General features: G+C 54.8%; 1 protein-coding gene across 3 annotated transcripts; it reads left to right on the top strand.

The window, feature by feature from the left end:
• Window positions 1-3,585: 3,585 nt before the first annotated feature.
• flad1 (flavin adenine dinucleotide synthetase 1) lies at window positions 3,586-50,714 on the top strand. Of its 3 annotated transcripts, XM_085978720.1 has the most exons (8): window positions 3,598-4,089; window positions 7,054-7,810; window positions 13,545-13,692; window positions 15,663-15,761; window positions 17,206-17,395; window positions 20,041-20,114; window positions 25,782-25,913; window positions 50,539-50,714. In XM_085978720.1, the coding sequence occupies exons 1-8, from the start codon at window positions 3,925-3,927 to the stop codon at window positions 50,651-50,653; spliced, it is 1,680 nt and encodes a 559-aa protein (XP_085834846.1). In that variant the 5' UTR covers window positions 3,598-3,924; the 3' UTR covers window positions 50,654-50,714. The 3 variants fall into 3 exon arrangements, 2 of the variants coding, with proteins under 2 accessions (XP_085834847.1, XP_085834846.1); XM_085978721.1 differs by lacking the exon at window positions 50,539-50,714 and having other exon boundaries at window positions 3,586-4,089; window positions 25,782-25,917; XR_015075744.1 differs by lacking the exons at window positions 3,598-4,089; window positions 7,054-7,810; window positions 13,545-13,692; ... (2 more) ...; window positions 20,041-20,114; window positions 25,782-25,913 and adding an exon at window positions 38,376-38,520.
• Window positions 50,715-70,636: the final 19,922 nt, after the last annotated feature.

The following is a 70,636-nucleotide window of genomic DNA, read 5'->3' on the forward strand; positions in this document are numbered from 1 at the left end:
GGGATACTGAATTAAAGGATCAGCCATGATCTCATTAAATGGCGGAGCAGGCACGAAGGGCCGAATGGCCTACTCCTGCTCCTATCTTCTATGTATCTATGTATCTATGTATGAGGGAGTGCTGCACTGTCGGAGGGGCAGTACTGAGAGAGCGCCGCACTGTCGGAGGGGCGGTACTGAGGGAGCGCCGCACTGTCGGAGGGGCAGTACTGAGGGAGCGCCGCACTGTCGGAGGGGCAGTCTTTTGGATGAGACGTTAAACTGAGGCCCCGTCTGCCCTCTCAGGTGGATGTAAAAGATCCCACGACCACTATTGGAAGAAGAGCAGGGGGGGAGTTCTCCCCGGTGTCCTGGGGCCAATATTTATCCCTCAATCAACATCACTAAAACAGATGATCCGGTCATTATCACATCGCTGTTTGTGGGAGCTTGCTGTGCGCAATTTGGCTGCCGCGTTTCCTACATTACAACAGTGACCACACTTCAAAAAAGTACTTCATTGGCTGTAAAACGCTTTGGGACATCCGGTGATCGTGAAAGGCGCTATATAAATGCAAGTCTTTCCTTTCTTTAAAAAGGGCAGAGAGGAAAGTAAGTGGCCCCCTTTTAAAATATTTGGTGTACCACTCACCTGTGACACCAAAAAAAACGGCAAATTTTACATTCAATAAACTCAACCCGGGATCAGGGACCGGAACCTGAGAGCCCAGCTGCCGGCGTTCCGCCCGGACCGCTTTCGGCGTGACGCCGAGGGGGGGTGAAAAAAAGGGGAAAAAATGAATGAAAGACGTCACCGAACGTGCTGGGTGTCCGGCGTCATGACATCAGGCGGAGGACACAGCCAATCGCCAAGCCGGGCGCGGCAGATGGACGGGGCGGCCGGCCAATGGACGCAGCGGGGAGGCGGGACCTGGTGGGTGGGATTTAAAGGGAGGGATCAGCAGGTTAGAGTGAGAGGGCAGTGCTGCAGGTAAGTGAAACTGGAGCCAGTCAATGCATTCAACAGCAAACTTCATCATTGGCATTTATCAGCAACATTTATTATTAATATTTATCAGGAATGATAATCAGCAACCTCATCTGATGCATTTTAAACCAATTCCCCTCTCCTGCAAGCCTACATTAAACTATTCACAATTTAATTTAAATTCCCCCAGTCATTTCCTATTAATGGCTGGGTCTTTTTTTTTGCTTGTTCTGGATTTGAGTTCCTTCCTCCTCCTCCTCCCACCCATGGTGGGGAACTGAAGCCTCAAAGAGCCCAGGGGCTCGAACACACAAAGCCGCACTGTCGGAGGGGCGGTACTGAGGGAGCGCCGCACTGTCGGAGGGGCGGTACTGAGGGAGCGCCGCACTGTCGGAGGGGCAGTACTGAGGGAGCGCCGCACTGTCGGAGGGGTAGTGCTGAGGGAGCGCCGCACTGTCGGAGTACTGAGGGAGCGCCGCACTGTCGGAGGGGTAGTACTGAGGGAGCGCCGCACTGTCGGAGGGGTAGTACTGAGGGAGCGCCGCACTGTCGGAGGGGCGGTACTGAGGGAGCGCCGCACTGTCGGAGGGGCGGTACTGAGGGAGCGCCGCACTGTCGGAGGGGCGGTACTGAGAGAGTGCCGCACTGTCGGAGGGGCGGTACTGAGGGAGCGCCGCACTGTCGGAGGGGCGGTACTGAGGGAGCGCCGCACTGTCGGAGGGTCGGTACTGAGGGATCGCCGCACTGTCGGAGGGGCGGTACTGAGGGAGCGCCGCACTGTCGGAGGGACGGTACTGAGGGAGCGCCGCACTGTCGGAGGGGCGGTACTGAGGGAGCGCCGCACTGTCGGAGGGGCGGTACTGAGGGAGCGCCGCACTGTCGGAGGGGCGGTACTGAGGGAGCGCCGCACTGTCGGAGGGGCGGTACTGAGGGAGCGCCGCACTGTCGGAGGGGCGGTACTGAGGGAGCGCCGCACTGTCGGAGGGGCGGTACTGAGGGAGCGCCGCACTGTCGGAGGGGCGGTACTGAGGGAGCGCCGCACTGTCGGAGGGGCGGTACTGAGGGAGCGCCGCACTGTCGGAGGGGCGGTACTGAGGGAGCGCCGCACTGTCGGAGGGGCGGTACTGAGGGAGCGCCGCACTGTCGGAGGGGCGGTACTGAGGGAGCGCCGCACTGTCGGAGGGGCGGTACTGAGGGAGCGCCGCACTGTCGGAGGGGCGGTACTGAGGGAGCGCCGCACTGTCGGAGGGGCGGTACTGAGGGGGGGCGGTACTGAGGGAGCGCCGCACTGTCGGAGGGGCAGTACTGAGGGAGGGGGCACTGTCTGAGGGGTAGTACTGAGGGAGCGCCGCACTGTCGGAGGGGCGGTACTGAGGGAGCGCCGCACTGTCGGAGGGGCAGTACTGAGGGAGGGGGCACTGTCTGAGGGGTAGTACTGAGGGAGCACCGCACTGTCGGAGGGGCGGTACTGAGGGAGCGCCGCACTGTCGGAGGGGCGGTACTGAGGGAGCGCCGCACTGTCGGAGGGGCAGTGCTGAGGGAGCGCCGCACTGTTGGAGGGGCAGTACTGAGGGAGCGCCGCACTGTCGGAGGGGCGGTACTGAGGGAGCGCCGCACTGTCGGAGGGGCAGTACTGAGGGAGCGCCGCACTGTCGGAGGGGCGGTACTGAGGGAGCGCCGCACTGTCGGAGGGGCGGTACTGAGGGAGCGCCGCACTGTCGGAGGGGCGGTACTGAGGGAGCGCCGCACTGTCGGAGGGGCAGTACTGAGGGAGCGCCGCACTGTCAGAGGGGCGGTACTGAGGGGGGGCGGTAGTGAGGGAGCGCCGCACTGTCGGAGGGGCGGTACTGAGGTGGGGCGGTACTGAGGGAGCGCCGCACTGTCGGAGGGGCAGTACTGAGGGAGGGGGCACTGTCTGAGGGGTAGTACTGAGGGAGCGCCGCACTGTCGGAGGGTCGGTACTGAGGGAGCGCCGCACTGTCGGAGGGGCAGTACTGAGGGAGGGGGCACTGTCTGAGGGGTAGTACTGAGGGAGCACCGCACTGTCGGAGGGGCGGTACTGAGGGAGCGCCGCACTGTCGGAGGGGCGGTACTGAGGGAGCGCCGCACTGTCGGAGGGGCAGTGCTGAGGGAGCGCCGCACTGTTGGAGGGGCAGTACTGAGGGAGGGGGCCCTGTCTGAGGGGCAGTACTGAGGGAGCACCGCACTGTCGGAGGGGCAGTACTGAGGGAGGGGGCCCTGTCTGAGGGGCAGTACTGAGGGAGCACCGCACTGTCGGAGGGGCGGTGCTGAGGGAGCATCGCACTGTCGGAGGGGCGGTGCTGAGGGAGCGCCGCACTGTTGGAGGGGGCAGTGCCGCACTGTCTGAGGGGCTGTCTTTCGGACGAGATGTTAAACCGAGGCCCCCATCTGCTCTCCTGGGCGGACATAAAAGCTCCCGTGGGCAGCTATTGGAAGAGGAGCGGGGTGGGGGCGGGGTTGGTTCTCCCCGGTGTCCTGGTACCAATATTTATCCTGCAACCAACATCATTTAAGAGAAAGCTAGATAAACACATGAGGGAGGATGGAATCGAAGGATACGCTGATGGGGTGAGGTGAAGATGGGTGGGAGGAGGCTGGTGTGGAGCATAAACACCGGCACGGTCCTGTTGGGCCGAATGGCCTGTTTGTGTGCTGTGCAGTCTGCGTAATCAGCTGGCAGCCCCATGTACCGGCAGAACAACAGTGACTGTAGTTCAAAGATAATAGATTGGCTGTGAAATGCTTTGGTTCGTTTCTGAGTCGCTGCATAAATACAAGGGTGCCGATTCACGACATGAAAGCTGCGGATTGCCCGATCTCCCTGCAGAACAACAACTGCAATGACAGCGACTTTTTTTTTTCTTTTAGCCAGCTGCCCACCACTTGCAATCGACTGAATCAGTTTGTGGCCGGCCCGAGATCCTGGGCGGAATTCGATGCGCCGATGTCCGAGGGTCTTGGGGGCCGCCTTACGCGTGAAGAGACTGCACTACCACCTGATGGCCGCGGACGGTGTGTGCATGGGCGCCGACACCAGTGAGGCGCAGATGAACCTCACCGTGACGGCGGGGATCATCGTCATCGGCGACGAGATCTTAAAGGTAACGGCGCCTCTCGGATGACCTTCGAGCAGAACACGATTTGCAACCCATTGCAAATGGCACTGACCCCACCAATTAAAATAAAAATCACTCCTGAGAGACAGGTCAGGTTAAGCAGAGCTGCCCCGAATTAAATCCCTCTGAGAGTGTCGCCAGCTGTGTCTGCCGCGGCTCAGTGGGCAACACTCTCTCTCTCTCTCTCTCTCGCCTCCGAGTCAGAAGGTTGGGGGTTCGAGCCCCACTCCAGAGACGTGAGCCCCATAAGCCAGGCCGACTCTCCCAGTGGCAGTACTGAGGTAGCGCCGCACTGTCGGAGGGGCGGTACTGAGGGAGCGCCGCACTGTCGGAGGGGCAGTACTGAGGGAGCGCCGCACTGTCGGAGCGGCAGTAGTGAGCGCCGCACTGTCGGAGGGGCGGTACTGAGGGAGCGCCGCACTGTCGGAGGGGCAGTACTGAACGCCGCACTGTCGGAGGGGCGGTACTGAGGGAGCGCCGCACTGTCGGAGGGGCAGTACTGAGCGCCGCACTGTCGGAGGGGCGGTACTGAGGGAGCGCTGCACTGTCGGAGGGGCGGTACTGAGGGAGCGCCGCACTGTCGGAGGGGCAGTACTGAGCGCCGCACGGTCGGAGGGGCGGTACTGAGGGAGCGCCGCTCTGTCGGAGGGGCAGTACTGAGCGCCGCACTGTCGGAGGGGCGGTACTGAGGGAGTAGCCCAATGGCAGACGATCTCCTTCTCTTGAGCCCATAAAACTTGCCTGCATTTTAAAATTCTCCATCCTTGTTTTCAAATCCCCTCCATGGCCTCCTCGCCCCCTCCCTATCTCTGTAACCTCCTCCAGCCCCACATTCCCCCCCGAGATCTCTGCGCTCCTCCAATTCTGGCCTCTTGCGCATCCCCCGATTTCCATCGCTCCACCATTGGCGGCCGTGCCTTCAGCCGCCTGGGCCCGAGCTCTGGAATTCCCTCCCTAAACCTCTCCGCCTCTCTCTCCTCCTTTAAGACGCTCCTTAAAACCGACCTCTTTGACCAAGCTTTTGGTCACCTGTCCTAATATCTCCTTATGTGGCTCGGTGTCGAATTCCTATCTGATTTACTTACGCTCCTGTGAGGATAGGAGCAGGAGGAGGCCATTCAGCCGCAGGAGCCTGCTCCGCCATTCAATGAGATCGTGGCTGATCCGTCTCTTAACTCCATCCAACTGCCTTGGCTCCATATCCCTTAATACCCTTGTTTGGAAAAAATCTCTCAATCTCAGATTTAAAATGATTAATTGAGCTGGTATCTACCACTTGTTGTGGGAGAGAGTTTCACACTTCTACCAGCCTTTGTGTGAGGAAGTGTTTCCCTAACTTCAATCCTGAACGGCCTGGCTCTGATTTGAAGGTGATGCCCCCTTGTCCCTGTAATGTATATACCTTTAAGGGGGGGAACTACTTTTTACAGCTCATGTATACTGCAGTACCGGCAGTGACCACACCTGTATATAACACTGAGTAGTAATCTGTACAGATCAGTTGCAGTGTGAGCCACGTTGAGTAAACACCTGTTGTACCGTTCTCCGCAGTCTGTGTCTTATTATACACGGACACAACAGTCCCAGACTCCCCTCACCAGCGGGAAAAGTTTCTCTCGATCTATCTGATCAAAGTTCCTTTCAAAATCCTTGGGATGTTTTACCAAGTTAAAGGTGCGATATAAACGTTGTTCCCTTAGCAGAGAGGTCGATAACCAGGAGGGCAGAGATTTAAAGTAATTGGTCGAAGGTTTAGAGGGGAGTTGAGGAGAACTTTTTTCACCCAGAGGGTGGTGGGGGTCTGGAACTCACTGCCTGAAAGGGTGGTCGAGGCAGAGACCCTCATCACATTTAAAAAGTACTTGGATATGCACTTGAAGTGCCGTAACCTACAGGGCTACAGACCAAGAGCTGGAAAGTGGGATCAGGCTGGATAGCACAGACATGATGAGACCACAGCTTGAGTATTGTGTGCAGTTTTGGTCGCCTTATCTGAGGAAGGATGCTCTTGCCATGGAGGGAGTTCAGCGAAGATTCACCAGGCTGATACCTGGGATGGCAGGAATGATGTATGAGGAGAGATTGGGTCGATTGGGCTTGTACTTGCTGGAGTTTAGAAGAATGAGAGGGGATCTCATTGAAACTTATAAAATTCTAACAGGACTAGACAGACTAGATGCAGGAAGGATGTTCCTGATGGCGGGGGAGTCCAGAACCAGGGGTCACAGTCTAAGGATAAGGGGTAAGCCATTTAGGACAGAGATGAGGAAGAATTTCTTCACCCAGAGAGTGGTGAACCTGTGGAATTCTCTACCACAGAAGGCAGTTGAGGCCAATTCATTAAATATATTCAAGAAGGAGTTAGATATATTTCTTAAGGCTAAAGGGATCAAGGGATATGGGGAGAAAGCAGGGACAGGGTACTGAATTTGGATGATCAGCCATGATCTCATTGAATGGCGGAGCAGGCTCGAGGGGCCGAATGGCCTACTCCTGCTCCTATCTTCTATGTTCTATGTTTGCTGCTTTTTCTGGTCAAATTATATGTCCACTCCTTGGATCTTATGCTATCCCTAATTTTTCTTGTTAGCCACGGTTGAGTCACCTTTTTTGTTTTATTTTTATGCCAAACAGGGATGAACAAATTCTGTAGTTCATCCATGCGATCTTTAAATGTTTGCCATTGCCTATTCACCGTCAGCCCTTTGAGTAACATTCCCCAATCCATCCTAGCCAACTCGCGCCTCATACCATCGTAGTTTCCTTTATTTAAATTCAGCACCCTAGTCTCTGAGTCAACTACTTCACTCTCCATCTTAATGAAGAATTCTATCTTCTATGTTTCTATTAGGCTGGACAGCACAGACACGATGGGCCGAACGGCCTCTTTCTCTGCCATGAACTTCTACGTTGATTGTGTGTGTTTTTTTTTCAAATCCTTTCTTAAAGGGCCACACCCAGGACACCAACTCGCACTTCATGTGTCGGAAGCTGCGCTCGCTGGGGGTGAAGGTGGAGAAGGTATCGGTGGTCCCGGATGAGGTGGGCTCCATCGCCGAGGAGGTGGCCGCCTTCGCTAGCCGCTACCGCTACGTGCTGACCTCGGGCGGGATCGGGCCCACCCACGACGACGTGACCTTCGAGGGCGTGGCCCGTGCCTTCGGCGAGAGCACCTTCCCCCACCCGGAGCTGGCGGCGCTGGTCACCCGCTTCTACGGGCAGACGGAGCCCGGCGGGCCGGAGATGAAGCTGGCCCGCGTGCCGCGGTCCGCCCATCTCAACTACGGGTGGGACCAACTGACCGGCCGGCTCAAGTACCCGCTGGTCAGCGTGGCCAACGTCTACGTCTTCCCGGGCATCCCCTTCCTGCTGGAGCGGGCCCTCGACGGCCTGGAGCACCTCTTCCGCAACGAGCGGCTGCGCTATTGGACCCGGGAGCTCTTCGTCGACGCCGAGGAGACGGAGATCGCGCCGGCCCTGGACGAGGCAGTCCGGCGCTACGGCCGGCAGCTGAGCCTGGGCTCCTACCCCGAGTGGGCCAGCAACTACTACCGGGTCAAGCTGACCCTGGACTCCGACCGCGAGGGCCCGCTGGAGGAGGCGCAGCGCTTCCTGGCCGAGCAGCTGCCCGCCGGGGCCATCGTCCCGCTTGAGAAGGATCCCGTGGCGGTCTCGGCCTACGCCGTGTACAAGCTGGCCGAGTCAGGTACGGTCCCCAGATGAAGTAAATGATGTTGGTAAGGAGACCCGCGCTTTCTCTTTACTTGGTGTGGTCGTGGAAACAGACGTTTCAGGTTCAATACCTTTCTTCAGCGGGCAAAGCAATTTACAAGCGCTGTAGACTGGCGGACCGAGAACAGTAGTTGAAAGACAGACTCGCATTTCTCCAGCGCCTTTCACGACCACCGGACGTCCCAAAGCGCTTCACAGCCAATGAAGTACTTTTCTTGAAGTGTGGTCACTGTTGTAATGTGGGAAACGCGGCAGCTCAATTTGCGCACAGCAAGCTCCAACAAACAGCAATGTGATAATGACCAGATCATCATCTGTTTTAGTGATGTTGGTTGAGGGATAAATATTGGACCCAGGGCACCGGGAGAACTCCCCCCTGCTCTTCTTCCAATAGTGGCCGTGGGATCCTTTACATCCACCTGAGGGGGCAGACGGGGCCTCGGTTTAACATCTCATCCGAAAGACAGCACCTCCGACAGTGTGGCGCTCGCTCAGTACTAGCCCTCCGACAGCGCGGCGCTCCCTCGGTACCGCCCCTCCAACAGTGTGGCGCTCCCTCAGTACCGCCCCTCCGACAGTGCAACACTCCCTCAGTACTGCCCCTCCGACAGTGCGGCGCTCCCTCAGCACTGCCCCTCCGACAGTGCGGCGCTCCCTCAGTACTGCCCCTCCGACAGTGCGGCGCTCCCTCAGTACTGTCCCTCCGACAGTGCGGCGCTCCCTCAGTACTGCCCCTCTGACAGTGCGGCGCTCCCTCAGTACTGTCCCTCCGACAGTGTGGTGCTCCCTCAGTACTGCCCCTCCGACAGTGCGACGCTCCCTCAGTACTGTCCCTCCGACAGTGTGGTGCTCCCTCAGTACTGCCCCTCCGACAGTGCGGCGCTCCCTCAGTACCGCCCCTCCGACAGTGCGGCACTCCCTCAGTACTGCCCCTCCGACAGTGCGGCGCTCCCTCAGTACTGCCCCTCCGACAGTGCGGCGCTCCCTCAGTACCGCCCCTCCGACAGCATGGCGCTCCCTCAGTACTGACCCTCCGACAGTGCGGCGCTCCCTCAGTACTGCCCCTCCGACAGTGCGGCGCTCCCTCAGTACTGCCCCTCCGACAGCATGGCGCTCCCTCAGCACTGCACTGAGAGTGTCGGCCTAGATTATGTGCTCAAGTCTCTGGAGTGGGTCTCGAACGCACGACCATCTGACCCAGAGCCGAGAGAGTGCTACCCACTGAGCCAGGGCCGACGAGCATGCATCCTAACATTGTACTAAACCTTAAAACGCTGAATGTGTTTACATCATTCAGTGCCTGCAGTGAACTCGAACCTGCCTCTTTTCCCTGGATTAGATTCCTCCTGTCGCCTGACGTAACGTGGCCGCTCCCCTCCTGTACATTTCCATTACAGCCAACCTCGCCAACCTGAGCTTTACGCCCTGTGACATGTCCCTTATCTCATCCGCTGCCAACTCCTAATTGGCCTGTTTCTCTGTGTGAACAAGGGAGTCTTGCTTATTACACTGTCTTGCAGCTTTCCGTCCAATCTGGTTTCTATAGAAAAAGCTCTTCTTTGGCAAGATTTCTTTCAGCTTCGGGTACATTGGCCAGAAATTTGGGTCGGAGGCTTCCCGCGGGTGCAACCCTCCCGACCTACCCTTACCCAGCGCGCCGGCCCGTTGTGCTGTGGGCCCCCGTGGGATTCCGATCCTGGGCCTCCTCCAACTGCCGGTGCGCAGTGCTTGTGTATCCCAGGGGCGCAGTTAGTTCGATGCATCCCCTGGGATCACGTGGGCCATGGAGAGCCAATGGGAGCAGGGAAATGCCCATTCATAAAATTGACAGGAAGAGCTGTCAAACCTATAAATACTATAAGCCCCAAAACATCACTAAAACCTCAAATAATTTTTTTTTTAAATCACGTTTTTAAAATAACTATAAATTATATAAAATAACTATTTCAAACAATAATTTAAATGTTTGAAAAAATTAATTACATTTTCTAACAGGGCTAAAAATAAACTTCCCTTTCTTTAAAGTATTTAAAAATAATAAACCTGTGGAAAAAATGTTTTACTTTTAATTAATTCACCACTTACCTTGTTACAAGCAGGCCCTGCGCCTGCTTTTTAAAAGTGTAACTGCTGGAGACTTACCCACCTGGAGAAACCTGCAAAAAAAACCGGAAGTTCGCTGCGCACGCGCTGCCTCTCCGGCGCACGCGTTCCACCTCTGAACCCCTTCTTTCACGGGAACGGAAGTTCCGGTTTCCCGCGCATGCGCGGTGCGTGCACGGAACCGTCACTTCCGTTGGGCCTACGCGTGAGTAACCTGCGCGTACTCACCCGTGGGGACCCGAATTGCTGGGCCATAATGTCTTTTGTCGAATCAGCTGTTGCGACCAAGATTATGCACACAGACGCACGCACGATCTATGGATCACCATTGGTGCACTATTGTGCCCAGCCTATGAGACAGCGACTCAGCTTAGGCCTCACTTATCCCTGTTTTTAGCTCGCTACAAACTTTCTTTAATCAGCAGTTAATCAGAGAGCTCGGAGCGGATTATTCGAGCTGCAAGGAAAGACTTATTTAAACACCAAGCTCGTTCATTTGCCTCATAAGCTGATGCTAAGCTCGCCTTCATTTCCCGTCAACCTCTTCTGCCTCTTCCTTCTCCACATTCCAAACATGTCCCATGTTCCAACAGCAGCCACCTGTTTCCCCCCCCCCCACCCCCCACCTATCCCGGGGCAAGTGGCACTAACCGGTTGCCATCACCGAAGGTGTCGATTGCAAAGGCTCCGTTTAAACCGGATTAAGCGCGGCGGGGGCTGTTTCGGACCGCTCACTAAGCTTTTCCCACCTCGTTATCATAATCTGTGTTCAAATCCCTCTGTGGATCATTCTTTACATCGACTCGCACCGTATTTACAGCCCAGAAACAGGCCGTTCGGCCCATCCGCTCCGTGCCAGTGTTTCTGCTCCACACCAGCCTCCTCCCACCCCTCTTCACCTCACCCCATCAGCAGATCCCTCTATTCCTTCCTCCCTCATGTGTTTATCCAGCTTCCCTTTAAACACATCTCTGCTCTTCGCCTCAACCACTCCCTGTGGTAACGAGTTCCACATTCTCACCACTCTTCCACAAGTGAAGATGATTTAAAAAAAAATTATACTTTACTAAACTGCATCCCCCCGATTTCCATCGCTCCAGAATTGGCGGCCGTGCCTTCAGCTGCCTGGGCCCCAAGCTCTGGAATTCCCTCCCTAAACCTCTCCGTCTGTGTCCATTTAGAGCTCACCATCTCTCTCATGGTTAACAATCACCCGTTCCGAACTTGAATCCCACTTGTGGCAGGTGTCGGCCGAGGCTCAGTGGGTTGCACTCTCGCCTCTCAGTCAGGAGGTTGTGGGTTTGAGTTGCACTCCAGAAACTAGAGCCCCATAATCCAGGCTGACACTCCAGTACTGAGGGAGCGCCGCACTGTCGGAGGGGCAGTACTGAGGGAGAGCCGCACGGTCGGAGGGGCAGTACTGAGGGAGCGCCGCACTGTCGGAGGGGCAGTACTGAGGGAGCGCAGCACTGTCGGGGGGGCAGTACTGAGGGAGAGCCGCACGGTCGGAGGGGTAGTACTGAGGGAGCGCCGCACTGTCGGAGGGGCAGTACTGAGGGAGCGCAGCACTGTCGGGGGGGCAGTACTGAGGGAGCGCCGCACTGTCGGAGGGGCAGTACTGAGGGAGCGCAGCACTGTCGGGGGGGCAGTACTGAGGGAGCGCCGCACTGTCGGAGGGGCAGTACTGAGGGAGCGCCGCACTGTCGGAGGGGCAGTACTGAGGGAGCGCCGCACTGTCGGAGGGGCAGTACTGAGGGAGCGCCGCACTGTCGGAGGGGCAGTACTGAGGGAGAGCCGCACTGTCGGAGGGGCAGGACTGAGGGAGCGCCGCACTGTCGGAGGGGCGGTACTTAGGGAGTGCCGCACTGTCGGAGGGGCAGTACTTGGGGAGCGCCGCACTGTCGGAGGGGCAGTACTGAGGGGGCGCCGCACTGTCGGAGGGGCGGTACTGAGGGAGCGCCGCACTGTCGGAGGGGCAGTACTTAGGGAGTGCCGCACTGTCGGAGGGGCAGTACTTGGGGAGCGCCGCACTGTCGGAGGGGCAGTACTGAGGGGGCGCCGCACTGTCGGAAAGGCAGTACTGAGGGAGAGCCGCACTGTCGGAGAGGCAGTACTGAGGGGGCGCCGCACTGTCGGAGGGGCAGTACTGAGGGAGCGCCGCACTGTCGGAGGGGCAGTACTGAGGGAGCGCCGCACTGTCGGAGGGACGGTACTGAGGGAGCGCCGCACTGTCGGAGGGGCGGTACTGAGGGAGCGCCGCACTGTCGGAGGGGCAGTACTGGGGGAGCGCTGCACTGTCGGAGGGGCAGTACTGAGGGTGTGCTGCACTGTCGGAGGGGCAGTACTGAGGGAGCGCCGCACTGTCGGAGGGTTAATACTGAGGGAGCGCCGCACTGTCGGAGGGGCAGTACTGAGGGAGCGCCGCACTGTCGGAGGGGCAGTGCTGAGGGAGCGCCGCACTGTCGGAGGGGCAGTACTGAGGGAGTGCTGCACTGTCAGAGGTACCATCTTTCAGATGAGATGTTAAACCATCTCGGGTGGATGTATAAGATCCCACGGCCACTATTGGAAGAAAAGCATGTTATTCCACCCTCCCTGCCCCCCGCCCCCCCCATCCATAGGCAATGATTTACAGTACCCCTAGCACCACCCCAGCGGGGAGGCAGTAAAAGCTGAGGTTATATCAATATAGCGACACCACTATTCCCAGACGGAATTGAGATAGCTGGAGATCGCACTGCTGTCAGTGACTTGGACTGATTTCACGCATATCGTTCGTATTCTGTAACAATGTCCGCTCACTGCATTGTGCTGGAGAAATAATTCTGCTTTTATCGGGAGACGTTGCTGCAGTTTCGGTCATGAGTTCTGTTTGCTGCAGTTCGTAGTGACTCTGTTTAAATAGATTCTGTAGACTGTTTGCCGTAGTGCGCTGTTTAAATAGACTCTGCTGTCGTGCGCTTTATAAATAGACTCTGTTTGCTGTCGTGCGCTTCATAAATAGACTCTGTTTGCTGTCATGCGCTGTATAAATAGACTGTTGGCTGTTGTGCGCTGTATAAATAGACACTGTTTCCTGTCATGTGCTGTATAAATAGACTCTCTTTGCTGTCGTGCGCTGTATAAATAGACTCTCTTTGCTGTCGTGCACTGTATAAATAGACTCTGCTGTCGTGCGCTGTATAAATAGACTCTGCTGTCGTGCACTGTATAAATAGACTCTCTTTGCTGTCGTGCGCTGTATAAATAGACTCTCTTTGCTGTCGTGCGCTGTATAAATAGACTCTCTTTGCTGTCGTGCGCTGTATAAATAGACTCTCTTTGCTGTCGTGCACTGTATAAATAGACACTGTTTCCTGTCATGTGCTGTATAAATAGACACTGTTTGCTGTCGTGCGCTGTATAAATAGACACTGTTTGCTGTCGTGCACTGTATAAATAGACTCTCTGCTGTCGTGTGCTGCATAAATAGACTCTGTTTGCTGTAAAATAGACATCTCGCTGTGAGTCCTGCCGTAAGTCCCACTCCGCCACCAACTCATTGGCTGACACAGCAATGTCAATAGACACTGCGAAAAGATGACCCTGTTTTGTGTTTCGTGCAGAATCGCTGTTTGGCCAGAAGGTGGCAGCAGCGCTGAGGACTGTGGAGGAGTCTTTGCTTCGGTACAGCCTCTCTGAGATCTGTGTGGGATTCAACGGGGGAAAGGATTGCACAGCCCTGGTCCATCTCTTCCACGGAGCAGTGAGCAGGTGTGTGATGTGTGGGCGATAGATACAGAGTAAAGCTCCCTCTGCACTGTCCCATCAAACACTCCCAGGGCAGGTACAGCACGGGTTAGATACAGGGTAAAGCTCCCTCTGCACTGTCCCATCAAACACTCCCAGGGCAGATACAGCACGGGGTTAGATACAGAGTAAAGCTCCCTCTGCACTGTCCCATCAAACACTCCCAGGGCAGATACAGCACGGGGTTAGATACAGAGTAAAGCTCCCTCTACACTGTCTCATCAAACACTCCCAGGGCAGGTACAGCACAGGTTAGATACAGAGTAAAGCTCCCTCTGCACTGTCTCATCAAACACTCCCAGGGCAGGTACAGCACGGGGTAGATACAGAGTAAAGCTCCCTCTACACTGTCCCATCAAACACTCCCAGGGCAGGTACAGCACGGGTTAGATACAGAGTAAAGCTCCCTCTACTCTGTCCCCATCAAACACTCCCAGGGCAGGTACAGCACGGGTTAGATACAGAGTAAAGCTCCCTCTACACTGTCCCATCAAACACTCCCAGGGCAGATACAGCACGGGGTTAGATACAGGGTAAAGCTCCCTCTACACTGTCCCATCAAACACTCCCAGGGCAGATACAGCACGGGGTTAGATACAGAGTAAAGCTCCCTCTGCACTGTCCCATCAAACACTCCCAGGGCAGGTACAGCACGGGTTAGATACAGAGTAAAGCTCCCTCTACACTGTACCATCAAACACTCCCAGGGCAGATACAGCACGGGGTTAGATACAGGGTAAAGCTCCCTCTACACTGTCCCATCAAACACTGCCAGGGCAGGTACAGCACGGGTTAGATACAGAGTAAAGCTCCCTCTACACTGTCCCATCAAACACTCCCAGGGCAGGTACAGCACGGGTTAGATACTGAGTAAAGCTGCCTCTACACTGTCCCCATCAAACACTTCCAGGGCAGGTACAGCACGGGTTAGATACAGAGTAAAGCTCCCTCTACACTGTCCCATCAAACACTCCCAGGGCAGGTACAGCATGGGTTAGATACAGAGTAAAGCTCCCTCTACACTGTCCCATCAAACACTCCCAGGGCAGGTACAGCACGGGTTAGATACAGAGTAAAGCTCCCTCTACACTGTCCCATCAAACACTCCCAGGGCAGGTACAGCATGGGTTAGATACAGAGTAAAGCTCCCTCTACACTGTCCCATCAAACACTCCCAGGGCAGGTACAGCACGGGTTAGATACAGAGTAAAGCTGCCTCCACACTGTCCCATCAAACACTCCCAGGGCAGGTACAGCCGGGGTTAGATACAGAGTAAAGCTCCCTCTACACTGTCCCATCAAACACTCCCAGGGTAGGTACAGCACGGGTTAGATACAGAGTAAAGCTCCCTCTACACTGTCCCCATCAAACACTCCCAGGGCAGGTACAGCACGGGGTTAGATACAGAGTAAAGCTCCCTCTACACTGTCCCCATCAAACACTCCCAGGGCAGGTACAGCATGGGTTAGATACAGAGTAAAGCTCCCTCTACGCTGTCCAAAGTCAGAAAACTGCCGCTTTCATCATTGTGATAACTTTCTATTTCCCACACGAGCCCTTCTAACTCACAGTGACAAAGCAGCGCTGAATCAAAGGCGAAGGCCCACTGGAGACGGCTGAACCACACAATAGGCTCATCGGTGTTGCCATGCCCGCTCTTACTGAGTAAGCTGGTCTCGCTTGGATCCGCAGATCGCTACCTTGACCCCTGATTGACGATAGCATCGTCTGGACAGCGGGTCAGGGCAGATGTGGGTTCATCGGCGATGCCCCCGCTAGTTGAATAGCCTGTCCACACCTGCTGTCGGGGCTCGCGCTCGGCGAAAGGGGAGGTACCGGAGGGAGGGTGACCCCCACTGAAACTGTCCCCTGACCCAAAGAATAAGTGAGGATGCTGGCAATGTTTTATTTAATGTTCCTGTGTTCTGTGCAGGATGTACCCAGCCAGCAGAAACCAGCTGCAGGCCCTGTACGTCCGAATAGTATCTCCTTTTCCAGAAATGGAGCAGTTTATTCAGGACACCTGTAAACGGTAAGTGTTGGTCCAGGCAGTATGGTTTATTGGAATATATTCCCACATCCCCTACCCCCGAAACTCCTCGATTAGATTCCAGCCTGTAACTCACTCCCGGGTATCTGTTATTCTATATATAAACCCCCCCGAACCCCTCGATTAGATTCCAGCCTGTAACTCACTCCCGGGTATCTGTTATTCTATATATAAACCCCCGAAACCCCTTGATTAGATTCCAGCCTGTAACTCACTCCCGGGTATCTGTTATTCTATATATAAACCCCCCCCCGAACGCCTCGATTAGATTCCAGCCTGTAACTCACTCCTGGGTGTCCGTTATTCTATATATAAACCCCCCGAACCCCTCGATTAGATTCCAGCCTGTAACTCACTCCCGGGTATCCGTTATTCTATATATAAACCCCCCCGAACCCCTCGATTAGATTCCAGCCTGTAACTCACTCCCGGGTATCTGTTATTCTATATATAAACCCCCCCGAACCCCTCGATTAGATTCCAGCCTGTAACTCACTCCCGGGTATCTGTTATTCTATATATAAACCCCCCCGAACCCCTCGATTAGATTCCAGCCTGTAACTCACTCCCGGGCATCCGTTATTCTATATATAAACCCCTGAACCCCTCGATTAGATTCCTGCCTGTAACTCACTCCCGGGCATCCGTTATTCTATATATAAACCCCTGAACCCCTCGATTAGATTCCTGCCTGTAACTCACTCCCGGGTATCTGTTATTCTATATGTAAACCCCCCCGAACCCCTCGATTAGATTCCAGCTTGTAACTCACTCCCGGGTATCCGTTATTCTATATATAAACCCCTGAACCCCTCGATTAGATTCCTGCCTGTAACTCACTCCCGGGCATCCGTTATTCTATATATAAACCCCTGAACCCCTCGATTAGATTCCTGCCTGTAACTCACTCCCGGGTATCTGTTATTCTATATGTAAACCCCCCCGAACCCCTCGATTAGATTCCAGCCTGTAACTCATTCCCGGGTATCTGTTATTCTATATATAAATCCCCCGAACACTTCGATTAGATTCCAGCCTGTAACTCACTCCCGGGTATCCGTTATTCTATAGATATAAACCCCCCGAACCCCTTGATTAGATTCCAGCCTGTAACTCACTCCCGGGTATCTGTTATTCTATATATAAACCCCTGAACCCCTCGATTAGATTCCAGCCTGTAACTCACTCCCGGGTATCTGTTATTCTATATATAAACCCCACCGAACCCCTCGATTAGATTCCAGCCTGTAACTCACTCCCGGGTATCCGTTATTCTATATATATAAACCCCCCGAAGCCCTCGATTAGATTCAGTCGCTTTCTGTATTTATTACGGAGATCCGTCATTGAGATATTCGCCCCTATTTTCAATCTGCGGGTCACCCCTGCTGGAGAAGCACTAATACCTGCTGACCTTCCTCACCAGGTACCATCTCCAGATATACACGGTGTGCGGCAACATCAAGGAGGCGCTGACGGACCTGAAAGCCCAGCACCCTCACATCAAGGCCGTTCTGATGGGCACCAGGCGGACTGACCCCTACTCGCGGACACTTAACCTCATGTCTTTGACCGACCCTGGCTGGCCAGAGTACATGCGGGTGAATCCCCTGCTGGTGGGTATCATGTGGCGCTGACCCCCCCCGTCCTGCTCGCACACGGCGGTGGCAGTCACTGGGTAACGGTGTGGCACAGTCAGCTGCAGAAGATATTAAAGGTCCCACGTTCAATAGAAAGACAGACTCGCATTTCTCCAGCGCCTTTCACCACCTCAGGACGTCCCAAAGCGCTTTACAGCCAATCATGTAGTTTTCATGAAGTGTGGTCTCTGTTGTAATGTGGGAAACACGGCAGCCAATTTGTGCACAGCAATGTGATAATGACCAGATCATCTATTTTTTAGTGATGTTGGTTGAGGGATAAATATTGGCCCCAGGACACCGGGGAGAACTCCCCCTGCTCTTCTTCCAATAGTGGCCGTGGGATCTTTTACATCCACCTGAGAGAGCAGACGGGGCCTCGGCTTAACGTCTCATCCGAAAGACGGCACCTCCGACGGTGCGGCGCTCCCTCAGTACAGCCACTCCGACAGTGCGGCGCTCCCTCAGTACTGCCCCTCCGACAGTGCGGCGCTCCCTCAGTACCGCCCCTCCGACAGTGCGGCGCTCCCTCAGTACCGCCCCTCCGACAGTGCGGCGCTCCCTCAGTACCGCCCCTCCGACAGTGCGGCGCTCCCTCAGTACTGTCCCTCCGACAGTGCGGCGCTCCCTCAGTACTGTCCCTCCGACAGTGCGGCGCTCCCTCAGTACCGCCCCTCCGACAGTGCGGCGCACCCTCAGTACTGACCCTCCGACAGTGCGGCGCTCCCTCAGTACCGCCCCTCCGACAGTGCGGCGCTCCCTCAGTACTGACCCTCAGTACCGCCCCTCTGACAGTGCGGTGCTCCCTCAGTACCGCCCCTCTGACAGTGCGGCGCTCCCTCAGTACCGCCCCTCTGACAGTGCGGTGCTCCCTCAGTACCGCCCCTCCGACAGTGCGGCGCTCCCTCAGTACCGCCCCTCTGACAGTGCGGTGCTCCCTCAGTACCGCCCCTCTGACAGTGCGGCGCTCCCTCAGTACCGCCCCTCCGACAGTGCGGCGCTCCCTCAGCACTGCCCCTCCGACAGTGCGGCGCTCCCTCAGTACCGCCCCTCCGACAGTGCGGCGTTCCCTCAGCACTGCCCCTCCGACAGTGCGGCGCTCCCTCAGTACCGCCCCTCCGACAGTGCGGCGCTCCCTCAGTACTGACCCTCCGACAGTGCGGCGCTCCCTCAGTACTGCCCCTCCGACAGTGCGGCGCTCCCTCAGTACTGACCCTCCGACAGTGCGGCGCTCCCTCAGTACCGCCCCTCCGACAGTGCGGCGCTCCCTCAGTACTGACCCTCCGACAGTGCGGCGCTCCCTCAGTACCGCCCCTCCGACAGTGCGGCGCTCCCTCAGTACTGACCCTCCGACAGTGCGGCGCTCCCTCAGTACCGCCCCTCCGACAGTGCGGCGCTCCCACAGTACTGCCCCTCCGACAGTGCGGTGCTCCCACAGTATTGCACTGGGAGTGTAGGGCTGGATTCTGTGCTCAAGTCTCTGGAGTGGGACTCGAACCCACGACCATCTGACTCAGAGGCGAGGGTGCCACCCACTGAGCCACGGCTGACACTGTCGCACTGGCAAGGCCACGTTGATTGCCCATCCCTTGTTGGTCTTGTTTATAGCACGATACAGCACAGGAGGAGGCCATTCGGCCCCTCGAGCCTGCTCCGCCATTCAGTAAGATCATGGCTGATCATCGACCTCCGCTCCATTTTCCCGCCCGATCCCCATATCCCTCGATTCCCGAAGAGTCCAAAAATCTATCGATCTCAGCCTTGAATAGAATCATCGACTGAGCCTCCACAGCCCTCTGGGGCAGAGAATTCCAAAGATTCACCGCCCTCTGAGTGAAGAAATTCCTCCTCATCTCAGTCCGAAATGACCGACCCCTTATCCTGAGACTGTGACCCCTGGTTCTAGACTCTCCAGCCAGGGGGAAACAGCCTCTCAGCATCTACCCTGTCAATCCCCCTCAGAATCTTGTATGTTTCAATGTGATCACCTCCCATTCTTCTAAACTCCAGGGAGTATCGGCCCATTCTACTCAATCTCTCCTCATAGGACAGCCCTCTCATCCCAGGAATCAATCTAGTGAACCTTCGTTGCACCGCCTCCAAGGCAAGTATATCCTTCCTTAGATAAGGAGACCAAAACTGTGCACAATACTCCAGGTGTGGTCTCACCAAGGCCCTGTACAATTGGAGCAAGACTTCCTCACTCTTATACTCCAACCCCCTTGCAATAAAGGCCAACATGCCATTTGCCTTCCTAATTGCTTGCTGCACCTGCATGCTAGCTTTCTGTGTTTCCTGTACACTGACACCCAAGTCTCTCTGAACACCAACATTTAGTAGTTCAGCACCGTAACCGTCCCACCTTGGCTGCCTGTCTAAGCTGACCTCAGCCAGTCTGGGCCCAGGGTACCACCAGCTGACAGTCGCTGCCTGGGGAACTATTGGACGGGATGTGGCGGGGGTTTGTGGGGGGCTTGGTGATGCCTCTGTGGTGGAATAGGCCACCAACACGCAACCATGATTGGGTGATTTGTTTTGCCTGTGCCATCTGGGCTAATGGCGGGAGGGGAGAGTTACTTCTGGACATCCTATTAACGAGTGCTTTGCTGTGTCTTTGGCAGGATTGGAGTTACCATGATATCTGGGAGTTCCTGCGAACACTCTACATCCCGTACTGCATTCTCTACGATAAGGGGTAGGTGACACCTGTACTCCTGAACTAATATAATAAACGGCAACTCACCTCCACCCCTTTAAATGTTTCCACGGCCCAGGACGTGGGCTATCTGCACAACAAGAAAGACTTGCATTTCCTCAGGACGTCCCAAAGCGCTTTAGACCCAATGAAGGACTTTTTGAAGTGTGGTCACTGTTGCAATGTAGGAAACGCAGCAGCCAATTTGCGCACAGCAAGCTCCCACAAACAGCAATGTGATAATGATCAGATCATCTGTTCTTAGTGATGTTGGTTGAGGGATAAATATTGGGCCCAGGACACCGGGGAGAACTCCCCCTGCTCCTCTTCCAATAGTGGCCGTGGGATCTTTTACGTCCACCTGAGAGGGAAGACGGGGCCTCGGTTTAACGTCTCATCCTAAAGACGGCACCTCCGACAGTGCAGCGTTCCCTCAGTACTGCCCCTCCGACAGTGCGGTGCTGAGGGAGCACCTGTTGGAGGGGCGGTACTGAGGGAGCGCCGCACTGTCGGAGGGGCAGTACTGAGGGAGCGCCGCACTGTCGGAGGGGCAGTACTGAGGGAGCGCCGCACTGTCGGAGGGGCAGTACTGAGGGAGCGCCGCACTGTCGGAGGGGCAGTACTGAGGGAGCGCCGCACTGTCGGAGGGGCGGTACTGAGGGAGCGCCGCACTGTCGGAGGGGCAGTACTGAGGGAGCGCCGCACTGTCGGAGGGGCAGTACTGAGGGAGCGCCGCACTGTCGGAGGGGCAGTACTGAGGGAGCGCCGCACTGTCGGAGGGGCAGTACTGAGGGAGCGCCGCACTGTCGGAGGGGCGGTACTGAGGGAGCGCCGCACTGTCGGAGGGGCAGTACTGAGGGAGCGCCGCACTGTCGGAGGGGCAGTACTGAGGGAGCGCCGCACTGTCGGAGGGGCAGTACTGAGGGAGCGCCGCACTGTCGGAGGGGCAGTACTGAGGGAGCGCCGCACTGTAGGAGGGGTAGTACTGAGGGAGCGGCGCACTGTCGGAGGGGCAGTACTGAGGGAATGCCTCACTGTCGGAGGGGCACTACTGAGGGAGCGCCGCACTGTCAGAGGGGCAGTACTGAGGGAGCGCCGCACTGTCGGAGGGGCAGTACTGAGGGAGCGCCGCACTGTCGGAGGGGTAGTACTGAGGGAGCGGCGCACTGTCGGAGGGGCAGTACTGAGGGAATGCCGCACTGTCGGAGGGGCACTACTGAGGGAGCGCCGCACTGTCAGAGGGGCAGTACTGAGGGAGCGCCGCACTGTCGGAGGGGCAGTACTGAGGGAGCGCCGCACTGTCGGAGGGGCGGTACTGAGGGAGCGCCGCACTGTCGGAGGTGATGTCTTTCGGATGAGGCGTTGAACCGAGGCCCCGTCTGCCCTCTCCGGAAAAGATCCCATGGTGCGATTTGAAGAAGAGCAGGGGGAGTTCTCCCCGGTGTCCTGGGCCGATATTTATCCCTAAACCAACATCGCCAAATGCTAATCATCTGGGCATTCACCTCATTGCTGTTTGTGGGAGCTTGCTGTGTGCAAATTGGTTGCTGCGTTTCCTACATTACAACAGTGACTTCAAAAGTACCTCATTGGCTGTACGGCGCGTTGGGACGCCCTGAGGATGCGAACGTTGCTATATAAATGCAGGTTCTTTGTCTCTTGCCCTAATTCCCTGCCCTCCTCCTGCCCGCCCCCTCCTCCGAAGCCCCTGATCACGCTGTGCTTTGAAAGCTGCCGTTGTCTCGTACTGCGGAAACGGGTGATTCCTCAGTTAGTGAGGGAGGGAGGGACGGCGACGGGGACGGCGAGGTGAGAGACTCAGCCCCGGGGTGCCTTGTCCTGCTACCCGGAGGCCAGCTCTGTGACTACGTGCTGTAGGACGCACCAGTCCAGAGGTGTGGGGGGTTGGAATGCTGGGTGGGGGGAGGGAGACGAAACAAAGAGCGGTATCTATCGACAAAAAATTACATATACAGCACAGAAACAGGCCATTCGGTCCATCTGCTCCGTGCCAGTGTTTCTGCTCCACATCAGCCTCCTCCCACCCCTCTTCATCTCACCCTATCAGCATATCCTTCTATTCCTTTCTCCCTCCTGTGTTTATCCAGCTTCCGCTTAAATGCATCTGCGCTCTTCGCCTCGACCACTCCCTGTGGCAGCGAGTTCCACATTCTCACCACTCTCTGGGTAAAGAAGTTTCTCCTGAATTCCCGATTGGATTTCTTGCTGACTATCTTATATTGATGGCCTGTAGTTTTGCTCTTCCCCACAAGCAGAAACATCTACCTATCGAACCCTTTCATAATTTTAAAGACCTCTATTCGTGTTGTGGAGTATTTTAAACCAACACTCGACACAAGGTTTTCAGATCGACAGTCAAGTCTTTATTACACCAGTGGGGAGACGGTCTGCTCTGTGTTAGCCAGACTTCTCCAAATTGTTACAACTACATTCTTATACATTACAATACACACGGCAGCCTCGTGCACAATTCATTCCTGCAACCTGATTGCATCTTGGCCCGCATGCACCTTCACGGATTTGTTACATGTCCTAAGGTAAACATGTATAAGCTGCCTCCTCAATCATTCACTCAAACTGCTGAATGATGATTAAAAGATACCTTGGAATGCGACCTCGGTAATAAAGTTCTTACGGGCAGTTGAAATTCCAGACACCCTGGGCTGGATTTTCATTGGGTCGTGGAGTCGGGATTGAAGGCGTGCGGGGGGGTTTAAAATCCCGAAATCGGGGGTTCCGACCCCACCCCGCCCCCAACCCGCCTCCATGCCAGTTTCAAAGGCGGCGGGTACCCGACCCGCACTGGGACCCGCCTCCCCGAGGCGGGAAGGGGATTAGTGCCAATTAACTGCCTGTTAACAGGTAGTTAACGGGCAGTTTTTAGCCTAATCCCTATTTTCATTGTTGAAATGTGGGATTCCCGACGGCTCCAAACTACGCCAAGTTAGCGAGGCGGGCCGTCGGGCTGAAGGGCTTGGAGGGTTCAAGATGTCCGGTGTTCAGGTGTGTGATGGGTGCATGAGTGCAGAGGTAAGTGTGTTTGGTGTGTTTAAAGAAGTTTTACTTACCTTTACTTACCTTTACAGCCTTCCTTCAGGTCTCGGGAGTCCCTCATCTCACCGGCACAGAAAGCAAAATGGCCGCGATCTGTCAAAATCTGCAGCCTCTGCTTTCTGTTCCGGGGAGATCTCTAAATCAGCCTGAGAGGAAGGAATTAACCTGGAGTACAGATTGTCAGTGTTTGACAGCTTCAAACAGCTGTGAAACGCTGATATTTCATCTGTCAAAAGCTCTTGACAGATGAAATGTCAATCTGTGACGTCACCTGTTGCCGGGTGGCCCTTAATTGGCCTGCTGAGCCCGCTGGGCGGGCCCAACAAGGTCAATCAAGTGAAAAATCGCGTGGATTGGCCACAACTCGATGGAGGCGGGACTACAACCCCGAAAGTTGTAGTCCCGCCTCCTACCTGACTCCTCAATGAAAATCCAGCCCCCTGTCTCCACTTAATTGTTTTTTAGCCTTCAAAGGTCAGCTATCTTGACCGCATCTTTATGGATGTGGCCTTTCATGTTAGCCCCTGTCTTTCTTACACCATTCAGTGAATCTGCCAGCGATGTCTTTTTAACTCTTTCCCCACTTCAGTTAGGTCACCACCTCAGCTTTCTCTTTTCTGGAGAAAAGAGCCCCAGCCTGTTCATCCTTTTCTGATAGGTATACCCTCGCATTTGTGGTATCACCCTTGTAAATCTTCTCCGCACCCTCTCCAGTGCCTCTGTATCCGTTTTTTATATAATACGGCGACCAGAACGGCGCACGGCGCACAATGTACACGAGAAGTCTGATCACGACCTGGGACCATCGCTGACGATAAGCCGTCTCCCCTTGGGCCTGCGCTGGTGTGTTGAGACCAGGAGGCTGCAGGTTCGATCCTTGCTCTGTGTTGAGTTAGTAATGGCAACGGTGAGGGTCGTTCTGTTCTGGACTAATTCTCGGGATGTGGGCGGCGCTGGCAAGGCCGGCATTTATTGCCCGTCCCCGAGTTGCCCTGAAAAAGGGGGCGGTGAGCTCGCCTTCTTGACGAACTAGGGGGGGTCACAGTCTCAATTTAAGGGGTCGGCCATTTGGGACTGAGATGAGGAATTTCTTCACTCGGAGGGTGGTGATTCTTTGGAATTCTCTGCCCCAGAGGGCTGTGGAGGCTCAGTCGTTGAGTATATTCAAGGCCGAGATCGAGAGATTTCTGGATATTAAGGGAATCAAGGGATATGGGGATCGGGCGGGGGAGTGGCGATGAGGTCGAAGATCAGCCATGATCTGATTGAATGGCGGAGCAGGCTCGAGGGGCCGAATGGCCGACTCCTGCTCCTAATTCTTATGTTCTTATGTGCGACTGAGTGATTCACTAGACCCATTTCGGAGGACAGTTAAGTGTCAACCACATTTGGTGCTGGACTGGAGTCACATATAGGCCCAGACCGGATAAGAACGACAGATCTCCTTCCCTAAGGGGCATTACAACATGTATTTAACAAGCACCTTTAATGTGGTAAAACGTCCCAAGGCGCTTCACAGGAGCGATTATCTGACAAAATGTGACCCCGAGCCACGTGAGGAGATATTAGGGACAGGTGACCAAACGCTTGGTCAAAGAGGTGGGTTTTTAAGGAGTGCCTTTGATGTAAGAAAACTACGAGGCACTTGGTCTAAGCGTTAAACAAAGCTTTAATCAACTGTTTTACAACATGGAGGTCTAGTTGTGTCCTTCACTAGTTCCTGTTAAAGAATGTCCTGAGCAAGCTGGGCCCGTGCCCGAGTATTTATACTCTCCCTGGACAGCGCCACCAGCAGGCCGCCCAGTATCATTTTGTAAGTCATTTCCACGTGAATGGCAAGCTTCATGTCAGTCTTAAAGGAGGAGAGAGAGAGGCGGAGAGGTTTAGGGAGGGGAATTGCAGAGCTCGGGCCTTAGACACGTCTTTACAACAATCCGACAGCTTCACGGTCGCTCGTACTGTTGGCAGCTTTTTTATTCCCAGGTTTCATAAACTGAGTTCACATTCTCGAGGCTGCCGCGGTGGGATTTGAACTGGCGATCTCGGCATTGCCGGTGCGGCAACATAACCGTGACGCCACCAAAGAGTCGCCCTATTAGAACTGAGATGAGGAGGAATTTCTTCTCTCGGAGTGTCGTAAATCTGTGGAATTCTCTGCCCCGGAGAGCCGTGGAGGGCTGGGTCATTAAATACATTTAAGGTGGAGATGGACGGATTTTTGCAAGATAAGGGAGTGAAGGGGTTATGGGGAGTGGGCAGGGGAAGTGGCTTTGAGCCCCCAAGATCAGCCGTGATCTTATTGAATGGCTCGAGTGGCCTATTCCTGCTCTGATTTCTTATGTTCTTATGGCTGTCCTGCACCTCGCAAGCTGCGGCGCATTGGAAAGGAGCAGGTCCCCCCACGGCAACAGCTGCCCTTGGTGGAATATCTCGCCGACACCCGCTGTCTGGGTCAATGTGCGGAGAGCGGACGGGGGGGCGGGGGCAGAATGGAAGGGGGCAGGGGGGGGAAATTGGATCTTGTACCCTTTTTCTAATCTGTGATTTGTATTTTTCTACCCAACCTCCCCCCCTCCCCTCTCTCCCAACCAGATACACCTCCTTGGGAAGCATGGTAAACACCTGCAAGAACCCCAACCTGTGCTACCTGAACCACCTGGGGATGGAGCGCTACCGACCTGCCTATCTACTGGAGAAGGAGGAGGACGAGCGGACCTCCAGAAAGTAATTGACGCAGCTCCTGGGTCCCCGCCTAGCGCCCTCTCCTACCGAACTCTGCTGCAAGGCGGGGTGGGGTGGGGAGGGGGCTAACGTTACTGAGCCTGGTAGCCGAGGGAAGGTTTTATTAAAAAAAAAAAAAAAACCTGTCCTGTGCGGCAATAGTTTTTTGCACAGCGATAATACCGACAGAACCTCACCGATTGGAAATGTAGCGACATAGGAATGTAGGAGGAGGCCATTCAGCCCCTTCGAGCCTGCTCCGCCGTTCACTCATCTGTACCTCAACCCCATTTACTAGCCTCTGCTCCGTATCCCTTCATACCCAACACAAATCGATCCATCTCAGTCTTGAAAGCTCCAATTCAACCCCGGCATCTGCAGCCTCTTTAGGGGAGCGAGTTGCAGATTTCCACCAGCCTTTGTGTGAAGAAGTGCTTCCTGACATCACCCCTGAACGGCCTGGCTCTAATTTTAAGGTGACGCCCCCCCTTGTTCTGGACTCCCCCCACCAGAGGAAAGAGTTTCTCTCTCTCTCTTGACCCGATCAACTCCTTTAATCATCTTCAACACCTCGATTAGATCTTCTCAGCTCGAGGGAATGCAGGCGTAGTCTGTACCGGTGTGTTGGGTGAGAAGGGAAGGCGGGCAACATTCGACTGTAAAGCATGTTCGAGTGAAACCCAAGCTCGTTTCTCTTTCCGCCCCCCCCCCCCCCCCCCAGCTCCCCTCTCTCTCTTTGACAATCTTTATCTGCAGGCGGAGGTCTGGCCTTCACCCGCCCCTCCAAAAAAGGGGCCGAGTGACCTCGGATATTCGACTGGGGGGGACATCACAGCCGAGCCGGTTCCTGCCCTCGCCGCGGCGCGGTTGACGCTGCTCCCGCCTCGCCCTCACTCACTCAAACCAGGCGCACTGACGCCCGCGGCGAGGTGTGGACGCGGCCCCGTCCCAGGATCGGAGCCGGCGGGCAGCGGGGGGGGGGGACAGTCAGTCAGCCTGGTTCAAAAGGAAAACCGGGTGAGAGAGATGGCGGCCGCAGCGACTTGCATCCATCCCCGAGCCCTTTCCTTCCGGCCGACGGCGGTGTCTTTATGCCGGGAGGGGGTCCTGCGGAAGAGCCAGAGCAAGGGGGACGTCTCCGCGAAGCAAAGCGAGAAGCGCGCCCCCCCCCCTACCCCCCCCATGGCTGGGTGGCTAACTGCGCCAGCTGGCGCAACGCTGCGAGCGCACAGACCATGGACCCGGTCTGTGCTGTGGTAGCTGCCATCAGCCAGGGTCAACCAGCTACAGTCACTCCGAGAGGCCCGAGCATCCCTCGGTTATCGAGTGACTCGCATGTGCATGTGGAGATTGGGTGAGGACAGCATCAGATGTGACTGTGATTCCCTCCACAGTTTCTTTTTTCTTATTCATTCGTGGCCGTCGCTGTCAAGGCCGGCATTTATTGCCCATCCCCTTAATTGCCCCTTGAGAAGGTGGTGGTGAGCCACCGCTGCAGTCCGTGTGGTGAAGGTGCTCCCACAGTGCTGTTAGGGAGGGAGTTCCAGGATTTTGACCCAGCGACGATGAAGGAACGGCCGATATATTTCCAAGTCAGGATGATGTGTGACTTGGAGGGGAACTTGGAGGTGGTGGTGTTCCCATGCGCCTGCTGCCCTTGTCCTTCTAGGTGGAAGAGGTCGCGGGTTTGGGAGGTGCTGCCGAAGAAGCCTTGGCGAGTTGCTGCAGTGCATCTTGTAGATGGTCCACACTGCAGCCACGGTGCGCCGGTGGTGGAGGGAGTGAATGTTTAAGGTGGTGGACGGGGTGCCAATCAAGCGGGCTGCTTTGTCCTGGATGCTGTCGAGCTTCTTGAGTGTTGTTGGAGCTGCACTCATCCAGGCAAGTGGAGAGTATTCCATCACACTCCTGACTTGTGCCTTGTAGATGGTGGAAAGGCTTTGGGGAGTCAGGAGGTGAGACACTCGCCGCAGAATACCCAGCCTCTGACCTCTTGTTGCCGCAGTATTTATGTGGCTGGTCCAGTTAAGTTTCTGGTCAATGGTGACCCCCCCCCCCAGGATGTTGACGAGCCTGTCAACACACACGAGGGCATCCTGCACGTGTGAAACTATACTCGAGCAAGTCACATCTGAGGGGTTAGAGGTGAGATGAATGCAGGGAAGAAAGCAGAGATATATTTTAGGTGCCTTCTAAACTTTTTTCTGTCAGACCCCTGTCCATGTGTTCTTGTCTGTGTATCGCTTGTTTGAAGTTGTGTTGACATGTGTTAGAGAACAGAAATTTTTAATCAATATATGAGTCAATCACTCTTTGGAAGGAAATGGTATCATGATTTATGAGTGGGATTCTGGATAGTGAAATGAATCATCACTGGCCTCTCCCTGCTGGAACTAGAGTTGAAATCTAACCCATCCTGGTAATATGAATGTCTCCTCTGTCTTGCTCTTGTGAAATGAATTTGGTGCAGCATCTAACCCATGCTGTATCTATCCCCGGCTGTACCTGCCCTGGGAGTGTTTGCTGGGACAGTGTAGAGGGAGCTTTACTCTGTATCTAACCCGTGCTGTACCTGCCCTGGGAGTGTTTGATGGGACAGTGTAGAGGGAGCTTTACTCTGTATCTAACCCGTGCTGTACCTGCCCTGGGAGTGTTTGATGGGACAGTGTAGAGGGAGCTTTACTCTGTATCTAACCCGTGCTGTACCTGCCCTGGGAGTGTTTGATGGGACAGTGTAGAGGGAGCTTTACTCTGTATCTAACCCGTGCTGTACCTGCCCTGGGAGTGTTTGATGGGACAGTGTAGAGGGAGCTTTACTCTGTATCTAACCCGTGCTGTACCTGCCCTGGGAGTGTTTGATGGGACAGTGTAGAGGGAGCTTTACTCTGTATCTAACCCGTGCTGTACCTGCCCTGGGAGTGTTTGATGGGGCAGTGTAGAGGGAGCTTTACTCTGTACCTAACCAGTGCTGTACCTGCCCTGGGAGAGTTTGATGGGGACAGTGTAGAGGGAGCTTTACTCTGTATCTAACCCGTGCTGTACCTGCCCTGGGAGTGTTTGATGGGACAGTGTAGAGGGAGCTTTACTCTGTATCTAACCCGTGCTGTACCTGCCCTGGGAGTGTTTGATGGGACAGTGTAGAGGGAGCTTTACTCTGTATCTAACCCGTGCTGTACCTGCCCTGGGAGTGTTTGATGGGAAAGTGTAGAGGGAGCTTTACTCTGTATCTAACCCGTGCTGTACCTGCCCTGGGAGTGTTTGATGGGACAGTGTAGAGGGAGCTTTACTCTGTATCTAACCCGTGCTGTACCTGCCCTGGGAGTGTTTGATGGGACAGTGTAGAGGGAGCTTTACTCTGTATCTAACCCGTGCTGTACCTGCCCTGGGAGTGTTTGATGGGACAGTGTAGAGGGAGCTTTACTCTGTATCTAACCCGTGCTGTACCTGCCCTGGGAGTGTTTGATGGGGCAGTGTAGAGGGAGCTTTACTCTGTACCTAACCAGTGCTGTACCTGCCCTGGGAGAGTTTGATGGGGACAGTGTAGAGGGAGCTTTACTCTGTATCTAACCCGTGCTGTACCTGCCCTGGGAGTGTTTGATGGGACAGTGTAGAGGGAGCTTTACTCTGTATCTAACCCGTGCTGTACCTGCCCTGGGAGTGTTTGATGGGACAGTGTAGAGGGAGCTTTACTCTGTATCTATCCCATGCTGTACCTGCCCTGGGAGTGTTTGATGGGACCGTGTAGAGGGAGCTTTACTCTATATCTAACCCCGTGCTGTACCTGCCCTGGGAGTGTTTGATGGGGACAGTGTAGAGGGAGCTTTATTCTGTATCTAACCCGTGCTGTACCTGCCCTGGGAGTGTTTGATGGGACAGTGCAGTGGGAGCTTTACTCTGTATCTAACCCGTGCTGTACCTGCCCTGGGAGTGTTTGATGGGACAGTGTAGAGGGAGCTTTACTCTGTATCTAACCCGTGCTGTACCTGCCCTGGGAGTGTTTGATGGGACAGTGTAGAGGGAGCTTTACTCTGTATCTAACCCGTGCTGTACCTGCCCTGGGAGTGTTTGATGGGACAGTGTAGAGGGAGCTTTACTCTGTATCTATCCCATGCTGTACCTGCCCTGGGAGTGTTTGATGGGACTGTGTAGAGGGAGCTTTACTCTATATCTAACCCCGTGCTGTACCTGCCCTGGGAGTGTTTGATGGGGACAGTGTAGAGGGAGCTTTATTCTGTATCTAACCCGTGCTGTACCTGCCCTGGGAGTGTTTGATGGGACAGTGCAGTGGGAGCTTTACTCTGTATCTAACCCGTGCTGTTCCTGCCCTGGGAGTGTTTGATGGGGACAGTGTAGAGGGAGCTTTACTCTGTATCTAACCCGTGCTGTACCTGCCCTGGGAGAGTTTGATGGGGACAGTGTACAGGGAGCTTTACTCTGTATCTAACCCGTGCTGTTCCTGCCCTGGGAGTGTTTGATGGGGACAGTGTAGAGGGAGCTTTACTCTGTATCTAACCCGTGCTGTACCTGCCCTGGGAGAGTTTGATGGGGACAGTGTAGAGGGAGCTTTACTCTGTATCTAACCCGTGCTGTTCCTGCCCTGGGAGTGTTTGATGGGGACAGTGTAGAGGGAGCTTTACTCTGTATCTAACCCGTGCTGTACCAGCCCGGGGAGTGTTTGATGGGACAGTGTAGAGGGAGCTTTACTCTGTATCTAACCCGTGCTGTACCTGCCCTGGGAGTGTTTGATGGGACAGTGCAGTGGGAGCTTTACTCTGTAACTAGGCTGTGTTTGATGGTGGCATTATTCCACTGAGATCCTTCACTTTGAGAACAATGTTTCTAAAAAAAAAAAAAATAGTTAAAATATGATTCTTTTAACTACAGGCAGTGATAGTTTGGCTCTTGCCATTATTATCATTAGGTGTTATATGTGCCTGGAAGATGTGTCCTGATGGTCTGTTTAAGTTTGTTGCAGTATAGTGTACTGTATCCTCATTCAATACGACAATGAGTACATTAATAGAGTATTTAATACGATAATGATGTATGCAGTATAAATGTGTTGTAAATTTTTTATCTTTCTCTATACTATGTGTATAAATACTGTTTATGTTCCTAGTGTTTTGTTTGTCGTCCTGTGCCCAGGGAGATCGGATTGTCTGAAGTTTTTTATGTGTTCGTTGTGTCTGGTCCTAGGTTCGCTCAGAGTCAACCGTGGCTCAGTGGGCAGCACTCTCTCTCTCGCCTCCGAGTCAGAAGGTCGTGGGTTCGAGCCCCACTCCAGAGACTCGAGCACATAATCCAGGCCGAGACTCCCAGTGCCAGTACTGAGGGAGCGCCACACTGTCGGAGGGGCAGTACTGAGGGAGCGCCACACTGTCGGAGGGGCAGTGCTGAGGGAGCGCCGCACTGTCGGAGGGGCAGTACTGAGGGAGCGCCACACTGTCGGAGGGGCAGTACTGAGGGAGCGCCACACTGTCGGAGGGGCAGTACTGAGGGAGCGCCGCACTGTCGGAGGGGCGGTACTGAGGGAGCGCCGCACTGTCGGAGGGGCAGTGCTGAGGGAGCGCCACACTGTCGGAGGGGCGGTACTGAGGGAGCGCCGCACTGTCGGAGGGGCGGTACTGAGGGAGCGCCGCACTGTCGGAGGGGCAGTGCTGAGGGAGCGCCACACTGTCGGAGGGGCAGTGCTGAGGGAGCGCTGCACTGTTGGAGGGGCAGTACTGAGGGAGCGCTGCACTGTCGGAGGTGCCATCTCCTGGATGAGACATTAAACCGAGGCCCCGTCTACCCTCTCGGGTGGATGTAAAAGATCCCACAGCCACTATTGGAAGAAGAGCAGGGGGAGTTCTCCCCGGTGTCCTGGGGCCAATATTTATCCCTCAACCAACATCACTAAAAACAGATGATCTGGTCATTATCACATTGCTGTTTGTGGGAGCTTGCTGTGCGCAAATTGGCTGCCGCGTTTCCTACATTACAACAGTGACCACACTTCAAAAAGTACTTCATTGGCTGTAAAGCGCTTTGGGACGTCCTGAGGTGGTGAAAGGCGCGGGAGAAATGGGAGTCTTTCGTTTCTGTTCTCGCCTGTCTCTCCAAGGCTTCAACCTGGACACTGGTTTCCCCGCCACTCGGCACCTTCTCCGTCCCAACATGGCCAGTGGCGGTGATTTCCCTTGCCGCCCCCCCCCCCCCCCACCCCGCCCCGTGTCTCTCTCGGCCAAACCGCAACTGGGGGTGGGGGGGGAATGCGTCAGTTCGACCTTATTGGGATCCTGCAATCCGAGCGCGAAGTTAGCATGCCGCTAGTTGAACGAACCACGCACAAATGTTTTATTTGTGTCGGCTCCCGCTGTAGGCAAGCTGGGACGAAGGCGCCATGCAGGGCAGCAGGAGGCCCAAGATCATCTTTGCGCGTCAATCCAGAGGGAATGGCTGCCAAAGTGGGTCCAAGATGTAACCCAACGGCCGCGTTCCGACTAACTCCCAGCGTGGCGCCGGACTAGGCTTCCTCTTCCTAACCTCGATCGAGCCGTGTCCCGCTACCTGCCGCACAATGCGCCTGCGAGAGCGGCAGGCTTGACTGTGACGCCCCGCGCAGTCGAATAGCCCGCTGAAACTGGCGTGTGAAAGGGGTTGATGGGGAGGGGGTGATGGTGATGGTGGGGTCAGTGCAATCGGGGCAAGCTGGTAGAGAATTGGAAATGGGGGGGGCGGAAAATGGTCTGAATTTAGAATCATAGGAACTTACAGCACAGAAGGAGGCCATTCGGCCCGTCGTGCCTGTGCTGGCTCTTTGTAAGAGCAGCCATGCTCAGTCCCACACACGCCCCCCGCTTTTTGTCCGTAACCCTGTGAGTTCTTCCTTCTCAAGAACCCGTCCAACTCCCTTTTTAAAGTTATTGATGGGATCAGCCTCCAACACCTTTTCAGGAAGAGCGTTCCAGATCCCCCACAGCTCTCTGAGTGGAAAAAAAATGTCTCCCCATCTCCCCTCTCGATCTTTTGCCAATGATTTGGAATCTACGACCTCGAGTTATTGATCCACTCGACAGAGGGGACAGCCTTTCTCTCTCTCTCTCTCTCCACTCTATCAAAACCTCTCATCATCTTGAAACCCTCTGAGGTCACCTCTCAACCTTCTCTGTTCCAAAGAAGAACAGTCCGAACTTCTCCAACCTCTGCTCGTAACTGAAATCCCCTCATCCCTGGTCACATCCTGGAGTTTAGAAGAATGAGAGGGGATCTCATTGAAACTTATAAAATTCTGACGGGCCTGGACAGACTAGATGCAGGAAGGATGTTCCCGATGGCGGGGGAGTCCAGAACCAGGGGTCACAGTCTAAGGATAAGGGGTAAGCCATTTAGGACAGAGATGAGGAGGAATTTCTTCACCCAGAGAGTGGTGAACCTGTGGAATTCTCTACCACAGAAGGCAGTTGAAGCCAATTCATTAAATATATTCAAGAAGGAGTTGGATATATTTCTTAAGGCTAAAGAGATCAAGGGATATGGGGAGAAAGCAGGGACAGGGTACTGAATTTGGATGATCAGCCATGATCGCATTGAATGGCGGAGCAGGCTCGAGGGGCCGAATGGCCGACTCCTGCTCCTATCTTCTATGTTTCTATGGTAAACCCCCTCTCTACCCTTTCTAAGGCCTTTACATCTTTCCCGAAGTGTGGGGCCCAGAATTGTTCGCTGAGACCCAACCACTGATTTATAAAGTTCTAGCCTGATCTCTCTGCTTTTATATTTCTATTTATAAACCCAACGAACCCATAATCATTTAGATTCGAAAGCACTCGCCCCCAGTTAGCTCAAACACAAGGTGGGTGAATTTTTCCACCACGCAGCTTATTAAAAATATTCGTTTCTGGGATGTGGGCGTCGCTGGCGAGGCCGGCATTTATTGCCCGTCCCCTAATCGCCCCTTGAGAAGGTGGTGGTGAGCCGCCTTCTTGAACCGCTGCAGTCCGTGTGGTGAAGGTGCTCCCACAGTGCTGTTAGGGAGGGAGTTCCAGGATTTTGACCCAGCGACGATGAAGGAACGGCCCGATATATTTCCAAGTCAGGACGGTGTGTGTGACTCGGAGGGGAACTTGGAGGTGGTGGTGTTCCCGCGCGCCTGCTGCCCTTGTCCTTCTAGGTGGAAGAGGTGGCGGGTTTGGGAGGTGCTGCCGAAGAAGCCTTGGCGAGTTGCTGCAGTGCATCTTGTAGATGTTACACACTGCAGCCACGGTGCGCCGGTGGTGGAGGGAGTGAATGTTTAAGGTGGTGGATGGGGTGCCAATCAAGCGGGCTGCTTTGTCCTGGATGGTGTCGAGCTTCTTGAGTGTTGTTGGAGCTGCACTCATCCAGGCAAGTGGAGAGTATTCCATCACACTCCTGACTTGTGCCTTGTAGATGGTGGAAAGGCTTTGGGGAGTCAGGAGGTGAGACACTCGCCGCAGAATTCCCAGCCTCTGACCTGCTCTTGTTGCCACAGTATTTATGTGGCTGGTCCAGTTAAGTTTCTGGTCAATGGTGACCCCCAGGATGTTGATGGTGGGGGATTCGGTGATGGTAATGCCGTTGAATGTCAAGGGGCGGTGGTTAGACTCTCGCTTGTTGGAGATAGTCATTGCCTGGCACTTCTGTGGCGCGAATGTTACCTGCCACTTATCAGCCCAAGCCTAAACATCATCCAGGTCTTGCTGCATGCGGGCATGGACTGCTTCATTATCTGAGGAGTTGTGAATGGGGCTGAACTCTGTGCAGTCATCAGCGAACATCCCCATTTCTGACCTTATGTTGGCGGGAAGGTCATTGATGAAGCAGCTGAAGATGGTTGGGCCTAGGACACTGCCCTGAGGAACTCCTGCAGCGATGTCCTGGGGCTGTGATGATTGTCCTTCAACCACCACAACCATCTTCCTTTGTGCTAGATATGACTCCAGCCAGTGGAGAGTTTTCCCCCTGATTCCCATTGACTTCAGTTTTACTAGGGCTCCTTGGTGCCACACTCAGTCAAATGCTGCCTTGATGTCAAGGGCAGTCACTCTCACCTCACCTCTGGAATTCAGCTCCTTTGTCCATGTTTGGACCAAGGCTGTAATGAGGTCGGGAGCCGAGTGGTCCTGGCAGAACCCAAACTGGGCATCAGTGAGTTGGTTATTGGTGAGTAAGTGCTGCTTGATAGCACTGTCGACAACACCTTCCATCACTTTACTGATGATTGAGAGTAGACTGAAGGGGCGGTAATTGGCCGGGTTGGATTTGTCCTGCTCTTTGTGGACAGGACAAACCTGGGCAGTTTTCCACATTGTCGGATAGATGCCGGTGTTGTAGCTGTACTGGAACAGCTTGGCTAGAGGCGCGGCCAGCTTACCCAACGGTGTACGGGTTAAAATGCTCCCGTTATTTCCGCATGACTGGAAGTAGCTGGATGTGACATGATTTACTTTTGTGTGTGTGGCCTGTGATCTCTTCCATTGTTTACCCAGAGCCTCCGAAAGGCCCGTTATCAAAGGCTTGCCATTGTTCAGCCCGGAGGCCCCCCCTCCTCCCGCGCCTCGTGGAACTGTTCTGGAAGCTTCTTTGTCCTTCTGGCCCCTGGCGCTGGCGTGTGCAAAATATACCGGGTTGGAGCTGGACTGCAAACAGCGATGAGTGCGAAGGGGAGAGAAGATGGGGCGGGGAGGGGGTGGCGGGGATATTCCGCAGTTTAAAGGGGGGACACACACTAGTGTTAGGGCCCAGGCAACCCCTCGCTCCAAATTGGCTGCCGCGTTTCCCACATTTACAACAGTGACCACACTCCAAACAAACACTTCATTGGCCGTGACGCTCTTCGGGACATCCGGTGGGTGGTGACGGGCGCTGTAGAAATGCGAGTCTTTTTTTGTTGAATCCCCTAGGGTGGGGAAAAATTGGGTTTGTTTTTTTGCGCCTCTCGTCGGCGCCCCTGGGCGGGGGACACCGACGGGGCGCAAATCCCCTAGGACGCGGCGCCACTGACTCCTCCCGCGAAATGTGGCGGCGGTAGCCGGTCGTGCCCTGCGACGTCGGTGATGACATCACCGTGCGCGGCACCCCCCTGACGTCTCTGAAGCGGCGGCGGCGGCGCTACTCGAAGGGCAGGTGTTGTGCGGCCATTTTTATTTTGGCCGACTGCCCCCCCCCCCCCCACCACCTTTCACTTTAATCAGGGGAGGAGGCCGGCACTGACGCGGCACTACATTGCGCCGTGAAATTCAGTCGTACTCCCCGAGCAGGAGGTGGAGTGCTTTCCAGTAGTGCCCCACCTCCTGTTTGGGGCGCAACGACTGAATTTATGGCAGAGTGGCGCTAACATTAGAGCCCCAGTGATGTTTGCGCCTCAAAATGGGCGCCACCCAATTTCCCCCCCCCGCTAATCAGTGCCACTGAGTTATTTGATCTCTAAGTGTCATTGTCGGCCCTGGCTCAGTGGGCAGCACGCTCGCCTTGGAGTCAGAAGGTTGTGGGTTCAAGTCCCCACTCTAGAGACTCGAGCCCCATAATCCAGGCCGACGCTCCCAGTGCCAGTACTGAGGGAGCGCCGCACTGTCAGAGGGGCAGTACTGAGGGAGCGCCACACTGTCAGAGGGGCAGTACTGAGGGAGCGCCACACATTCGGAGGGGCAGTACTGAGGGAGCGCCGCACTGTCGGAGGGGCGGTACTGAGGGAGCGCTGCACTGTCGGAGGGGCAGTACTGAGGGAGCACCGCACTTTCGGAGGGGCAGTACTGAGGGAGCACCACACTGTCAGAGGAGCAGTACTGAGGGAGCACCGCACTGTCGGAGGGGCAGTACTGAGGGAGCGCCGCACTGTCGGAGGGGCGGTACTGAGGGAGCGCCGCACTGTCGGAGGGGCGGTACTGAGGGTGCGCCGCACTGTCGGAGGGGCGGTACTGAGGGAGCGCCGCACTGTCGGAGGGGCGGTACTGAGGGTGCGCCGCACTGTCGGAGGGGCGGTACTGAGGGAGCGCCGCACTGTCGGAGGGGCGGTACTGAGGGAGCGCCGCACTGTCGGAGGGGCGGTACTGAGGGAGCGCCGCACTGTCGGAGGGGCGGTACTGAGGGAGCGCCGCACTGTCGGAGGGGCGGTACTGAGGGAGCGCCGCACTGTCGGAGGGGCGGTACTGAGGGAGCGCCGCACTGTCGGAGGGGCAGTACTGAGGGAGCGCCGCACTGTCGGAGAGGCAGTACTGAGGGAGCGCCGCACTGTCGGAGGGACAGTACTGAGGGAGCGCTGCACTGTCGGTGGTGCCATCTTTCGGATGAGACGTTAAACCGAGGCCCCGTCTGCTCTCTCTGGTGGACGTAAAAGATCCCCAAGGACCAGGAGGATCCCAGCTTCAGTCCCTGGCCTTTGCTGAGTCGGCTGATCTCGGGCACGGGGTTGGTTTTTGTAGACAGCACAGTTGAGCTTAACGCCCGTATTTCAGCTCCTGTTCGCTATTTGGATGTCTGGTTATCACCGAGTCCCATTCACCCATCACCCACCCCCCCAGTGTGCTCGCTGACCTACATTGGCTCCCGGTCCGGCAACGACTCAATTTTAAAACTCTCATCCTCGTTTTCAAATCCCTCCATGGCCTCCTCGCCCCCCTCCCGATCTCTGTAACCTCCTCCAGCCCCACAACCCTCCGAGGTCTCGGCGCTCCTCCAATTCTGACCTCTTGAGCATCCCCCGATTTCCATCGCTCCACCATTGGCGGCCGTGCCTTCAGCCGCCTGGGCCCAAAGCTCTGGAATTCCCTCCCTAAACCTCTCCGCCTCTCTCTCCTCCTTTAAGACGCTCCTTAAAACCGACCTCTCTGACCAAGCTTTTGGTCACCTGTGCTAATATCTCCTTATGTGGCTCGGTGTCGAATCTTGTCTGATAATCGCTCCTGTGAAGCGCCCTGGGACGTTTTACTACGTTAAAGGCGCGGTGTAAACGCACGTTGTGGGGGAGCGCTGGGTGGGAAGACCCCCCCTGCCACGGTGGAATTGGCTCCCTGCACCATCGGGGCTGGCAGATGAGGACCGCCCAGGCGCTACCGAGCTGCCGTTGCCCAGAGAGAGTCGGGAGCGGAGAGGAGGAGGAGACTGAAAGGGAGTTTTCAAAACAAAAGGCACAATAGGGCGGAGAGAGAGTCGCCACAAACTGGTTACGTTGCACTTTCGGAGATCTGCAGTTGAAAGCAGGCAGAAATGCTGGCAGTGTCGATCAGTTAGGTGCTGACCAATGGTGAGGCAAGGGGGGGGGGGCTGAATCCCCAGAGCCACAGGGACGTTGCAGACCGTCGGTGTTGCTTAGTCACTCGTCGCCACGGAATCCCACGGGCACCATGGCTTTCGGACTAGCTGGCAAGAGTTTCCTGGGGCAGAACAGCACCCACGGCCTGCTGCAGACGCTCAGGGAGTGCCTCTACGTCTTGCTGTGCTGCTGGTGCATTAAGGAAATCATCGACTGACGCGGAACCGTTCCCCCCGCCATGAGCCCGAGTGCTGCCTGCGGGCGTATGCTGTGCCGGTGTCGGTGCTGCGTATTCTTTCCGCCACCCATCACCCCCACCCCCACCACCGCCATGACTGAAAAGTGCAGTGGATGCAACAGGTGAGACAGCGTGAATTGTCAGGCACTTTTCCAATCCGCTCCCCACCCTCTCGTATGTGTGGGCACCGACTCTCGCTGGGGTACAGTTCCGTTAAGACAATGCCTGACCAACTGAGCACTTTGCATGGGCCAGCCCGGAAGGCGTCAGGTAGGCACCCGATCGTCAGGGCAATGGAGCCAAGCTTGGCGTGCGTGCAAAAACGCTTGCACACTCGCTTTCCAGGGGCCTGGGAGAGGGTGCGGAGGAGATTCACCAGAACGGTCCCAGGGGATGAGGGACTTCAGCTACATGGAGAGACTGGAGAAGCTGGGCTTGTTCTCCTTGGAACAGAGAAGGTTAAGGGGAGATTTAATCGAGGCGTTCAAAATCATGAGGGGTTTTGATCGAGTAGATCGGGAGAAACTGTTTCCAGTGGCAGGAGGGTCGGTAACCAGAGGACACAGATTGAAGATAATCGGCAAAGAACCAGAGGGGGAGATGAGGAGAATGTTTTTTACGCAGCGAGTTGTTGTGATCTGGAACGCGCTGCCTGAAAGGGCGGTGGAAGCAGATTCAATAGTGACTTTGAAAAGGGGAATTGGGTAAATACTTGGAGGGGAAAAATTCATAGGGCTGTGGGGAAAAAGCAGGGGGGAGTGGGACTAATTGGAGAGCTCATTCAAAGAGCCGGCACAGGCACGATGGGCCGAATGGCCGTCTCCTGTGCTGTAAGATTCTATGATTCCAGCGGTGGGCATTGGGCAGTGATCAGGAGCTGATTCTTACCCTCCCCCCCCGCCCGCTTCCCCTGGGCTTGAGGCCACTGAAGCCTGTTATCTGTACCCTCATCGGTTAACTCTGTACCGGATTCAAACCTGGCACCTACTGGCTCCTGTGGCTCAGTGCCCACAGCTATTCCTTTTCTCCTATCGAAGCCCGCAATTGGCAGCCGTTACGTAACAGCACCGCGAAGCTGCTGTGGTCGAATAGCCCTATGCAAGCACCTTCCTCACCGAATGGAAAACCATCCAGAAAATGAAAGGGCAAATTGTGACTTTACTGGGAGGGGGGAGGGGAGCGCCCGGCAGAGAAATCGCTGTTGCCGATGTTAGCGGAGGAACACTCGACGTGTTCGTGCGACACTCCACCGTCTGCTGTTTAAAATTCTCACCCTCGTTTTCAAATCCCTCCCCACGGCCCTCGCCCCCTCCCTATCTCTGCCTCCTCCTCCAGCCCCACAACCCTCTGCACTCCTCCAATTCCGGCCTCTTGAGCATCCCCCCGATTTCCATCGCTCCACCATTGGCGGCCGTGCCTTCAGCCGCCTGGGCCCCGAGCTCTGGAATTCCCTCCCTAAACCTCTCCGCCTCTCTCTCCTCCTTTAAGACGCTCCTTAAAACCGACCTCCCTGTCCTAATATCTCCTTATGTGGCTCGGAGTCAAATTTTGTCTGATAATCGCTCCTGTGAAGCACCTTGGGACGTTTTACTACGTTATAGGTGCTATATAAATGCAGGTGGTTGTTTTAACGCAGGTTCATTTTAATTAAGCTCCAGCAAAACAAGGGAACGTTATCCCAGTGCCTTGGACAACCTGCCAACAGTTACCTCACCAGCAGTCTCTTCTCGGTTGATTTTTTTTTTGAGTGAGATATTGCGAAGGTAGAACAGCCAGGGCAAGCATGGAAAGAGCAGGTGAGAACATGAATGAAATCAGGAAGTAGCAGCCAGGTGACGACAAGCTTGAGATTTAAAAATCCTGTATGGGGGGGGGGGGGGGGGAGGGGCGGGGGGAAGGGATGACGGAGGGAGGGGAGGGGAGGAGTCCCACGGTGTTCTTGCCATGGAGGGAGTGCAGCGAAGATTCACCAGGCTGATACCTGGGATGGCAGGAATGACGTATGAGGAGAGATTGGGTCGATTGGGCTTATACTCGCTGGAGTTTAGAAGAATGAGAGGGGATCTCATTGAAACTTATAAAATTCTAACAGGACTGACAGACTAGATGCAGGAAGGATGTTCCCAATGGCGGGGGAGTCCAGAACCAGGGGTCACGGTCTAAGGATAAGGGGTAAGCCATTTAGGACAGAGATGAGGAGGAATTTCTTCACCCAGAGAGTGGTGAACCTGTGGAATTCTCTACCACACAAGGCAGTTGAGGCCAATTCATTCATTAAATATATTCAAGAAGGAGTTGGATATATTTCTTAAGGCTAAAGGGATCAAGGGATATGGGGAGAAAGCAGGGACAGGGTACTGAGTTTGGATGATCAGCCATGATCGCATTGAATGGCAGAGCAGGCTCGAGGGGCCGAATGGCCTACTCCTGCTCCTATCTTCTATGTTTCTATGCGCTGGGAAAGCATGAGTTGGATTAGGAGACGGAGCCTTGCATCTTGATTCCAACATAGTGAGGGGGAGGAGTGTGTTAGATCTCTTAATTTCAGTGGACCACACTAATCTGAGGTCAACGCATTAAAATAAAAGATTTTGAGTCCGGTAGTAGCTTTTAAATAGTCGATTTATTGCAGCACTTGACTTACATGGAGGGATCCTTTTGTTCGACTAACACATGTTCTAAAAATGGCTGGTTTATATACACCATCAGATTACAGCAAATGCACCCGCCCCTTTACTACCATTGGCTCAGCAGCATGCATGCAGAGCTATGGTTGGTTCAGCTACATCGGCCGACCTGACATTACCACGCTGTGATTGGATCTCTGGTGCATCACCCCATTCCTTTGTTCTACAAGCAGTCTTGCACGTGGTCCTGTTTCTGTGGTTGTTTAAGCACAATCAGAGTTTTTCAGTCATTAGTTTAATCATATTAAAATCTATGTTATTAAAATATATATATATCCCCTAACACAGTGCATTGGATAAAAGTAAGTGCATAAGAACATAAGCAATAGGAGCAGGAGTCGGCCCTTCGGCCCCTCGAGCCTGCTCCGCCATTCAATGAGATCATGGCTGATCTTCTGCCTCAACTCCATTCACCAGCCCTATCGCCATATCCCTTGATGCCCTTACTAGTCAGAAATCTATCGCCTTCTGTTTTGAATATACCCAATGACTGAGCCTCCACAGCCCTCTGGGGTAGAGAATTCCAAAGATTCACCACCCTCCGTGTGAAGAAATTTCTCCTCATCTCAGTCCTGAATGGCCTACCATTTATCCTGAGGCTGTGGCCCCTGGTTCTAGACTCCCCAGCCAAGGGAAACATTCTCCCAGCATCCACCCTATCAAGCCCTGTAATAATTTTGTATGCTTCAATGAGATCCCCTCTCATTCTTCTGAATTCAAGAGAATACAGGCCTAGTTTACTCAATCTCTTCTCATACGACAGTCCCGCCATCCCAGGAATCAATCTCGTGAACCTTTGTTGCACTCCCTCTATGGCAAGTATATCCTTCCTTAGGTAAGGAGACCAAAATTGTACACAGTACTCCAGGTGTGGTCTCACCAAGGCCCTATATAATTGGAGTAAGACTTCTTTACTCCTGTACTCAAATCCTCTTGTAATGAAGGCCAGCATACCATTTGCTTTCCTAATGGCTTGCTGCACCTGCGCATTCACTTTCAGTGACTCATGTACAAGGACACCCAGGTCCCTTTGAGCATCTGCATTCCCCAATCTTTCCCCATTTAGGAAATACTCTGCCTTTCTGTTTTTTCTACCAAAGTGGATAACTTCACATTTCTCCACATTATAATCCATCTGCCATGTTCCCGCCCACTCACTGAGCCTGTCGAGATCCCCTTGAAGCCTCTTCACAACTGACACTGCCACCTAGCTTTGTGTCATCAGCAAATTTGGAAATGTTACATTTAGTCCCCTCAACCAAATCATTGATATAGATTGTGAATAGCTGGGGCCCAAGCACCGATCCTTGCGGTACCCCAGTAGTCACAGCCTGCCATCCTGAAAAAGACCCGTTTATCCCTACTCTATGTTTTCTGTCTGTTAACCAATTCTCAATCCATGCTAGTATATTACCCCCAATTCCATGTGCCCTAATTTTGTTCACCAACTTCTTGTGTGGGACCTTATCGAAGACCTTCTGAAAATCCAAATACACCACATCTACCAGTTCCCCTTTGTCTACTCCACTAGTTACATCCTCAAAGAACTCCAATAGGTTTGTTAAACAGGATTTCCCTTTCATAAATCCATGCTGACTCTGCCCAATCTTACTATTAGTTTCTAAGTGCCCAGTTATTGCATCCTTATAATAGATTCCAGCATTTTCCCAACTACTGATGTGAGGCGAACAGGTCTGTCGTTCCCCGTTTTCTCTCTCCCTCCTTTCTTAAACAGCGGGGTTACATTTGCTATCCTCCAATCTGCAGGAACCGTTCCAGAATCGGTAGAATTTTGGAACATAAGAACATAAGAAATAGGAGCAGGAGTAGGCCAATCGGCCCCTCGAGCCTGCTCCACCATTCAATAAGATCATGGCTGATCTGATCCTAACCTCAAATCTTCCATCACTCTCCATCCACCCGAACCCATGTGATCTCCTGGGAGAGGCGAAAAACCAGATAAGATGACAACCAATGCGTCCACTATTCCAATGACCACCTCTTTCAAAACCCTAGGATGTCGGTCATCCGGTCCTAGGGATTTATCGACTTTTAGTCCCATTCATTTTGCTAGTACTGTTTCTTTAGCTAATAATTTCTTTAAGTTCCTCATTCTCGCCACACCCTTGGTTTTCTCGTATTTCTGGGAGGTTTTTTGTGTCTTCCTCCGTGAAGACAGAAACAAAGTATTTATTTAATTTCTCTGCCATTTCCTCATTCCCCATTATAAATTCTCCTGCCTCTGACTGTAAAGGACCTACATTTGCCTTCGCCAGTCTTTTCCTTTTCACATACCACAGTATAAAAGTTATTTGCTGAAGGTGCAATGCTGAAGCAAACCAACTACTGGGGCTCATTTCGAGAGGGATTGAATTGAAGAGCAGGGAAGTTGTGTTAAACTTGTATCGAACCTTGGTTAGGCCACACTTGGAGCACGATGCACAGTTTTGGTCTCCATATTACAAAAAATGGATATGGAGACACTGGAGAGGGTGCAACAAAGATTTACAAGGATAATACCAGAACTGAGAGGTTACACCTATCGGGAAAGACTGAACAGGCTGGGGCTCTTTTCTCTAGAATAGAGAAGGCTGAGGGGCGACCTGATCGAGGGCTTTAAGATTATGAAGGGGGTTCGATAGGGTCGACGTAGAGAAGATGTTTCCACTTGTGGGGCAAGACCAGAACTAGGGGCCGTCAATAGAAGAGAGTCACTAATAAATCCAATCGGGAATTCAGGAGAAACTTCTTTACCCAGAGAGTGGTGAGAATGTGGAACTCGCTGCCACAGGGAGTGGTTGAGGCGAAGAGCGTAGATGTATTTAAGGGGAAGCTGGATAAACACATGAGGGAGAAAGGAATAGAAGGATATGGTGACAGGGTGAGATGAAGAGGGGCGGGAGGAGGCTGGTGTGGAGCAGAAACACCGGCACAGAGCAGATGGGCCCAATGGCCTGTTTCTGTGCTGGGCATTCTTTGTAATGAAGTATTGTTAATGCCAAGGGAGCCAATGCTGGCCTCTGTTGGGTACCAGTGGTACTGCAATGCATGTGGCAGTGATTCTAGAATGAGTATACTGACAATGGAGGGTAGAGACTGACGACAGCAACATCCCGGAGGCTGGGGCTGGGACAGAAGTGAATATTTTGCCAGTTTGGCATTTAAAACATGAATGGAGAGCTCTCCTTTCTTTGCTGTTCACTGGTGTCAGCCATGCTTCAGTGTGTCGCTCTCTCTCTCTCGACTCTGATTCAGAAGGTCGAGGGCTCGAGTCCCGTTCCAGAGACTCGAGCACATAATCCAGGCCGACACTCCCAGTGCCAGTACTGAGGGAGCGCCGCACTGTCGGAGGGGCGGTACTGAGGGAGCGCCGCACTGTCGTAGTGGCGGTACTGAGGGAGCGCTGCGCTGTCGGAGGGGCGGTACTGAGGGAGCGCCGCACTGTCGGAGGGGCAGGACTGATGGAGCGCCGCACTGTCGTAGGGGCGGTACTGAGGGAGCGCCGCGCTGTCGGAGGGGCGGTACTGAGGGAGCGCCGCACTGTCGGAGGCGCAGTACTGAGGGAGCGCCGCACTGTCGGAGGGGCGGTACTGAGGGAGCGCCGCACTGTCGGAGGGGCGGTACTGAGGGAGCGCCGCACTGTCGGAGGGGCAGTACTGAGGGAGCGCCGCACTGTCGTAGGGGCGGTACTGAGGGAGCGCTGCGCTGTCGGAGGGGCGGTACTGAGGGAGCGCCGCACTGTCGGAGGCGCAGTACTGAGGGAGCGCCGCACTGTCGGAAGGGCAGTACTGAGGGAGCGCCGCGCTGTCGGAGGGGCGGTACTGAGGGAGCGCCGCACTGTCTGAGGGGCAGTACTGAGGGAGCGCCGCACTGTCGTAGGGGCGGTACTGAGGGAGCGCCGCACTGTCGTAGGGGCGGTACTGAGGGAGCGCCGCACTATCGGAGGGGCAGTGCTGAGGGAGCGCCGCACTGTCGGAGGGGCGGTACTGAGGGAGCGCTGCACTGTCGGAGGGGCAGTACTGATGGAGCGCCGCACTGTCGGAGGGGCGGTACTGAGGGAGTGCCGCACTGTCGGAGGGGCGGTACTGAGGGAGAGCCGCACTGTCGGAGGGGCAGTACTGAGGGAGCGCCGCAGTGTCGGAGGGGCAGTACTGAGGGAGCGCTGCACTTCGGAGGGGCGGTACTGAGGGAGCGCTGCACTGTCGGAGGGGCAGCACTGAGGGAGCGCTGCACTGTCGGAGGTGCCGTCTTTCGGATGTGACGTTAAACCCAGGCCCCGTCTGCCCTCTCAGGTGGACGTAAAAGATCCCATGGCCACTATTGGAAGAAGAGCAGGGGGAGTTCTCCCCGGTGTCCTGGGGCCAATATTTATCCCTCAACCAACATCACTAAAACAGATGATCTGGTCATTATCACATTGCTGTTTGTGGGAGCTTGCTGTGCGCAAAATGGCTGCCGCGTTTCCTACATTACAACAGTGACCACACTTCAAAAAAAGTACTTCATTGGCTGTAAAGCGCTTTGGGACGTCCTGAGGTGGTCATGAAAGGTGCTAGAGAAATTGTATGTATGTATCTCTCTCTCTCTCTCTGTCTCTCTGTCTCTCTCGCTCTCTGTCTCGCTCTCTCTCTGTCTCTCTCTCTCTCTGTCTCTCTCTCTCTCTCTCTCTCTCTGTCTCTCCCTCTGTGTCTCTCTGTCTCTCTGTGTCTCTCTGTTTCTCTCTCTTCTTTCTCTCTCTTCTGTGTCCCATGACGTTTTGCAATGGATGTTCATCAGGGACGCAGGCCATGATTGCACCTCTGGGTGTTGACCTCAGTGGCTCTGGGCTTTGCAGGAGGTGCCCGGCCTCCTAGAAGGTTGAACCAGGGTTTGACAGCCAGCGTGAGGGAGTCCCAGGGATAAACCTGTGACCCGTTTCGCCAGCAGCTGCCTCTTGCCAGCCCGTGTTCCGGTATATGCAGGGTATGCCCTGAGTGGATGGGCCGTCACCATGAACAGGCTGGAGTTTCACAGCCCACCTGGCATAACATCAGCCCGTGTGGGTTATGCGGGTGAGGGCCAATCGCTCCCTCTCAGTAATACGATAGCAAAATACTGCGGATGCTGGAAATCCGAAATGACAACAGAAAACGCTGGGGAAAAACTCAGCAGGCCAGGCAACATCCGTGGAGAGAGAAATAGAGTCAACGTTTCAGGTCGAAACCCTTCGTCAGAACTGAGAAAAAAAGCAGGAGATGAAACAGATGAAAAAAAGCAAGTTGGGGGGCTGGGAAATGGGGGAGGGGATGAAAGAACAAAAGGGAAGGTCTGTGGGGGGTGAAGAGACATTAAGAGATAATCAAGGCGAGACGAGATGGTAATAGAGCAGGTAAAGAGACAAAGGACGGCTCTAGATGAAGTGTGAAATACGCTGGCAGAAAGAGAGACAGTTGCCATGTGGGAGAGAGAAAAGGAAAAGGCACAAAACAAAGGTGTGGATAAAAAATATATAAAAATATAATAGGGGCCGAGGTTATGATCTGAAATTGTTGAACTCGATATTGAGTCCGGAAGGCTGTAAAGTGCCTAATCGGAAGATGAGGTGCTGTTCCTCGAGCTCCCTCTTAGTGATTGGCTTCCCGCTTCCGAACCCTGCCAAGGCTCAGGAAAGAGTCAGTCCCGGCACCGGCGGGGGCGGGGGGTTACCCAGACTGTTCCGCACCCCGTGCAGCCACCCTGTGACCGAGTAATCCACAGCCGTTTCACTCTCGCTCAGGAGCATGGGAAGGTCCCGCCTGCAATCGTAGGAAACTCTTTCTCGAACTAACCGTGCAGCAGGAGCCCCGGGGAACGGGCAGTGCCGACGATTCCGCTTCACGTCCGGGTTTCACCGCCTGACCGGACTGAATAACGTGGGGCTGGCCGGAATGATTGGGCGCATTCGGAGGGTGAACCACAACTGTGCTCACCGCCCTCAAGTACTGCCCAGTGGGCTTATTGTGATACATAGGAACATACGAACATAGGAAACATACAAACATAGGAAACATCGAACATACAAACATGAAACATGTGAAACACGCACATACGAAACATACAATCCTATGACGGGCAGGAAAAGACCAGCTGCTCCATCAAGCCTGCCCCACACCTCATGATGCCTGGAGCTTACTGGCCAGGCATTTCCTACTCTCCCTCCCCCCGCTCCCTCCCCCCGCTCCCTCCGTCTGCTCCCTCCGTCCACTCCCTCCGCCCGCTCCCTCCTCCAGCTCCCTCTTCCCACTCCCTCCCTCCTCCAGCTCCCTCCTCCCACTCCCTCCGCCCGCTCCCTCCTCCAGCTCCCTCTTCCCACTCCCTCCCTCCTCCAGCTCCCTCCTCCCACTCCCTCCGCCCGCTCCCTCCTCCAGCTCCCTCTTCCCACTCCCTCCCTCCTCCAGCTCCCTCCTCCCACTCCCTCCGCCCACTCCCTCTGTCCGCTCCCTCCTCCAGCTCCCTCCCCCCACTCCCTCCGCCCGCTCCCTCCGCCCGCACCCTCCCCCCGCTCCCTCCGCCCACTCCCTCCTCCAGCTGCTTCCTCCAGCTCCCTCCCCCCAGCTCCCTCCGCCCACTCCCTCCGTCTGCTCCCTCCTCCAGCTCCCTCCGCCCACTCCCTCCGTCTGCTCCCTCCCCCGCTCCCTCCGCCCACTCCCTCCGTCTGCTCCCTCCCCCCGCTCCCTCCGCCCACTCCCTCCTCCAGCTCCCTCCCCCCGCTCCCTCCGCCCACTCCCTCCGCCCACTCCCTCCGCCCACTCCCTCCTCCCTCTCCATCCCCCCGCTCCCTCCGCCCACTCCCTCCGTCTGCTCCCTCCTCCAGCTCCCTCCGCCCGCTCCCTCCACCCGCACGCTCCCTCCCCCCGCTCCCTCCGCCTGCTCCCTCCGCCCACTCCCTCTGCCCGCACCCTCCGCCCGCACCCTCCGCCCACTCCCTCTGCCCGCACCCTCCGCCCACTCCCTCCGCCCACTCCCTCCCCCCGCTCCCTCCGCCCGCTCCCTCCGCCCGCACCCTCCGCCCACGCCCTCCGCCCACTCCCTCCGCCCACTCCCTCCGCACGCTCCCTCCACCCACTCCCTTCTCCAGCTCCCTCCGCCCACTCCCTCTGCCCACTCCCTCCGCCCACTCCCTCTGCCCACTCCCTCCCTCCGCACACTCCCTCCGCCCACTCCCTTCTCCAGCTCCCTCCGCCCGCTCCCTCCGCCCACACTCTCTGCCCACTCCCTCCCCCCGCTCCCTCCGCCCGCTCCCTCCGCCCACTCCCTCCTCCAGCTCCCTCCGCCCGCACCCTCCGCCCACTCCCTCCGCCCACTCCCTTCTCCAGCTCCCTCCGCCCGCTCCCTCCGCCCACTCCCTCCGCCCACTCCCTCCCCCCGCTCCCTCCCCCCGCTCCCTCCGCCCGCTCCCTCCGCCCGCACCCTCCGCCCACGCCCTCCGCCCACTCCCTCCCCCCGCTCCCTCCGCACGCTCCCTCCACCCACTCCCTTCTCCAGCTCCCTCCGCCCACTCCCTCTGCCCACTCCCTCCGCCCACTCCCTCTGCCCACTCCCTCTGCCCACTCCCTCCGCCCACTCCCTCTGCCCACTCCCTCCCTCCGCACACTCCCTCCGCCCACTCCCTTCTCCAGCTCCCTCCGCCCGCTCCCTCCGCCCGCACTCTCTGCCCACTCCCTCCCCCCGCTCCCTCCGCCCGCTCCCTCCGCCCACTCCCTCCTCCAGCTCCCTCCGCCCGCACCCTCCGCCCACTCCCTCCGCCCACTCCCTTCTCCAGCTCCCTCCGCCCGCTCCCTCCGCCCGCACTCCCTGCCCACTCCCTCCCCCCGCTCCCTCCGCCCGCACCCTCCGCCCACTCCCTCCGCCCACTCCCTCCTCCAGCTCCCTCCGCCCACTCACTCCTCCAGCTCCCTCCGCCCACTCCCTCCTCCAGCTCCCTCCGCCCACTCCCTCCGCCTGCACCCTCCGCCCACTCCCTCCGCCCACTCCCTGCACCCGCACCCTCCGTCCACTCCCTCCGCCCGCTCCCTCCTCCAGCTCCCTCCGCCCGCACCCTCCGCCCACTCCCTTCTCCAGCTCCCTCCGCCCGCTCCCTCCGCCCGCACTCCCTGCCCACTCCCTCCCCCCGCTCCCTCCGCCCGCACCCTCCGCCCACTCCCTCCGCCCGCACCTTCCGCCCGCACCCTCCGCCCGCTCCCTCCGCCCGCTCCCCCCGCCCGCTCCCTCCTCCAGCTCCCTCTGCCCGCTCCCTCCTCCAGCTCCCTCCCCCTGCTCCCTCCCCTCGCTCCCTACCCCCGCTCCCTCCGCCCACTCCCTCCGCCAGCTACCTTCGCCCACTCCCTCCGCCCACTCCCTCCGCCCACTCCCTCCATCCACTCCCTCCGCCCACTCCCTCCTCCCACTCCCTCCGCCCACTCCCTCCTCCAGCTCCCTCCGCCCACTCACTCCTCCAGCTCCCTCCGCCCACTCCCTCCTCCAGCTCCCTCCGCCCACTCCCTCCTCCCACTCCCTCCTCCAGCTCCCTCCGCCCACTCACTCCTCCAGCTCCCTCCGCCCACTCCCTCCTCCAGCTCCCTCCGCCCACTCCCTCCTCCAGCTCCCTCCGCCCACTCCCTCCTCCAGCTCCCTCCGCCCACTCACTCCTCCAGCTCCCTCCGCCCACTCCCTCCTCCAGCTCCCTCCGCCCACTCCCTCCTCCCACTCCCTCCTCCAGCTCCCTCCGCCCACTCCCTCCTCCAGCTCCCTCCGCCCACTCACTCCTCCAGCTCCCTCTGCCTCCTCCCACTCCCTCCTCCAGCTCCCTCCGCCCGCTCCCTCCTCCCACTCCCTCCGCCCACTCCCTCCTCCCACTCCCTCCTCCAGCTCCCTCCTCCCGCTCCCTCCGCCCACTCCCTCCACCCGCTCCCTCCGCCCGCTCCCTCCACCCACTCCCTCCCCCCGCTCCCTCCGCACGCTCCCTCTGCCCACTCCCTCCTCCAGCTCCCTCCGCCCACTCCCTGCGCCCGCACCCTCCACCCGCTCCCTCCGCCCACTCCCTCCGCCCGCTCCCTCCCCCCACTCCCTCCTCCAGCTCCCTCCTCCAGCTCCCTCTGCCCACTCCCTCCCTCCACCGGCTCCCTCCGCCCGCAGCCATGTAAACTACTGGGAGAGGTAGAAAAACAGCAAAAAACCCCAGGGCTAAAAAGGGAAAAAATACACTGGAAAAATCCCTCTCTGTCCCCCCACCTCAGGCCAACAGTCCAGCAGATCGCACGGACCAAGCGTCCTCTATAAAGACACTTGCCTTCTATATGATGCGCTCACTGCCCCCAGTCAAGACGCGGTCCAGCTCCCCCTGGAAGGCCAGCACCAGCCGGCAACACGTCCCAGAGGCTCCCTTCTCGCTGATCACAGGTAAAGCAAGTCTCGGAGTTTGACCTTTGTTTTGTTTCTCTTCTCTTTATCCTCCAGCTGGTGGAACTCAATGGACCTCCCCGCCGACCCCAGTGACCCAGCCACGAGCTCACAAGAGTGGGCCGGGGGAAGCGACTCACCGTTGGACACCGTCACACCGAGGAGCACATGAGGGACAAACGACGCCTCCACATCACCATTTGAAAAAATAAATAGCGGGACAATTAAACCTTTTTATTTTGTTTGTGTGAAAGTTATTACTGATTCAAGGGAGAATACCGACCCAAGCAAGTTAACCAACAGGACGTGTCGTAGGGTTGGGCCTTCAGGTCGGGAAATGCCCATCGTAGAAAGGCGGCCATCTTGGTCACCCCACAAACCCTGCCGTAACCGGGTCAGAGGTCACGATGGCTCGGCCGGGCGAGAACTCGCTTTTCTCCTGCGCCTTTCACCACCTCAGGACGCCCCACAGCGCTTCACTGCCAATGGAGAGTTTTTCAAAGTGTGGTCACTGTTGTAATGTGGGAAATGTGGCAGCCAATTTGCGCACAGCAAGCTCCCACAAAGAGCAATGCAATAACGATCGGATCGTCTGGTTTTTTAGTGATGTTGGTTGAGAGATAACTATCAGCCCCAGGACACCGGGGAGAACTGCCCCTGTTCTTCTTCCAATAGTAGCCATGGGACCTTTGCCATAGGGAGTGGTTGACACAGAGGCCATTGCATCTTTTAAGGGAAATTTGGATAAACAGAGGAATGTACAGGGCTAGGGGGAGAGAGCGGGGCAGTGGGATTAGTTTGGGGATTGATACAGGGCTATGGGGAGGGAGCGGGGCAGTGGGATTAGTTTGGGATTGATACAGGGCTATGGGGAGAGAGCGGGGCAGTGGGATTAGTTTGGGGATTGATACAGGGCTATGGGGAGAGAGCGGGACAGTGGGATTAGTTTGGGGATTGATACAGGGCTGGGGGAGAGAGCGGGGCAGTGGGATTAGTTTGGGGATTGATACAGGGCTATGGGGAGAGCGGGGCAGTGGGATTAGTTTGGGGATTGATACAGGGCTAGGGGGAGAGAGCGGGACAGTGGGATTAGTGTGGGATTGATACAGGGCTATGGGGAGAGAGCGGGGCAGGGGGATTAGTTTGGGATTGATACAGGGCTATGGGGAGAGAGCGGGGCAGTGGAATTAGTTTGGGGATTGATACAGGGCTATGGGGAGGGAGCGGGGCAGTGGGATTAGTTTGGGGATTGATACAGGGCTATGGGGAGAGAGCGGGACAGTGGGATTAGTTTGGGGATTGATACAGGGCTGGGGGAGAGAGCGGGGCAGTGGGATTAGTTTGGGGATTGATACAGGGCTAGGGGGAGAGAGCGGGACAGTGGGATTAGTTTGGGGATTAATACAGGTCTATGGGGAGAGAGTGGGGCAGTGGGATTAGTTTGGGGATTGATACAGGGCTATGGGGAGAGAGCCTGGCAGTGGGATTAGTTTGGGATTGATACAGGGCTTTGGGGAGAGAGCGGGACAGTGGGATTAGTTTGGGATTGATACAGGGCTATGGGGAGAGAGCGGGCAGTGTGATTAGTTTGGGGATTGATACAGGGCTATGGGGAGAGAGCGGGGCAGTGGAATTAGTTTGGAGATTAATACAGGGCTCTGGGGAGAGCGCGGCAGTGGGATTAGTTTGTGATTGATACAGGGCTACGGGGAGAGAGCGGGGACGTGGGATTAGTTTGGAGATTAATACAGGGCTCTGGGGAGAGCGGGGCAGTGGGATTAGTTTGGGGATTGATACAGGGCTAGGGGGAGAGAGCGGGACAGTGGGATTAGTGTGGGATTGATACAGGGCTATGGGGAGAGAGCGGGGCAGGGGGATTAGTTTGGGATTGATACAGGGCTATGGGGAGAGAGCGGGGCAGTGGAATTAGTTTGGGGATTGATACAGGGCTAGGAGGAGAGAGCGGGGCAGTGGGATTAGTTTGGGGATTGATACAGGGCTAGGGGGAGAGAGCGGGACAGTGGGATTAGTTTGGGGATTAATACAGGGCTATGGGGAGAGAGCGGGGCAGTGGGATTAGTTTGGGGATTGATACAGGGCTATGGGGAGAGAGCCTGGCAGTGGGATTAGTTTGGGATTGATACAGGGCTTTGGGGAGAGAGCGGGACAGTGGGATTAGTTTGGGATTGATACAGGGCTATGGGGAGAGAGCGGGGCAGTGGGATTAGTTTGTGATTGATACAGGGCTACGGGGAGAAAGCGGGGACGTGGGATTAGTTTGGGGATTAATACAGGGCTCTGGGGAGAGCGGGGCAGTGGGATTAGTTTGGGGATTGATACAGGGCTAGGGGGAGAGAGCAGGACAGTGGGATTAGTGTGGGATTGATACAGGGCTATGGGGAGAGAGCGGGGCAGGGGGATTAGTTTGGGATTGATACAGGGCTATGGGGAGAGAGCGGGGCAGTGAAATTAGTTTGGGGATTGATACAGGGCTATGGGGAGAGAGCGGGGCAGTGGGATTAGTTTGGGGATTGATACAGGGCTATGGGGTGAGAGCGGGGCAGTGGGATTAGTTTGGGATTGATACAGGGCTATGGGGAGGGAGCGGGGCAGTGGGATTAGTTTGGGATTGATACAGGGCTATGGGGAGAGAGCAGGGCAGTGGGATTAGTTTGGGGATTGATACAGGGCTATGGGGAGAGCGGGGCAGTGGGATTAGTTTGGGGATTGATCCAGGGCTATGGGGAGAGAGCGGGGCAGTGGGATTAATTTGGGGATTGATACAGGGCTATGGGGGGAGAGCGGGGGAGTGGGATTACTTTGGGGATTGATACAGGGCTATGGGGAGAGAGCGGGGCAGTGGGATTAGTTTGGTGATTGCTACAGGGCTATGGGGAGAGAGCAGGGCAGTGGGATTAGTTTGGGATTGATACAGGGCTATGGGGGGAGAGCGGGGCAGTGGGATTACTTTGGGGATTGATACAGGGCTATGAGGGGAGAGCGGGGCAGTGGGAATAGTTTGGGATTGATACAGGGCTATGGGGAGAGCGGGGCAGTGGGAATAGTTTGGGATTGATACAGGGCTATGGGGAGAGAGCGGGGCAGTGGGATTAGTTTGGGATTGATACAGGGCTATGGGGAGAGAGCGGGGCAGTGGGATTAGTTTGGGATTGATACAGGGCTATGGGGAGAGAGCGGGGCAGTGGGATTAGTTTGGGGGTTGATACAGGGCTATGGGGAGAGAGCGGGGCAGTGGGATTAGTTTGGGATTGATACAGGGCTATGGGGAGAGAGCAGGGCAGTGGGATTAGTTTGGGGATTGATACAGGGCTATGGGGAGAGCGGGGCAGTGGGATTAGTTTGGGGATTGATCCAGGGCTATGGGGAGAGAGCGGGGCAGTGGGATTAATTTGGGGATTGATACAGGGCTATGGGGGGAGAGCGGGGCAGTGGGATTAGTTTGGTGATTGCTACAGGGCTATGGGGAGAGAGCAGGGCAGTGGGATTAGTTTGGGATTGATACAGGGCTATGGGGAGAGAGCGGGGCAGTGGGATTAGTTTGGGGAGTGATACAGGGCTATGGGGGGAGAGCGGGGCAGTGGGATTAGTTTGGTGATTGCTACAGGGCTATGGGGAGAGAGCAGGGCAGTGGGATTAGTTTGGGGATTGATACAGGGCTATGGGGAGAGCGGGGCAGTGGGATTAGTTTGGGGATTGATCCAGGGCTATGGGGAGAGAGCGGGGCAGTGGGATTAGTTTGGTGATTGCTACAGGGCTATGGGGAGAGAGCAGGGCAGTGGGATTAGTTTGGGATTGATACAGGGCTATGGGGGGAGAGCGGGGCAGTGGGATTACTTTGGGGATTGATACAGGGCTATGAGGGGAGAGCGGGGCAGTGGGAATAGTTTGGGATTGATACAGGGCTATGGGGAGAGCGGGGCAGTGGGAATAGTTTGGGATTGATACAGGGCTATGGGGAGAGAGCGGGGCAGTGGGATTAGTTTGGGATTGATACAGGGCTATGGGGAGAGAGCGGGGCAGTGGGATTAGTTTGGGATTGATACAGGGCTATGGGGAGAGAGCGGGGCAGTGGGATTAGTTTGGGGGTTGATACAGGGCTATGGGGAGAGAGCGGGGCAGTGGGATTAGTTTGGGATTGATACAGGGCTATGGGGAGAGAGCGGGGCAGTGGGATTAGTTTGGGATTGATACAGGGCTATGGGGAGAGAGCAGGGCAGTGGGATTAGTTTGGGGATTGATACAGGGCTATGGGGAGAGCGGGGCAGTGGGATTAGTTTGGGGATTGATCCAGGGCTATGGGGAGAGAGCGGGGCAGTGGGATTAATTTGGGGATTGATACAGGGCTATGGGGGGAGAGCGGGGCAGTGGGATTAGTTTGGTGATTGCTACAGGGCTATGGGGAGAGAGCAGGGCAGTGGGATTAGTTTGGGATTGATACAGGGCTATGGGGAGAGAGCGGGGCAGTGGGATTAGTTTGGGGAGTGATACAGGGCTATGGGGGGAGAGCGGGGCAGTGGGATTACTTTGGGGATTGATACAGGGCTATGAGGGGAGAGCGGGGCAGTGGGAATAGTTTGGGATTGATACAGGGCTATGGGGAGAGCGGGGCAGTGGGAATAGTTTGGGATTGATACAGGGCTATGGGGAGAGAGCGGGGCAGTGGGATTAGTTTGGGATTGATACAGGGCTATGGGGAGAGAGCGGGGCAGTGGGATTAGTTTGGGATTGATACAGGGCTATGGGGAGAGAGCGGGGCAGTGGGATTAGTTTGGGGGTTGATACAGGGCTATGGGGAGAGAGCGGGGCCGTGGGATTAGTTTGGGATTGATACAGGGCTCTGGGGAGAGAGCGGGGCAGTGGGATTAGTTTGGGGGTTGATACAGGGCTATGGGGAGAGAGCGGGGCAGTGGGATTAGTTTGGGATTGATACAGGGCTAGGGGGAGTGAGCGGGGCAGTGGGATTAGTTTGGGGATTGATACAGGGCTATGGGGCGAGCGGGGCAGTGGGAATAGTTTGGGATTGATACAGGGCTATGGGGAGAGAGCGGGGCAGTGGGATTAGTTTGGGGGTTGATACAGGGCTATGGGGCGAGCGGGACAGTGGGAATAGTTTGGGATTGATACAGGGCTATGGGGAGAGAGCAGGGCAGTGGGATTAGTTTGGGATTGATACAGGGCTATGGGGAGAGAGTGGGACAGTGGGTTTAGTTTGGGATTGATACAGGGCTATGGGGAGAGAGCGGGGCAGTGGGATTAGTTTGGGGGTTGATACAGGGCTATGGGGAGAGAGCGGGGCAGTGGGATTACTTTGGGGATTGATACAGGGCTATGGGGAGAGCGGGGCAGTGGGATTAGTTTGGGATTGATACAGGGCTATGAGGAGAGAGCGGGGCAGTGGGATTAGTTTGGGGATTGATACAGGGCTATGGGGAGAGAGCTGGCAGTGGGATTAGTTTGGGGATTGACACAGGGCTATGGGGAGAGAGCGGGGCAGTGGGATTAGTTTGGGGATTGATACAGGGCTATGGGGAGAGAGCGGGGCAGTGGGATTAGTTTGGGGTTGATACAGGGCTATGGGGAGAGAGTGGGGCAGTGGGATTAGTTTGGGATTGATACAGGGCTATGGGGAGAGAGCAGGGCAGTGGGATTAGTTTGGGGGTTGATACAGGGCTATGGGGAGAGAGTGGGACAGTGGGATTAGTTTGGGATTGATACAGGGCTATGGGGAGAGCGGGGCAGTGGGATTAGTTTGGGATTGATACAGGGCTATGAGGAGAGAGCGGGGCAGTGGGATTAGTTTGGGGTTGATACAGGGCTATGGGGAGAGAGTGGGGCAGTGGGATTAGTTTGGGATTGATACAGGGCTATGGGGAGAGAGCGGGGCAATGGGATTAGTTTGGGATTGATACAGGGCTATGGGGAGAGAGCGGGGCAGTGGGATTAGTTTGGGATTGATACAGGGCTATGGGGAGGGAGCGGGACAGTGGGATTAGTTTGGGGATTGATACAGGGCTATGGGGAGAGAGCGGGGCAGTGGGATTAGTTTGGGATTGATACAGGGCTATGGGGAGAGAGCGGGGCAGTGGGATTAGTTTGGGATTGATACAGGGCTATGGGGAGAGAGCAGGGCAGTGGGATTAGTTTGGGGGTTGATACAGGGCTATGGGGAGAGAGTGGGACAGTGGGATTAGTTTGGGATTGATACAGGGCTATGGGGAGAGAGCGGGGCAGTGGGATTAGTTTGGGGGTTGATACAGGGCTATGGGGAGAGAGCGGGGCAGTGGGATTAGTTTGGGATTGATACAGGGCTATGGGGAGAGAGTGGGACAGTGGGATTTGTTTGGGGGTTGATACAGGGCTATGGGGAGAGAGCGGGGCAGTGGGATTAGTTGGGGATTGATACAGGGCTATGGGGAGAGAGCGGGGCAGTGGGGTTAGTTTGGGGATTGATACAGGGCTATGGGGAGAGAGCGGGGCAGTGGGATTAGTTTGGGGATTGATACAGGGCTATGGGGAGAGAGCGGGGCAGTGGGGTTAGTTTGGGGATTGATACAGGGCTATGGGGAGAGAGCGGGGCAGTGGGATTAGTTTTAAATTGATACAGGGTTATGGGGAGAGAGTGGGGCAGTGGGATTAGTTTGGGATTGATACAGGGCTATGGGGAGAGAGCAGGGCAGTGGGATTAGTTTGGGGGTTGATACAGGGCTATGGGGAGAGAGTGGGACAGTGGGATTAGTTTGGGATTGATACAGGGCTATGGGGAGAGCGGGGCAGTGGGATTAGTTTGGGATTGATACAGGGCTATGAGGAGAGAGCGGGGCAGTGCGATTAGTTTGGGGTTGATACAGGGCTATGGGGAGAGAGTGGGGCAGTGGGATTAGTTTGGGATTGATACAGGGCTATGGGGAGAGAGCGGGGCAATGGGATTAGTTTGGGATTGATACAGGGCTATGGGGAGAGAGCGGGGCAGTGGGATTAGTTTGGGATTGATACAGGGCTATGGGGAGGGAGCGGGACAGTGGGATTAGTTTGGGGATTGATACAGGGCTATGGGGAGAGAGCGGGGCAGTGGGATTAGTTTGGGATTGATACAGGGCTATGGGGAGAGAGCGGGGCAGTGGGATTAGTTTGGGATTGATACAGGGCTATGGGGAGAGAGCAGGGCAGTGGGATTAGTTTGGGGGTTGATACAGGGCTATGGGGAGAGAGTGGGACAGTGGGATTAGTTTGGGATTGATACAGGGCTATGGGGAGAGAGCGGGGCAGTGGGATTAGTTTGGGGGTTGATACAGGGCTATGGGGAGAGAGCGGGGCAGTGGGATTAGTTTGGGATTGATACAGGGCTATGGGGAGAGAGTGGGACAGTGGGATTAGTTTGGGGGTTGATACAGGGCTATGGGGAGAGAGCGGGGCAGTGGGATTAGTTGGGGATTGATACAGGGCTATGGGGAGAGAGCGGGGCAGTGGGGTTAGTTTGGGGATTGATACAGGGCTATGGGGAGAGAGCGGGGCAGTGGGATTAGTTTGGGGATTGATACAGGGCTATGGGGAGAGAGCGGGGCAGTGGGGTTAGTTTGGGGATTGATACAGGGCTATGGGGAGAGAGCGGGGCAGTGGGATTAGTTTTAAATTGATACAGGGCTATGGGGAGAGAGCGGGGCAGTGGGATTAGTTTGGGATTGATACAGGGCTATGGGGAGAGAGTGGGACAGTGGGATTAGTTTGGGATTGATACAGGGCTATGGGGAGAGAGCGGGGCAGTGGGATTAGTTTGGGATTGATACAGGGCTATGGGGAGAGAGCGGGGCAGTGGGGTTAGTTTGGGGGTTGATACAGGGCGAGGAGTCAGCGCCTTCGAGGGAGCGGGTGGGGGAACGTGATACCACTTCACAAACACAAGATTAAAACGCGAGGGAAGCCTTTCTGTCCATCTCGGCTCTTCCAGCCAGAAATCAAACTCCAACCACCAGATGGTGCTGTAGCACCAGAACCAGAGTGCCGAGTCTCTGCTATCTCAGAGCAAAATATTTCATTTAAAAAGAAAGAAAGGGACTTGTGTCTTTGCAGCGCCTTTCACAACCCATTGCACTTCACAGCCAATGAAGTACTTTTGAAACAACAACGGAAAATGCTGGGAAACACTCAGCAGGTCAGGCAGCATTGAGGGGGGAGAAACAGAGTTAATGGTTCGAGTCGGGGCCCTTCGCCAGAACAGACTGACGAAGTTCTGATGAAGGGTCCCCGACTCGAAACGTCGAATCCGTCTCTCTCTCCTCGATGCTGCCTGACCTGCTGAGTGTTCCCAACATTTTCTGTTGTTACTTCGGCTTTCCAGCATCCGCAGTATTCTGCTACAGTACTTTTTTTCAAGTGTGGTCACTGTTGTAATGTTGGAAACGCGTCAGCCAATTTGCGCACAGCAAGCTCCCACAAATAGCAAGGTGATAATGACCAGATCATCTGTTTTTAGTGATGTTGGTTGAGGGATAAATATTGGCCCCAGGACACCGGGGAGAACTCCCCCCCTGCTCTTCTTCCAATAGTGGCTGTTAGATCCGTGTATCTTAATGTTGTGTCCTTGAATAATCAGACAAAAGACTGCAGGGAATGATCAACAGGTGTTTACTGAATGAGGGTTCAAACTGCAACTGACTGTACAGATCACTACTCAGGGTTTATATACAGGTGTGGTCACTGCCGGTACTACAGGAGACAGGAGCTGTAAAAAGAAGTTCTCCCCCTTAAAGGTACATACATTACAGTGGCTGTGGGATCTTTTACGTCCACCTGAGAGGGCAGACGGGGCCTCTGTTTAACGTCTCATCCGAAAGACAGCACCTCCGACAGTGCGGCGCTCCCTCAGTACTGCTCCTCCGACAGTGCGGCACTCCCTCAGTATTGCCCCTCCGACAGTGCGGCGCTCCCTCAGTACTGCCCCTCCGACAGTGCGGCGCTCCCTCAGTACTGCCCCTCCGACAGTGCGGCGCTCCCTCAGTACCACCCCTCCGACAGTGCGGTGCTCCCTCAGTACTGCCCCTCCGACAGTGCGGCGTTCCCTCAGTACCACCCCTCCGACAGTGCGGCGCTCCCTCAGTACTGCCCCTCCGACAGTGCGGCGCTCCCTCAGTACTGCCCCTCTGACAGTGCGGTGCTCCCTCAGTACCGCCCCTCCGACAGTGCAGCGCTCCCTCAGTACTGCCGCCCCGAAAGTGCAGCGCTCCCTCAGTACCGCCCCTCCGACAGTGCGGCGCTCCCTCAGTACCGCCCCTCCAACAGTGCGGCGCTCCCTCAGTACCGCCCCTCCGACAGTGCGGCGTTCCCTCAGTACCGCCCCTCCGACAGTGCGGCGCTCCCTCAGTACTGCCCCTCCGACAGTGCGGCGCTCCCTCAGTACTGCCGCCCAGAAAGTGCGGCGCTCCCTCAGTACCGCCCCTCCGACAGCGCGGCGCTCCTTCAGTACTGCCCCTCCGATAGTGCGGTGCTCCCTCAGTACTGCCCCTTCGACAGTGCGGCGCTCCCTCAGCACTGCTCCTCCGACAGTGCGGCGCTCCCTCAGTATCACCCCTCCGACAGTGCGGCGCTCCCTCAGTACTGCCCCTCCGACAGTGCGGCGCTCCCTCAGTGCCGCCCCTCCGACAGTGCGGCGCTCCCTCAGTACTGCCCCTCCGACAGTGCGGCGCTCCCTCAGTACTGCCGCCCCGAAAGTGCGGCGTTCCCTCAGTACTGCCCCTCCGACAGCGCGGCGCTCCTTCAGTACTGCCCCTCCGATAGTGCGGTGCTCCCTCAGTACTGCCCCGTCGACAGTGCGGTGCTCCCTCAGCACTGCTCCTCCGACAGTGCGGCGCTCCCTCAGTATCACCCCTCCGACAGTGCGGCGCTCCCTCAGTACTGCCCCTCCGACAGTGCGGCGCTCCCTCAGTGCCGCCCCTCCGACAGTTCGGCGCTCCCTCAGTACTGGCATTGGGAGTGTCAGCCTGGATGTTTGTGCTCAAGTCTCTGGAGTGGGATTGGAAACCACGACTTTCTGACTCAGAGGCGAGAGAGAGAGAGAACGCTACCCACCGAGCCACGGCTGACACCTATTATTGTGGTAGGCTGGTGCTTGACTGGTCTCCCAACTTGGCACCACCCGCCGATGTGGGTTGGTTAGATGGGCGGAACAGTGGCAAATGGACTTTAACCCTGAAAAGTGTGAGGTGATGCATTTTGGGACGACTAACAAGGCAAGGGAATACACAATGAATGGTAGCACCCTAGGAAGGACAGGATCAGAGGGACCTTGGTGTGCATGTACATAGATCCCTGAAGGCAGCAGGACAAGTAGATAAGGTGGTTAAAAAGGCATATGGGATACTTGCCTTCATTAGCCGAGGCATAGAATATAAGAGCAGGGAGGTTATGATGGAGCTGTACAAAACGCTGGTTAGGCCACAGCTGGAATACTGTGTGCAGTTCTGGTCGCCGCACTATAGGAAGGATGTGATTGCATTGGAGAGGGTGCAGAGGAGATTCACCAGGATGTTACCTGGGCTGGAGCGCTTCAGCTATGAAGAGAGACTGGACAGGCTGGGGTTGTTTTCCTTGGAGCAGAGAAGGCTGAGGGGGGACCTGATTGAGGTGTACAAAATTATGAGGGGCATAGATAGGGTAGATAGAAAGGAGCTTTTCCCCTTAGTAGAGGGGTCAATAACCAGGGGGCATAGTTTCAAGGTAAGGGGCAGGAGGTTTGGAGGGGATTTGAGGAAAAACCTTTTCACCCAGAGGGTGGTTGGAATCTGGAACTCACTGCCTGAAAGGGTGGTAAAGGCAGGAACCCTCACAACATTCAAGAAGCATTTAGATGAGCACTTGAAACGCCATAGCATACAAGGCTACGGACCAAGTGCTGGAAAATGGGATTAGAATAGACGGGGCTTGATGGCCGGCGCGGACACGATGGGCTGAAGGACCTCGTTCTGTGCTGTATGACTCTGTGACTCTATGGGCTGGATTTTGTCAATGGGGACGTGATGGAGGCGGGACTCCCACTTTTTGGGTTGTAGTCCCGCATCCATCGACTCGTGGCCAACCCACGCGATTTTCCCTTGATTGACCTTGTTAATCCCGCCCAGCGGGCTCAGCGGGCCAATTAAGGGACACCTGGTTACTGGTGACATCAGCGATTGACATTTCATCTGTCAAGAGCTTTTGACAGATGAAAAATCAGCGTTTGATAGCTCTGTGAAGCTGTCAAACACTGACAATCTGTCTTCTAACTTGAGTCCTTCTACTCAGACTCAGTTAGAAATCTCTCCAGACCAGAAAGCAGAGGCTGCAGATTTTGACAGTTCAGCGGCCATTCTGCTTTCTGTGCCGGTGAGCTGAGGGACTCCTGAGAACTGAAGGGAGGAAGCCTGCAGGAGAAAGTAAAGGTAAGTAAAACTTATTAAAACACTTTACACTTACCTCACACACTTACCTCTGCACATGTGCACCCATTACTCACCTGTACAACGGACATCTCGCCCCCTCCAACCCCTTCAGCCCGACGGTCCGCCTCGCTAACTTGGCGTGGTTCGGAGCTGTCGGGAAGCCCACACTTCGGGGCTGAAAATAGGGATTAGGCCAAAAACTGCCTGTTAATTACCTGTTAACAGGCAGTTAATTGGCACTAATCCCCTTCCTGCCTCGGGGAGGCGGGTCCCAGCACAGGTCGGGTACCCGCCTCCTGGGACATTGGCACTGAGGCGGGTTGAGGGCGGGATGGGTTCCTGCCCCCCGATTCTGCAATTTTCCCACCACTCCCTCCTCCAAACCCGCCTCCAGGGGGCTTGGAAATTCGAGCCCTATGGCTCTATGATGCCAGTGAGGAGGCCATTGCAGGGTTTGACAGGGCTGTGCTCGCCGTGGTCTGGTCCTGATACGATGCCTCGTTCCCTCTGCTCGCGCTGCTCCTGCAGGCCAGCGAAGGTTTTTTTTTTCCTGGTGCGCCCTGGACCTTCCCCCAACAGCACGGATGCCGACACTTGCACGGCTGCGGCTCCTGCTTGAGGCTCGCTGCAGGTACCCGGCCGCGCAAAGCGGACGAGGTCCCGAAACCCATCAACAAAATTAAACGAGACTCCTGCACAAGTAGCCATCTCCTCCCAGCCTATGGGCCGGCAAGCGAGACGGGCCCATCGGGAATTGGATTTTTTTTTTTTGGATTCGTTTTTATGGGATGTGGGCGTCGCTGGCAAGGCCGGCATTTATTGCCCATCCCTAATTGTCCCCTTGAGAAGGTGGTGGTGAGCCGCCTTCTTGAACCGCTGCAGTCAAGAGAATGTGGAACTCGCTACCACAGGGAGTGGTCGAGGTGAATCGCAGAGATGCATTTAAAGGGAAGTTAGATAAACGCATGAGGGAGAAAGGAATAGATGCTGATAGTGTGAGATGAAGTGAAGGTGGGAACTGATGGGGTAGAGAGAGAGAAACTATTTCCGCTGGTTGGGGAGTCTAGGACTAGGGGACTCAGCCTGAAAATGAAGAAACACTTCTCTACGCAAAGGGGGGGGGGGTAGAAGTTTGGAACTGTCTTCTGCAATCGGCTATTGATGCTCGATCAATTGTTAATTTTAAATCGGAGAATGATAGCTTTCTGTTAACCAAAGGTATTAAGGGATATGGGGCAAAGATGGGTAGATGGAGTTAGGTGGCAGATCAGCCATGATCTTATCAAATGGCGGAATGGGCTCAAGGGGCTGAATGGCCTCCTCCTGTTCCTGTGGGCGGACGCTTGTGTGGAGCATAAACACCGGCATGGACCAGATGGGCCATATTAGGCGCTGTGCCGTATTATTTAATGTAATTCTCAACTCCTCAGATAATGAAGCAGTCCATGCCCGCATATAACAAGACCTGGACGACGTTTAGGCTTGGGCTGATAAGTGGCAGGCAACATTCGTGCCACAGAAGTGCCAGGCAATGACTATCTCCAACAAGCGAGAGTCTAACCACCTCCCCTTGACATTCAATGGCATTACCATCACTGAATCCCCCACCATCAACATCCTGGGGGTCACCATTGACCAGAAACTTCACTGGACCAGCCACGTAAATACTGTGGCAACAAGAGCAGGTCAGAGGCTGGGTATTCTGCGGCGAGTGTCTCACCTCCTGACTCCCCAAAGCCTTTCTACCATCTACAAGGCACAAGTCAGGAGTGTGATGGAATACTCTCCACTTGCCTGGATGAGTGCAGCTCCAACAACACTCAAGAAGCTCGACACCATCCAGGACAAAGCAGCCCGCTTGATTGGCACCCCATCCACCACCTTAAACATTCACTCCCTCCACCACCGGCGCACCGTGGCTGCAGTGTGTACCATCTACAAGATGCACTGCAGCAACTCGCCAAGGCTTCTTCGGCAGCACCTCCCAAACCCGCGACCTCTTCCACCTAGAAGGACAAGGGCAGCAGGCACATGGGAACACCACCACCTCCAAGTTCCCCTCCAAGTCACACACCATCCCGACTTAGAAATATATCGCCGTTCCTTCATCGTCGCTGGGTCAGAATCCTGGAACTCCCTCCCTAACAGCTCTGTGGGAGCACCTTCACCACACGGACTGCAGCGGTTCAAGAAGGCGGCTCACCACCACCTTCTCAAGGGGCAATTAGGGGATGGGCAATAAATGCTGGCCTTTGCCAGCGACGCCCACATCCCAGGAACGAATAGAAGAAAAAAATTCTCACCACTGGTGCAGAGAGGAGAGCTTCACGCCTGACCGCAAATCAGGCCCCCCCCAAAAGGTGAAAGGTCGCTGGCCTTCCTGACCCGACCGCACCACTCAAGCCTATCGAAGCCGCTCGTCACTGATACAGTGACCTCTTGGAGGGGGAAGGGGGCCCCTCTAAATGTCGGGAACCGCCTTGCATTGTGCCTCAGACGAGAAAAAGGAATCTAAACACAGGCCTCGGGAGAACCAGGCGATCTTTTGATGCGCTTTCGCACAGACAGACACGTCTGGGAGAGGAGCCTGCCAATTTACATATGAACAACATGGCGGGGTGTTGGCAGAATAACTTCAAAGAGGCGACGGGTTTCTCAAGCGACCTTTGACCCTCCCCCTCCACCCCACCCCTAACAGGATACTTTGACTTAATCAACAGCATAGAAACAGTTCATCTACTTTTCCTTGGAGTGTGAGTCTGTGTGGGTGGGGGCAGGATTCGAGCTTATCAAAGAATCAGCTGGTTTTCGCAGGGAGCTTTAGATTTAATTTTTCACGCAGTTTCCAGGACTCCCAGGGCAGTGGAAACCTGGAACTCGCTCCTGCAAAAGGCCGTGGATCAATTGAAATTTTCAAGACGGCGTTTGATACTTTTTTGTTGGCTAAAGGAATCAAGGGCTGCGGCGGGTGAATGTGGTTAAAGTGCAGAGCTGCTAAGAATTAATGGAATGGCGGAACAGGCACGAGGGGCTGAATGGCCTGCTCCTGTTCCTATGTTAAATAGAGCACGGAGTTAGATACAGAGTAAAGCTCCCTCTACACTGTCCCGTCAAACACTCCCAGGGCAGGTACAGCACGGGTTAGATACAGAGTAAAGCTCCCTCTACACTGTCCCATCAAACACTCCCAGGGCAGGTACAGCACGGGGTTAGATACAGAGTAAAGCTCCCTCTACACTGTCCCATCAAACACTCCCAGGGCAGGTACAGCACGGGTTAGATACAGAGTAAAGCTCCCTCTACACTGTCCCCATCAAACACTCCCAGGGCATGTACAGCACGGGTTAGATACAGAGTAAAGCTCCCTCTACACTGTCCCATCAAACACTCCCAGGGCAGGTACAGCACGGGTTAGATACAGAGTAAAGCTCCCTCTACACTGTCCCCATCAAACACTCCCAGGGCAGGTACAGCACGGGTTAGATACAGAGTAAAGCTTGCTCTACACTGTCCCATCAAACACTCCCAGGGCAGGTACAGCACGGGTTAGATACAGAGTAAAGCTCCCTCTACACTGTCCCCATCAAACACTCCCAGGGCAGGTACAGCACAGGTTAGATACAGAGTAAAGCTCCCTCTACACTGTCCCATCAAACACTCCCAGGGCAGGTACAGCACGGGTTAGATACAGAGTAAAGCTCCCTCTACACTGTCCCATCAAACACTCCCAGGGCAGGTGCAGCACGGGTTAGATACAGAGTAAAGCTCCCTCTACATTGTCCCGTCAAACACTCCCAGGGCAGATACAGCACAGGTTAGATACAGAGTAAAGCTCCCTCTACACTGTCCCGTCAAACACTCCCAGGGCAGGTACAGCACGGGTTAGATACAGAGTAAAGCTCCCTCTACACTGTCCCATCAAACACTCCCACGGCAGGTACAGCACGGGTTAGATACAGAGTAAAGCTCCCTCTACACTGTCCCCATCAAACACTCCCAGGGCAGGTACAGCACGGGTTAGATACAGAGTAAAGCTCCCTCTACACTGTCCCCATCAAACACTCCCAGGACAGGTACAGCATGGGTTAGATACAGAGTAAAGCTCCCTCTACACTGTCCCCATCAAACACTCCCAGGGCAGGTACAGCACAGGTTAGATTCAGAGTAAAGCTCCCTCTACACTGTCCCCATCAAACACTCCCAGGGCAGGTACAGCACGGGTTAGATACAGAGTAAAGCTCCCTCTACACTGTCCCCATCAAACACTCCCAGGGCAGGTACAGCACAGGTTAGATACAGAGTAAAGCTCCCTCTACACTGTCCCCATCAAACACTCCCAGGGCAGGTACAGCACGGGTTAGATACAGAGTAAAGCTCCCTCTACACTGTCCCCATCAAACACTCCCAGGGCAGGTACAGCACGGGTTAGATACAGAGTAAAGCTCCCTCTACACTGTCCCATCAAACACTCCCAGGGTAGGTACAGCACGGGTTAGATACAGAGTAAAGCTCCCTCTACACTGTCCCATCAAACACTCCCATGGCAGGTACAGCACGGGTTAGATACAGAGTAAAGCTTCCTCTACACTGTCCCATCAAACACTCCCAGGGCAGGTACAGCACGGGTTAGATACTGAGTAAAGCTCCCTCTACACTGTCCCATCAAACACTCCCAGGGCAGGTACAGCACAGGTTAGATACAGAGTAAAGCTCCCTCTACACTGTCCCATCAAACACTCCCAGGGCAGGTACAGCACAGGTTAGATACAGAGTAAAGCTCCCTCTACACTGTCCTATCAAACACTCCCAGGACACGTACAGCATGGGTTAGATACAGAGTGTAATGATATCAGCAAATAGAGATGGTATTTGCCTGTTTGATTATGATGCCTTACCAGCATGTTTGCATGTATTGATTGCTTGTGCCTGACCAGCAGAGGGCATGTGACAGAGACAAGCAAGGCAGTTTAGTTTGGTTTCAGTTTCGTTCTAGATGCATCACTAGCATGATGTCTCCTGAAAACAAAAGAGGGGGAGAAAGTGAGGAAGTTCAAAGAGCAACAGAAAGAAAAGCAAAAGTACTACTATGACAGAGGAACACAAAACCTACCTGAACTCCACACTGGTGACCAAGTAAGGTTCAAAGACAAAACAAACACATGGACTCAGAAGGGAACTGTCCTGAGTGAAGTTCAACCAAGATCAAACACCATTCAGACAGATGAGGGTGCTGTTCTGAGAAGAAATCGTCGGGATCTTCTCATGGGACCAGCCACAGCAGGTCAAAAGACTGATACTGTTGAACAACCTGATCACACAGCTGAGAACCAATCATCTGAGGCAACAACTCAGATTCAAGGACAATCAATCAGAAAATCCTCAAGACACGTGAAGCCTCCTGAGAGACTCATTGAGCAAATTTAAGGACTATTGTTATAGAAGGAAGTAATGTTATCTTATTCTTTCTTCAAGTTCTAGTGTATTGACATATTTCATGTGAACACACAAAGCAAGGTTAAAAAACCTTGATCATGATAATGATAATGTAAGTTCATTAAGTGTTACAGTTAAAATGCAGATTAATACAAAGAAAACATGTAAGTTAAAAGTAAAATACTTTTGTTTTAAGAAAAGGAGATGGTAGAAAGGTGAGAAGCAATAAGCAAAGGAGAGAAACACAAAGGGCCAAACTAATTCATAATGAGAGTGTGAAAAAAGCAAGCCTGAAGGCTTTGTATCTTAATGCTAGAAGCATTAGGAACAAGGTGGATGAATTAGTTGTGGAAATAGAGGTAAACAAGTATGATTTGATTGGGATTACAGAAACGTGGCTGCAGGGTGGGCAAGGCTGGGAACTTAACATCCAGGGATATACAATATTTAGGAAGGATCGGCAAAAAGGTAGGGGAGGTGGGGTAGCATTGCTGGTAAAGGAGGGGATTAATGCAATGGAAAGGAAGGATATTAACTCGGATGAAACGGAATCTGTATGGGTAGAAATGAGAAATAGCAAGGGGAGGAAAACGTTAGTGGGTGTGATATATAGGCCTCCAAATAGTAATATGGAGGTGAGGGAAGGCATAAAAAGGGAAATTAGAGAAGCGTGCGATAAGAGCACAGCTGTCATCATGGGTGACTTTAATTTACATATTGATTGGACTACCCAAACTAGTAAAAATTCTGAGGAGGAGGAATTCCTGGAATGTTTTCGGGACGGTTATCTGGACCAATATGTCGAGGAGCCGACTCGAGATCAGGCCATTTTAGACTGGGTATTGTGCAATGAGAAGGGACTTATCAGCAATCTTCTTGTACGAGGCCCCTTGGGTCAGAGCGATCATAATATGATCGAGCTCTCAGTCGAGATGGAGAGTGAGGAAATTGAATCAGAGACTAAGGTCCAGAACTTAAATAAAGGGAATTACGAGGGTATGAGACGGGAATTGGGTAAGATTGATTGGGTGGTGTTTCTGGGGGGATTGACAGTGGATAGACAATGGCAAGCATTCAAAGATAGAATGGAAGAATTCCAGAACAGGTTTATACCGGTTTGGCACAAAAATAAACCTAAAAAGGTGACTCAACCGTGGATAACGAGGGAAATTAGGGACAGCATAAAATCAAAAAAAAGGGCATATCAACTGGCAAAAAAAAGCACCAGACCGGAAGATTGGGGGCAGTACAAGATACAGCAAAAGAGGACAAAGGGATTAATCAGGAAGGGGAAAATAGAATACGAAAGTAAACTTGCAGCAAACATAAAGACAGACTGCAAAAGCTTTTATCGGTATATCAGGAGGAAAAGACTGGTAAAATCCCAAGTCGGTCCCTTGCAGTCCGATTCGGGAGAATATATAATGGAGAATAAGGAAATGGCAGACCAATTAAACTCATACTTTGGTTCTGTATTCACAAAGGAGGACACAAATAACCTCCCAGGAATATCGGCAAACATAGGGACTAATGAGAGGGAGGAGCTGACAGAAATTAGTATCTCTAGGGATATGGTGCTGGGTAAGTTGAGGGGACTGAAGGCCGACAAATCCCCGGGGCCTGATAAACTACATCCTAGGGTACTTAAGGAGGTGGCCCTGGAGATAGCAGATGCTCTAAGGATCATCTTCCGGAACTCCATTGACTCGGGAACAGTACCCGTGGATTGGAGGGTAGCTAATGTTACCCCAATATTTAAAAAGGGGGGTAGAGAGAAAGCAGGGAATTATAGACCAGTAAGCCTTACATCGGTTGTGGGCAGAATGCTAGAGTCCATTATTAAGGATAAAATAGCGGAGCACTTGACAAATGGGGAAAGGATCGGACAGAGTCAACATGGATTTACAAAGGGTAAATCGTGTTTGACTAATCTGCTGGAATTTTTTGAGGAAGTAACTGGTAAAATAGATGGGGGAGAGCCAGTGGATGTGGTGTACCTTGACTTCCAGAAAGCCTTCGATAAGGTTCCACACAAAAGATTATCATGCAAAATTAAGGCTCATGGGATTGGGGGCAAAGTATTAACGTGGATAGAGAACTGGCTGGCGGATAGAAAACAGAGAGTTGGAATAAACGGCTCGTTTTCGGAGTGGCAGGCAGTGACCAGCGGGGTGCCGCAAGGATCTGTCCTGGGACCCCAGCTGTTCACAATATATATAAATGATCTGGATCAGGGAATTGGATGCAATATTTCCAAATTCGCTGACGACACTAAACTAGGAGGAGGGGTGGGCTCTGATGAGGATGTCAGGAGGCTACAGTGCGATTTGGACAGGTTGGGGGAATGGGCGGATACGTGGCAGATGCACTATAATGTGGATAAATGCGAGGTTATCCACTTTGGGGGTAAAAACAGGAGGGTAGATTATTATCTAAACGGCAATAGATTGGGAGATGGGGAAGTGCAGAGGGACCTGGGTGTTCTTGTGCACCAGTCACTGAAGGAGAGCATGCAGGTGCAACAGGCGATTAAGAAGGCAAATGGTATGTTGGCCTTCATATCAAGGGGGTTCGAGTATAGGAATAGGGATACCTTACTACAGCTGTACAAGGTGCTGGTGAGACCGCATCTGGAGTATTGTGTACAGTTTTGGTCGCCCCATCTGCGGAAGGATGTTCTTGCCATGGAAAGAGTGCAACGGCGATTCACCAGGCTGATACCTGGAATGGCGGGAATTACCTACGAAGAGAGATTAAATAGTTTGGGCTTGTACTCACTGGAGTTTAGAAGATTGAGAGGGGATCTCATCGAAACATATAAAATTATGGCAGGCCTGGACAGGCTGAATTCAGAGAGAATGTTTCCAATGGCCGGGGAGCACAGAACCAGGGGCCACAGTCTAAAAATAGCGGGCAAATCATTTAAAACAGAGATGAGGAAGAATTTCTTCACTCAAAGAGTGGTGAGCCTGTGGAATTCCCTGCCACAGAGGGCTGCGAAGGCTAATTCAATAAATATTTTCAAGAGAGAATTGGATATATTTCTGAAGGCTAAGGGGATTAAGGGTTACGGAGAAAAGGCGGGGACGGGGTACTGAACTGGTAAGATCAGCTATGATCTCAGACGAAGATCAGCCATGATCTCATTGAATGGCGGAGCAGGCTCGAAGGGCCGAATGGCCTACTCCTGTTCCTATCTCTATGTTTCTATGTTTCTATGATATCAGCAAATAGAGATGGTATTTGCCTGTTTGATTATGATGCCTTACCAGCATGTTTGCATGTATTGA

The sequence above is a fragment of the Somniosus microcephalus genome, unplaced genomic scaffold, assembly GCF_052327205.1.
Source record: "Somniosus microcephalus isolate GS21.2 unplaced genomic scaffold, FLI_Smic_1.0 unresolved_chr7, whole genome shotgun sequence".
Classification (NCBI taxonomy): Eukaryota; Metazoa; Chordata; class Chondrichthyes; order Squaliformes; family Somniosidae; genus Somniosus; species Somniosus microcephalus.

Bases quoted from the DNA above. Each gene is read 5' to 3' on its own strand.
- flad1 (XM_085978720.1), top strand. From the start codon at position 3,925: ATGCGCCGATGTCCGAGGGTCTTGGGGGCCGCCTTACGCGTGAAGAGA. The intron at 17,396-20,040 runs GTGGGTATCATG...TGTCTTTGGCAG, and splicing joins TGCGGGTGAATCCCCTGCTG to GATTGGAGTTACCATGATAT. The intron at 25,914-50,538 runs GTAATTGACGCA...TTTATCCTCCAG, and splicing joins GACGAGCGGACCTCCAGAAA to CTGGTGGAACTCAATGGACC.